This window comes from Medicago sativa, chromosome 2 (genome assembly GCF_051527215.1).
Source record: "Medicago sativa cultivar Bolivia chromosome 2, Bolivia_mono, whole genome shotgun sequence".
In the NCBI taxonomy this organism is placed as follows: Eukaryota; Viridiplantae; Streptophyta; class Magnoliopsida; order Fabales; family Fabaceae; genus Medicago; species Medicago sativa.
Window position 1 is genome coordinate 43549061 of NC_140750.1, and position 72089 is coordinate 43621149.

Here is a 72089-nt window from a genome sequence, read left to right on the forward strand (position 1 = left end):
CCATTGTCCCAAAAATGAGATTTTAGCCTATATGGTTAAAAGTTTGATAAATATTAATGTTGAATTTGTCCCTCGATGTCCTTTATTGCGTAACATAATATTTGAACCAATTTCGTTTTAAATTTGGTAAATTGAAAGTAATGAGATGACCCTTATCGCGAAAACGAGATTTTAGCTAATATTGTTACATGTTTGTTAAATATGAAGGTTGAACATGTCCCTCGATGTCCCTTGATGCGAAACATAATATGTGAACCTATTTGGTTTGAAATTCGATAAAATGAAGGTATTGAAATGACCCTTGTCGCAAAAATGAAATTTTAGCCTATGTGGTTAGAAGTTTGATAAACAGTGAACTTGTCCCTCGATGTCCCTTGATGCGAAACATGATATGTGAACCTATTTGGTTTTATATTCAGAAAAATGAAAGTATTGGAATGACTTTGTCGCGAAAATGAGATTTTAGCCTATATGGTTAGAAGTTTGATAAAGGTTGAACTTGTCCCTCGATCTCCCTTGATACGAAACATGATATTTGAACCTATTTGGTATTGTATTCGGCAAAATGAAATTATTTGAATGACCATTGTCCCAAAAATGAGATTTTAGCCTATATGGTTAAAAGTTTGATAAATATTAATGTTGAATTTGTCCCTCGATGTCCTTTATTGCGTAACATAATATTTGAACTAATTTCGTTTTAAATTTGGTAAATTGAAAGTAATGAGATGACCCTTATCGCGAAAACGAGATTTTAGCTTATATTGTTACATGTTTGTTAAATATGAAGGTTGAACATGTCCCTCGATGTCCCTTGATGCGAAACATAATATGTGAACCTATTTGGTTTGAAATTCGATAAAATGAAGGTATTGAAATGACCCTTGTCGCAAAAATGAAATTTTAGCCTATGTGGTTAGAAGTTTGATAAACAGTGAACTTGTCCCTCGATGTCCCTTGATGCGAAACATGATATGTGAACCTATTTGGTTTTATATTCAGAAAAATGAAAGTATTGGAATGACTTTGTCGCGAAAATGAGATTTTAGCCTATATGGTTAGAAGTTTGATAAAGGTTGAACTTGTCCCTCGATCTCCCTTGATACGAAGCATGATAAGTGAACCTATTTGGTTTGAAATTCGATAAAATGAAAGTATTGAAATGACCTTTGTCGTGAAAATGAAATTTTAGCCTATGTGGTTAGAAGTTTGATAAACAGTGAACTTGTCCCTCGATGTCCCTTGATGCGAAACATGATATGTGAACCTATTTGGTTTGAAATTCGATAAAATGAAAGTATTGAAATGACCCTTGTCGCAAAAATGAAATTTTAGCCTATGTGGTTAGAAGTTTGATAAACAGTGAACTTGTGCCTCCATGTCCCTTGATGCAAAACATGATATGTGCACCTATTTGGTTTTATATTCGGAAAAATGAAAGTATTCGAATGACTTTGTCGCGAAAATGAGATTTTAGCCTATATGGTTAGAAGTTTGATAAAGGTTGAACTTGTCCCTCGATCTCCCTTGATACGAAACATGATATGTGAACCTATTTGGTTTTGTATTCGGCAAAATGATATTATTTGAATGACCATTGTCCCAAAAATGAGATTTTAGCCTATATGGTTAAAAGTTTGATAAATATTAATGTTGAATTTGTCCCTCGATGTCCTTTATTGCGTAACATAATATTTGAACCAATTTCGTTTTAAATTTGGTAAATTGAAAGTAATGAGATGACCCTTATCGCGAAAACGAGATTTTAGCTTATATTGTTACATGTTTGTTAAATATGAAGGTTGAACATGTCCCTCGATGTCCCTTGATGCGAAACATAATATGTGAACCTATTTGGTTTGAAATTCGATAAAATGAAGGTATTGAAATGACCCTTGTCGCGAAAATGAAATTTTAGCCTATGTGGTTAGAAGTTTGATAAACAGTGAACTTGTCCCTCGATGTCCCTTGATGCGAAACATGATAGGTGAACCTATTTGGTTTGAAATTCGATAAAATGAAAGTATTGAAATGACCCTTGTGGCGAAAATGAAATTTTAGCCTATGTGGTTAGAAGTTTGATAAACAGTGAACTTGTCCTTCGATGTCCTTTGATGCGAAACATGATATGTGAACCTATTTGGTTTTATATTCAGAAAAATGAAAGTATTGGAATGACTTTGTCGCGAAAATGAGATTTTAGCCTATATGGTTAGAAGTTTGATAAAGGTTGAACTTGTCCCTCGATCTCCCTTGATACGAAGCATGATAAGTGAACCTATTTGGTTTGAAATTCGATAAAATGAAAGTATTGAAATGACCTTTGTCGTGAAAATGAAATTTTAGCCTATGTGGTTAGAAGTTTGATAAACAGTGAACTTGTCCCTCGATGTCCCTTGATGCGAAACATGATATGTGAACCTATTTGGTTTGAAATTCGATAAAATGAAAGTATTGAAATGACCCTTGTCGCGAAAATGAAATTTTAGCCTATGTGGTTAGAAGTTTGATAAACAGTGAACTTGTCCCTCGATGTCCCTTGATGCGAAACATGATATGTGAACCTATTTGGTTTTATATTCGAAAAAATGAAAGTATTGGAATGACTTTGTCGCGAAAATGAGATTTTAGCCTATATGGTTAGAAGTTTGATAAAGGTTGAACTTGTCCCTCGATCTCCCTTGATACGAAACATGATATGTGAACCTATTTGGTATTGTATTCGGCAAAATGAAATTATTTGAATGACCATTGTCCCAAAAAAGAGATTTTAGCCTATATGGTTAAGAGTTTGATAAATATTAATGTTGAATTTGTCCCTCGATGTTCTTTATTGCGTAACATAATATTTGAACAAATTTCATTTTAAATTTGGTAAATTGAAAGTAATGAGATGACCCTTATCGCGAAAACGGGATTTTAGCATATATTGTTACATGTTTCTTAAATATGAAGGTTGAACATGTCCCTCGATGTCCCTTGATGCGAAACATGATATGTGAACCTATTTGGTTTGAAATTCGATAAAATGAAAGTATTGAAATGACCCTTATCGCAAAAATGAAATTTTAGCCTATGTGGTTAGAAGTTTGATAAACAGTGAACTTATGCCCCGATGTCCCTTGATGCGAAACATGATATGTGAACCTATTTGGTTTTATATTCGGAAAAATGAAAGTATTCAAATGACTTTGTCGCGAAAATGAGATTTTAGCCTGTATGGTTAGACGTTTGATAAAGGTTGAACTTGTCCCTCGATCTCCCTTGATACGAAACATGATATGTGAACCTATTTGGTTTTGTATTCGGCAAAATGAAATTATTTGAATGACCATTGTCCCAAAAATGAGATTTTAGCCTATATGGTTAAAAGTTTGATAAATATTAATGTTGAATTTGTCCCTCGATGTCCTTTATTGCGTAACATAATATTTGAACCAATTTCGTTTTAAATTTGGTAAATTGAAAGTAATGAGATGACCCTTATCGCGAAAACGAGATTTTAGCTAATATTGTTACATGTTTGTTAAATATGAAGGTTGAACATGTCCCTCGATGTCCCTTGATGCGAAACATAATATGTGCACCTATTTGGTTTGAAATTCGATAAAATGAAGGTATTGAAATGACCCTTGTCGCAAAAATGAAATTTTAGCCTATGTGGTTAGAAGTTTGATAAACAGTGAACTTGTCCCTCGATGTCCCTTGATGCGAAACATGATATGTGAACCTATTTGGTTTTATATTCAGAAAAATGAAAGTATTGGAATGACTTTGTCGCGAAAATGAGATTTTAGCCTATATGGTTAGAAGTTTGATAAAGGTTGAACTTGTCCCTCGATCTCCCTTGATACGAAACATGATATTTGAACCTATTTGGTATTGTATTCGGCAAAATGAAATTATTTGAATGACCATTGTCCCAAAAATGAGATTTTAGCCTATATGGTTAAAAGTTTGATAAATATTAATGTTGAATTTGTCCCTCGATGTCCTTTATTGCGTAACATAATATTTGAACTAATTTCGTTTTAAATTTGGTAAATTGAAAGTAATGAGATGACCCTTATCGCGAAAACGAGATTTTAGCTTATATTGTTACATGTTTGTTAAATATGAAGGTTGAACATGTCCCTCGATGTCCCTTGATGCGAAACATAATATGTGAACCTATTTGGTTTGAAATTCGATAAAATGAAGGTATTGAAATGACCCTTGTCGCAAAAATGAAATTTTAGCCTATGTGGTTAGAAGTTTGATAAACAGTGAACTTGTCCCTCGATGTCCCTTGATGCGAAACATGATATGTGAACCTATTTGGTTTTATATTCAGAAAAATGAAAGTATTGGAATGACTTTGTCGCGAATATGAGATTTTAGCCTATATGGTTAGAAGTTTGATAAAGGTTGAACTTGTCCCTCGATCTCCCTTGATACGAAACATGATATGTGAACCTATTTGGTATTGTATTCGGCAAAATGAAATTATTTGAATGACCATTGTCCCAAAAATGAGATTTTAGCCTATATGGTTAAAAGTTTGATAAATATTAATGTTGAATTTGTCCCTCGATGTCCTTTATTGCGTAACATAATATTTGAACCAATTTCGTTTTAAATTTGGTAAATTGAAAGTAATGAGATGACCCTTATCGCGAAAACGAGATTTTAGCTTATATTGTTACATGTTTGTTAAATATGAAGGTTGAACATGTCCCTCGATGTCCCTTGATGCGAAATATGATATGTGAACCTATTTGGTTTGAAATTCGATAAAATGAAAGTATTGAAATGACCTTTGTCGTGAAAATGAAATTTTAGCCTATGTGGTTAGAAGTTTGATAAACAGTGAACTTGTCCCTCGATGTCCCTTGATGCGAAACATGATATGTGAACCTATTTGGTTTTATATTCAGAAAAATGAAAGTATTGGAATGACTTTGTCGCGAATATGAGATTTTAGCCTATATGGTTAGAAGTTTGATAAAGGTTGAACTTGTCCCTCGATCTCCCTTGATACGAAACATGATATGTGAACCTATTTGGTATTGTATTCGGCAAAATGAAATTATTTGAATGACCATTGTCCCAAAAATGAGATTTTAGCCTATATGGTTAAAAGTTTGATAAATATTAATGTTGAATTTGTCCCTCGATGTCCTTTATTGCGTAACATAATATTTGAACCAATTTCGTTTTAAATTTGGTAAATTGAAAGTAATGAGATGACCCTTATCGCGAAAACGAGATTTTAGCTTATATTGTTACATGTTTGTTAAATATGAAGGTTGAACATGTCCCTCGATGTCCCTTGATGCGAAATATGATATGTGAACCTATTTGGTTTGAAATTCGATAAAATGAAAGTATTGAAATGACCTTTGTCGTGAAAATGAAATTTTAGCCTATGTGGTTAGAAGTTTGATAAACAGTGAACTTGTCCCTCGATGTCCCTTGATGCGAAACATGATATGTGAACCTATTTGGTTTGAAATTCGATAAAATGAAAGTATTGAAATGACCCTTGTGGCGAAAATGAAATTTTAGCCTATGTGGTTAGAAGTTTGATAAACAGTGAACTTGTCCCTCGATGTCCCTTGATGCGAAACATGATATGTGAACCTATTTGGTTTTATATTCAGAAAAATGAAAGTATTGGAATGACTTTGTCGCGAAAATGAGATTTTAGCCTATATGGTTAGAAGTTTGATAAAGGTTGAACTTGTCCCTCGATCTCCCTTGATACGAAGCATGATAAGTGAACCTATTTGGTTTGAAATTCGATAAAATGAAAGTATTGAAATGACCTTTGTCGTGAAAATGAAATTTTAGCCTATGTGGTTAGAAGTTTGATAAACAGTGAACTTGTCCCTCGATGTCCCTTGATGCGAAACATGATATGTGAACCTATTTGGTTTGAAATTCGATAAAATGAAAGTATTGAAATGACCCTTGTCGCAAAAATGAAATTTTAGCCTATGTGGTTAGAAGTTTGATAAACAGTGAACTTGTGCCTCGATGTCCCTTGATGCAAAACATGATATGTGCACCTATTTGGTTTTATATTCGGAAAAATGAAAGTATTCGAATGACTTTGTCGCGAAAATGAGATTTTAGCCTATATGGTTAGAAGTTTGATAAAGGTTGAACTTGTCCCTCGATCTCCCTTGATACGAAACATGATATGTGAACCTATTTGGTTTTGTATTCGGCAAAATGATATTATTTGAATGACCATTGTCCCAAAAATGAGATTTTAGCCTATATGGTTAAAAGTTTGATAAATATTAATGTTGAATTTGTCCCTCGATGTCCTTTATTGCGTAACATAATATTTGAACCAATTTCGTTTTAAATTTGGTAAATTGAAAGTAATGAGATGACCCTTATCGCGAAAACGAGATTTTAGCTTATATTGTTACATGTTTGTTAAATATGAAGGTTGAACATGTCCCTCGATGTCCCTTGATGCGAAACATAATATGTGAACCTATTTGGTTTGAAATTCGATAAAATGAAGGTATTGAAATGACCCTTGTCGCAAAAATGAAATTTTAGCCTATGTGGTTAGAAGTTTGATAAACAGTGAACTTGTCCCTCGATGTCCCTTGATGCGAAACATGATATGTGAACCTATTTGGTTTTATATTCAGAAAAATGAAAGTATTGGAATGACTTTGTCGCGAATATGAGATTTTAGCCTATATGGTTAGAAGTTTGATAAAGGTTGAACTTGTCCCTCGATCTCCCTTGATACGAAACATGATATGTGAACCTATTTGGTATTGTATTCGGCAAAATGAAATTATTTGAATGACCATTGTCCCAAAAATGAGATTTTAGCCTATATGGTTAAAAGTTTGATAAATATTAATGTTGAATTTGTCCTTCGATGTCCTTTATTGCGTAACATAATATTTGAAACAATTTCGTTTTAAATTTGGTAAATTGAAAGTAATGAGATGACCCTTATCGCGAAAACGAGATTTTAGCTTATATTGTTACATGTTTGTTAAATATGAAGGTTGAACATGTCCCTCGATGTCCCTTGATGCGAAATATGATATGTGAACCTATTTGGTTTGAAATTCGATAAAATGAAAGTATTGAAATGACCTTTGTCGTGAAAATGAAATTTTAGCCTATGTGGTTAGAAGTTTGATAAACAGTGAACTTGTCCCTCGATGTCCCTTGATGCGAAACATGATATGTGAACCTATTTGGTTTGAAATTCGATAAAATGAAAGTATTGAAATGACCCTTGTGGCGAAAATGAAATTTTAGCCTATGTGGTTAGAAGTTTGATAAACAGTGAACTTGTCCCTCGATGTCCCTTGATGCGAAACATGATATGTGAACCTATTTGGTTTTATATTCAGAAAAATGAAAGTATTGGAATGACTTTGTCGCGAAAATGAGATTTTAGCCTATATGGTTAGAAGTTTGATAAAGGTTGAACTTGTCCCTCGATCTCCCTTGATACGAAGCATGATAAGTGAACCTATTTGGTTTGAAATTCGATAAAATGAAAGTATTGAAATGACCTTTGTCGTGAAAATGAAATTTTAGCCTATGTGGTTAGAAGTTTGATAAACAGTGAACTTGTCCCTCGATGTCCCTTGATGCGAAACATGATATGTGAACCTATTTGGTTTTATATTCGAAAAAATGAAAGTATTGGAATGACTTTGTCGCGAAAATGAGATTTTAGCCTATATGGTTAGAAGTTTGATAAAGGTTGAACTTGTCCCTCGATCTCCCTTGATACGAAACATGATATGTGAACCTATTTGGTATTGTATTCGGCAAAATGAAATTATTTGAATGACCATTGTCCCAAAAAAGAGATTTTAGCCTATATGGTTAAGAGTTTGATAAATATTAATGTTGAATTTGTCCCTCGATGTTCTTTATTGCGTAACATAATATTTGAACAAATTTCGTTTTAAATTTGGTAAATTGAAAGTAATGAGATGACCCTTATCGCGAAAACGGGATTTTAGCATATATTGTTACATGTTTCTTAAATATGAAGGTTGAACATGTCCCTCGATGTCCCTTGATGCGAAACATGATATGTGAACCTATTTGGTTTGAAATTCGATAAAATGAAAGTATTGAAATGACCCTTATCGCAAAAATGAAATTTTAGCCTATGTGGTTAGAAGTTTGATAAACAGTGAACTTATGCCCCGATGTCCCTTGATGCGAAACATGATATGTGAACCTATTTGGTTTTATATTCGGAAAAATGAAAGTATTCAAATGACTTTGTCGCGAAAATGAGATTTTAGCCTGTATGGTTAGACGTTTGATAAAGGTTGAACTTGTCCCTCGATCTCCCTTGATACGAAACATGATATGTGAACCTATTTGGTTTTGTATTCGGCAAAATGAAATTATTTGAATGACCATTGTCCCAAAAATGAGATTTTAGCCTATATGGTTAAAAGTTTGATAAATATTAATGTTGAATTTGTCCCTCGATGTCCTTTATTGCGTAACATAATATTTGAACCAATTTCGTTTTAAATTTGGTAAATTGAAAGTAATGAGATGACCCTTATCGCGAAAACGAGATTTTAGCTAATATTGTTACATGTTTGTTAAATATGAAGGTTGAACATGTCCCTCGATGTCCCTTGATGCGAAACATAATATGTGAACCTATTTGGTTTGAAATTCGATAAAATGAAGGTATTGAAATGACCCTTGTCGCAAAAATGAAATTTTAGCCTATGTGGTTAGAAGTTTGATAAACAGTGAACTTGTCCCTCGATGTCCCTTGATGCGAAACATGATATGTGAACCTATTTGGTTTTATATTCAGAAAAATGAAAGTATTGGAATGACTTTGTCGCGAAAATGAGATTTTAGCCTATATGGTTAGAAGTTTGATAAAGGTTGAACTTGTCCCTCGATCTCCCTTGATACGAAACATGATATTTGAACCTATTTGGTATTGTATTCGGCAAAATGAAATTATTTGAATGACCATTGTCCCAAAAATGAGATTTTAGCCTATATGGTTAAAAGTTTGATAAATATTAATGTTGAATTTGTCCCTCGATGTCCTTTATTGCGTAACATAATATTTGAACTAATTTCGTTTTAAATTTGGTAAATTGAAAGTAATGAGATGACCCTTATCGCGAAAACGAGATTTTAGCTTATATTGTTACATGTTTGTTAAATATGAAGGTTGAACATGTCCCTCGATGTCCCTTGATGCGAAACATAATATGTGAACCTATTTGGTTTGAAATTCGATAAAATGAAGGTATTGAAATGACCCTTGTCGCAAAAATGAAATTTTAGCCTATGTGGTTAGAAGTTTGATAAACAGTGAACTTGTCCCTCGATGTCCCTTGATGCGAAACATGATATGTGAACCTATTTGGTTTTATATTCAGAAAAATGAAAGTATTGGAATGACTTTGTCGCGAATATGAGATTTTAGCCTATATGGTTAGAAGTTTGATAAAGGTTGAACTTGTCCCTCGATCTCCCTTGATACGAAACATGATATGTGAACCTATTTGGTATTGTATTCGGCAAAATGAAATTATTTGAATGACCATTGTCCCAAAAATGAGATTTTAGCCTATATGGTTAAAAGTTTGATAAATATTAATGTTGAATTTGTCCCTCGATGTCCTTTATTGCGTAACATAATATTTGAACCAATTTCGTTTTAAATTTGGTAAATTGAAAGTAATGAGATGACCCTTATCGCGAAAACGAGATTTTAGCTTATATTGTTACATGTTTGTTAAATATGAAGGTTGAACATGTCCCTCGATGTCCCTTGATGCGAAATATGATATGTGAACCTATTTGGTTTGAAATTCGATAAAATGAAAGTATTGAAATGACCTTTGTCGTGAAAATGAAATTTTAGCCTATGTGGTTAGAAGTTTGATAAACAGTGAACTTGTCCCTCGATGTCCCTTGATGCGAAACATGATATGTGAACCTATTTGGTTTGAAATTCGATAAAATGAAAGTATTGAAATGACCCTTGTGGCGAAAATGAAATTTTAGCCTATGTGGTTAGAAGTTTGATAAACAGTGAACTTGTCCCTCGATGTCCCTTGATGCGAAACATGATATGTGAACCTATTTGGTTTTATATTCAGAAAAATGAAAGTATTGGAATGACTTTGTCGCGAAAATGAGATTTTAGCCTATATGGTTAGAAGTTTGATAAAGGTTGAACTTGTCCCTCGATCTCCCTTGATACGAAGCATGATAAGTGAACCTATTTGGTTTGAAATTCGATAAAATGAAAGTATTGAAATGACCTTTGTCGTGAAAATGAAATTTTAGCCTATGTGGTTAGAAGTTTGATAAACAGTGAACTTGTCCCTCGATGTCCCTTGATGCGAAACATGATATGTGAACCTATTTGGTTTTATATTCGAAAAAATGAAAGTATTGGAATGACTTTGTCGCGAAAATGAGATTTTAGCCTATATGGTTAGAAGTTTGATAAAGGTTGAACTTGTCCCTCGATCTCCCTTGATACGAAACATGATATGTGAACCTATTTGGTATTGTATTCGGCAAAATGAAATTATTTGAATGACCATTGTCCCAAAAAAGAGATTTTAGCCTATATGGTTAAGAGTTTGATAAATATTAATGTTGAATTTGTCCCTCGATGTTCTTTATTGCGTAACATAATATTTGAACAAATTTCGTTTTAAATTTGGTAAATTGAAAGTAATGAGATGACCCTTATCGCGAAAACGGGATTTTAGCATATATTGTTACATGTTTCTTAAATATGAAGGTTGAACATGTCCCTCGATGTCCCTTGATGCGAAACATGATATGTGAACCTATTTGGTTTGAAATTCGATAAAATGAAAGTATTGAAATGACCCTTATCGCAAAAATGAAATTTTAGCCTATGTGGTTAGAAGTTTGATAAACAGTGAACTTATGCCCCGATGTCCCTTGATGCGAAACATGATATGTGAACCTATTTGGTTTTATATTCGGAAAAATGAAAGTATTCAAATGACTTTGTCGCGAAAATGAGATTTTAGCCTGTATGGTTAGACGTTTGATAAAGGTTGAACTTGTCCCTCGATCTCCCTTGATACGAAACATGATATGTGAACCTATTTGGTTTTGTATTCGGCAAAATGAAATTATTTGAATGACCATTGTCCCAAAAATGAGATTTTAGCCTATATGGTTAAAAGTTTGATAAATATTAATGTTGAATTTGTCCCTCGATGTCCTTTATTGCGTAACATAATATTTGAACCAATTTCGTTTTAAATTTGGTAAATTGAAAGTAATGAGATGACCCTTATCGCGAAAACGAGATTTTAGCTAATATTGTTACATGTTTGTTAAATATGAAGGTTGAACATGTCCCTCGATGTCCCTTGATGCGAAACATAATATGTGAACCTATTTGGTTTGAAATTCGATAAAATGAAGGTATTGAAATGACCCTTGTCGCAAAAATGAAATTTTAGCCTATGTGGTTAGAAGTTTGATAAACAGTGAACTTGTCCCTCGATGTCCCTTGATGCGAAACATGATATGTGAACCTATTTGGTTTTATATTCAGAAAAATGAAAGTATTGGAATGACTTTGTCGCGAAAATGAGATTTTAGCCTATATGGTTAGAAGTTTGATAAAGGTTGAACTTGTCCCTCGATCTCCCTTGATACGAAACATGATATTTGAACCTATTTGGTATTGTATTCGGCAAAATGAAATTATTTGAATGACCATTGTCCCAAAAATGAGATTTTAGCCTATATGGTTAAAAGTTTGATAAATATTAATGTTGAATTTGTCCCTCGATGTCCTTTATTGCGTAACATAATATTTGAACCAATTTCGTTTTAAATTTGGTAAATTGAAAGTAATGAGATGACCCTTATCGCGAAAACGAGATTTTAGCTTATATTGTTACATGTTTGTTAAATATGAAGGTTGAACATGTCCCTCGATGTCCCTTGATGCGAAATATGATATGTGAACCTATTTGGTTTGAAATTCGATAAAATGAAAGTATTGAAATGACCTTTGTCGTGAAAATGAAATTTTAGCCTATGTGGTTAGAAGTTTGATAAACAGTGAACTTGTCCCTCGATGTCCCTTGATGCGAAACATGATATGTGAACCTATTTGGTTTTATATTCAGAAAAATGAAAGTATTGGAATGACTTTGTCGCGAATATGAGATTTTAGCCTATATGGTTAGAAGTTTGATAAAGGTTGAACTTGTCCCTCGATCTCCCTTGATACGAAACATGATATGTGAACCTATTTGGTATTGTATTCGGCAAAATGAAATTATTTGAATGACCATTGTCCCAAAAATGAGATTTTAGCCTATATGGTTAAAAGTTTGATAAATATTAATGTTGAATTTGTCCCTCGATGTCCTTTATTGCGTAACATAATATTTGAACCAATTTCGTTTTAAATTTGGTAAATTGAAAGTAATGAGATGACCCTTATCGCGAAAACGAGATTTTAGCTTATATTGTTACATGTTTGTTAAATATGAAGGTTGAACATGTCCCTCGATGTCCCTTGATGCGAAATATGATATGTGAACCTATTTGGTTTGAAATTCGATAAAATGAAAGTATTGAAATGACCTTTGTCGTGAAAATGAAATTTTAGCCTATGTGGTTAGAAGTTTGATAAACAGTGAACTTGTCCCTCGATGTCCCTTGATGCGAAACATGATATGTGAACCTATTTGGTTTGAAATTCGATAAAATGAAAGTATTGAAATGACCCTTGTGGCGAAAATGAAATTTTAGCCTATGTGGTTAGAAGTTTGATAAACAGTGAACTTGTCCCTCGATGTCCCTTGATGCGAAACATGATATGTGAACCTATTTGGTTTTATATTCAGAAAAATGAAAGTATTGGAATGACTTTGTCGCGAAAATGAGATTTTAGCCTATATGGTTAGAAGTTTGATAAAGGTTGAACTTGTCCCTCGATCTCCCTTGATACGAAGCATGATAAGTGAACCTATTTGGTTTGAAATTCGATAAAATGAAAGTATTGAAATGACCTTTGTCGTGAAAATGAAATTTTAGCCTATGTGGTTAGAAGTTTGATAAACAGTGAACTTGTCCCTCGATGTCCCTTGATGCGAAACATGATATGTGAACCTATTTGGTTTTATATTCGAAAAAATGAAAGTATTGGAATGACTTTGTCGCGAAAATGAGATTTTAGCCTATATGGTTAGAAGTTTGATAAAGGTTGAACTTGTCCCTCGATCTCCCTTGATACGAAACATGATATGTGAACCTATTTGGTATTGTATTCGGCAAAATGAAATTATTTGAATGACCATTGTCCCAAAAAAGAGATTTTAGCCTATATGGTTAAGAGTTTGATAAATATTAATGTTGAATTTGTCCCTCGATGTTCTTTATTGCGTAACATAATATTTGAACAAATTTCGTTTTAAATTTGGTAAATTGAAAGTAATGAGATGACCCTTATCGCGAAAACGGGATTTTAGCATATATTGTTACATGTTTCTTAAATATGAAGGTTGAACATGTCCCTCGATGTCCCTTGATGCGAAACATGATATGTGAACCTATTTGGTTTGAAATTCGATAAAATGAAAGTATTGAAATGACCCTTATCGCAAAAATGAAATTTTAGCCTATGTGGTTAGAAGTTTGATAAACAGTGAACTTATGCCCCGATGTCCCTTGATGCGAAACATGATATGTGAACCTATTTGGTTTTATATTCGGAAAAATGAAAGTATTCAAATGACTTTGTCGCGAAAATGAGATTTTAGCCTGTATGGTTAGACGTTTGATAAAGGTTGAACTTGTCCCTCGATCTCCCTTGATACGAAACATGATATGTGAACCTATTTGGTTTTGTATTCGGCAAAATGAAATTATTTGAATGACCATTGTCCCAAAAATGAGATTTTAGCCTATATGGTTAAAAGTTTGATAAATATTAATGTTGAATTTGTCCCTCGATGTCCTTTATTGCGTAACATAATATTTGAACCAATTTCGTTTTAAATTTGGTAAATTGAAAGTAATGAGATGACCCTTATCGCGAAAACGAGATTTTAGCTAATATTGTTACATGTTTGTTAAATATGAAGGTTGAACATGTCCCTCGATGTCCCTTGATGCGAAACATAATATGTGAACCTATTTGGTTTGAAATTCGATAAAATGAAGGTATTGAAATGACCCTTGTCGCAAAAATGAAATTTTAGCCTATGTGGTTAGAAGTTTGATAAACAGTGAACTTGTCCCTCGATGTCCCTTGATGCGAAACATGATATGTGAACCTATTTGGTTTTATATTCAGAAAAATGAAAGTATTGGAATGACTTTGTCGCGAAAATGAGATTTTAGCCTATATGGTTAGAAGTTTGATAAAGGTTGAACTTGTCCCTCGATCTCCCTTGATACGAAACATGATATTTGAACCTATTTGGTATTGTATTCGGCAAAATGAAATTATTTGAATGACCATTGTCCCAAAAATGAGATTTTAGCCTATATGGTTAAAAGTTTGATAAATATTAATGTTGAATTTGTCCCTCGATGTCCTTTATTGCGTAACATAATATTTGAACCAATTTCGTTTTAAATTTGGTAAATTGAAAGTAATGAGATGACCCTTATCGCGAAAACGAGATTTTAGCTTATATTGTTACATGTTTGTTAAATATGAAGGTTGAACATGTCCCTCGATGTCCCTTGATGCGAAATATGATATGTGAACCTATTTGGTTTGAAATTCGATAAAATGAAAGTATTGAAATGACCTTTGTCGTGAAAATGAAATTTTAGCCTATGTGGTTAGAAGTTTGATAAACAGTGAACTTGTCCCTCGATGTCCCTTGATGCGAAACATGATATGTGAACCTATTTGGTTTGAAATTCGATAAAATGAAAGTATTGAAATGACCCTTGTGGCGAAAATGAAATTTTAGCCTATGTGGTTAGAAGTTTGATAAACAGTGAACTTGTCCCTCGATGTCCCTTGATGCGAAACATGATATGTGAACCTATTTGGTTTTATATTCAGAAAAATGAAAGTATTGGAATGACTTTGTCGCGAAAATGAGATTTTAGCCTATATGGTTAGAAGTTTGATAAAGGTTGAACTTGTCCCTCGATCTCCCTTGATACGAAGCATGATAAGTGAACCTATTTGGTTTGAAATTCGATAAAATGAAAGTATTGAAATGACCTTTGTCGTGAAAATGAAATTTTAGCCTATGTGGTTAGAAGTTTGATAAACAGTGAACTTGTCCCTCGATGTCCCTTGATGCGAAACATGATATGTGAACCTATTTGGTTTTATATTCGAAAAAATGAAAGTATTGGAATGACTTTGTCGCGAAAATGAGATTTTAGCCTATATGGTTAGAAGTTTGATAAAGGTTGAACTTGTCCCTCGATCTCCCTTGATACGAAACATGATATGTGAACCTATTTGGTATTGTATTCGGCAAAATGAAATTATTTGAATGACCATTGTCCCAAAAAAGAGATTTTAGCCTATATGGTTAAGAGTTTGATAAATATTAATGTTGAATTTGTCCCTCGATGTTCTTTATTGCGTAACATAATATTTGAACAAATTTCGTTTTAAATTTGGTAAATTGAAAGTAATGAGATGACCCTTATCGCGAAAACGGGATTTTAGCATATATTGTTACATGTTTCTTAAATATGAAGGTTGAACATGTCCCTCGATGTCCCTTGATGCGAAACATGATATGTGAACCTATTTGGTTTGAAATTCGATAAAATGAAAGTATTGAAATGACCCTTATCGCAAAAATGAAATTTTAGCCTATGTGGTTAGAAGTTTGATAAACAGTGAACTTATGCCCCGATGTCCCTTGATGCGAAACATGATATGTGAACCTATTTGGTTTTATATTCGGAAAAATGAAAGTATTCAAATGACTTTGTCGCGAAAATGAGATTTTAGCCTGTATGGTTAGACGTTTGATAAAGGTTGAACTTGTCCCTCGATCTCCCTTGATACGAAACATGATATGTGAACCTATTTGGTTTTGTATTCGGCAAAATGAAATTATTTGAATGACCATTGTCCCAAAAATGAGATTTTAGCCTATATGGTTAAAAGTTTGATAAATATTAATGTTGAATTTGTCCCTCGATGTCCTTTATTGCGTAACATAATATTTGAACCAATTTCGTTTTAAATTTGGTAAATTGAAAGTAATGAGATGACCCTTATCGCGAAAACGAGATTTTAGCTAATATTGTTACATGTTTGTTAAATATGAAGGTTGAACATGTCCCTCGATGTCCCTTGATGCGAAACATAATATGTGAACCTATTTGGTTTGAAATTCGATAAAATGAAGGTATTGAAATGACCCTTGTCGCAAAAATGAAATTTTAGCCTATGTGGTTAGAAGTTTGATAAACAGTGAACTTGTCCCTCGATGTCCCTTGATGCGAAACATGATATGTGAACCTATTTGGTTTGAAATTCGATAAAATGAAAGTATTGAAATGACCCTTGTGGCGAAAATGAAATTTTAGCCTATGTGGTTAGAAGTTTGATAAACAGTGAACTTGTCCCTCGATGTCCCTTGATGCGAAACATGATATGTGAACCTATTTGGTTTTATATTCAGAAAAATGAAAGTATTGGAATGACTTTGTCGCGAAAATGAGATTTTAGCCTATATGGTTAGAAGTTTGATAAAGGTTGAACTTGTCCCTCGATCTCCCTTGATACGAAGCATGATAAGTGAACCTATTTGGTTTGAAATTCGATAAAATGAAAGTATTGAAATGACCTTTGTCGTGAAAATGAAATTTTAGCCTATGTGGTTAGAAGTTTGATAAACAGTGAACTTGTCCCTCGATGTCCCTTGATGCGAAACATGATATGTGAACCTATTTGGTTTGAAATTCGATAAAATGAAAGTATTGAAATGACCCTTGTCGCAAAAATGAAATTTTAGCCTATGTGGTTAGAAGTTTGATAAACAGTGAACTTGTGCCTCGATGTCCCTTGATGCAAAACATGATATGTGCACCTATTTGGTTTTATATTCGGAAAAATGAAAGTATTCGAATGACTTTGTCGCGAAAATGAGATTTTAGCCTATATGGTTAGAAGTTTGATAAAGGTTGAACTTGTCCCTCGATCTCCCTTGATACGAAACATGATATGTGAACCTATTTGGTTTTGTATTCGGCAAAATGATATTATTTGAATGACCATTGTCCCAAAAATGAGATTTTAGCCTATATGGTTAAAAGTTTGATAAATATTAATGTTGAATTTGTCCCTCGATGTCCTTTATTGCGTAACATAATATTTGAACCAATTTCGTTTTAAATTTGGTAAATTGAAAGTAATGAGATGACCCTTATCGCGAAAACGAGATTTTAGCTTATATTGTTACATGTTTGTTAAATATGAAGGTTGAACATGTCCCTCGATGTCCCTTGATGCGAAACATAATATGTGAACCTATTTGGTTTGAAATTCGATAAAATGAAGGTATTGAAATGACCCTTGTCGCAAAAATGAAATTTTAGCCTATGTGGTTAGAAGTTTGATAAACAGTGAACTTGTCCCTCGATGTCCCTTGATGCGAAACATGATATGTGAACCTATTTGGTTTTATATTCAGAAAAATGAAAGTATTGGAATGACTTTGTCGCGAATATGAGATTTTAGCCTATATGGTTAGAAGTTTGATAAAGGTTGAACTTGTCCCTCGATCTCCCTTGATACGAAACATGATATGTGAACCTATTTGGTATTGTATTCGGCAAAATGAAATTATTTGAATGACCATTGTCCCAAAAATGAGATTTTAGCCTATATGGTTAAAAGTTTGATAAATATTAATGTTGAATTTGTCCCTCGATGTCCTTTATTGCGTAACATAATATTTGAACCAATTTCGTTTTAAATTTGGTAAATTGAAAGTAATGAGATGACCCTTATCGCGAAAACGAGATTTTAGCTTATATTGTTACATGTTTGTTAAATATGAAGGTTGAACATGTCCCTCGATGTCCCTTGATGCGAAATATGATATATGAACCTATTTGGTTTGAAATTCGATAAAATGAAAGTATTGAAATGACCTTTGTCGTGAAAATGAAATTTTAGCCTATGTGGTTAGAAGTTTGATAAACAGTGAACTTGTCCCTCGATGTCCCTTGATGCGAAACATGATATGTGAACCTATTTGGTTTGAAATTCGATAAAATGAAAGTATTGAAATGACCCTTGTGGCGAAAATGAAATTTTAGCCTATGTGGTTAGAAGTTTGATAAACAGTGAACTTGTCCCTCGATGTCCCTTGATGCGAAACATGATATGTGAACCTATTTGGTTTTATATTCAGAAAAATGAAAGTATTGGAATGACTTTGTCGCGAAAATGAGATTTTAGCCTATATGGTTAGAAGTTTGATAAAGGTTGAACTTGTCCCTCGATCTCCCTTGATACGAAGCATGATAAGTGAACCTATTTGGTTTGAAATTCGATAAAATGAAAGTATTGAAATGACCCTTGTGGCGAAAATGAAATTTTAGCCTATGTGGTTAGAAGTTTGATAAACAGTGAACTTGTCCCTCGATGTCCCTTGATGCGAAACATGATATGTGAACCTATTTGGTTTTATATTCAGAAAAATGAAAGTATTGGAATGACTTTGTCGCGAAAATGAGATTTTAGCCTATATGGTTAGAAGTTTGATAAAGGTTGAACTTGTCCCTCGATCTCCCTTGATACGAAGCATGATAAGTGAACCTATTTGGTTTGAAATTCGATAAAATGAAAGTATTGAAATGACCTTTGTCGTGAAAATGAAATTTTAGCCTATGTGGTTAGAAGTTTGATAAACAGTGAACTTGTCCCTCGATGTCCCTTGATGCGAAACATGATATGTGAACCTATTTGGTTTGAAATTCGATAAAATGAAAGTATTGAAATGACCCTTGTCGCAAAAATGAAATTTTAGCCTATGTGGTTAGAAGTTTGATAAACAGTGAACTTGTGCCTCGATGTCCCTTGATGCAAAACATGATATGTGCACCTATTTGGTTTTATATTCGGAAAAATGAAAGTATTCGAATGACTTTGTCGCGAAAATGAGATTTTAGCCTATATGGTTAGAAGTTTGATAAAGGTTGAACTTGTCCCTCGATCTCCCTTGATACGAAACATGATATGTGAACCTATTTGATTTTGTATTCGGCAAAATGATATTATTTGAATGACCATTGTCCCAAAAATGAGATTTTAGCCTATATGGTTAAAAGTTTGATAAATATTAATGTTGAATTTGTCCCTCGATGTCCTTTATTGCGTAACATAATATTTGAACCAATTTCGTTTTAAATTTGGTAAATTGAAAGTAATGAGATGACCCTTATCGCGAAAACGAGATTTTAGCTTATATTGTTACATGTTTGTTAAATATGAAGGTTGAACATGTCCCTCGATGTCCCTTGATGCGAAACATAATATGTGAACCTATTTGGTTTGAAATTCGATAAAATGAAGGTATTGAAATGACCCTTGTCGCGAAAATGAAATTTTAGCCTATGTGGTTAGAAGTTTGATAAACAGTGAACTTGTCCCTCGATGTCCCTTGATGCGAAACATGATATGTGAACCTATTTGGTTTGAAATTCGATAAAATGAAAGTATTGAAATGACCCTTGTGGCGAAAATGAAATTTTAGCCTATGTGGTTAGAAGTTTGATAAACAGTGAACTTGTCCTTCGATGTCCTTTGATGCGAAACATGATATGTGAACCTATTTGGTTTTATATTCAGAAAAATGAAAGTATTGGAATGACTTTGTCGCGAAAATGAGATTTTAGCCTATATGGTTAGAAGTTTGATAAAGGTTGAACTTGTCCCTCGATCTCCCTTGATACGAAGCATGATAAGTGAACCTATTTGGTTTGAAATTCGATAAAATGAAAGTATTGAAATGACCTTTGTCGTGAAAATGAAATTTTAGCCTATGTGGTTAGAAGTTTGATAAACAGTGAACTTGTCCCTCGATGTCCCTTGATGCGAAACATGATATGTGAACCTATTTGGTTTGAAATTCGATAAAATGAAAGTATTGAAATGACCCTTGTCGCGAAAATGAAATTTTAGCCTATGTGGTTAGAAGTTTGATAAACAGTGAACTTGTCCCTCGATGTCCCTTGATGCGAAACATGATATGTGAACCTATTTGGTTTTATATTCGAAATAATGAAAGTATTGGAATGACTTTGTCGCGAAAATGAGATTTTAGCCTATATGGTTAGAAGTTTGATAAAGGTTGAACTTGTCCCTCGATCTCCCTTGATACGAAACATGATATGTGAACCTATTTGGTATTGTATTCGGCAAAATGAAATTATTTGAATGACCATTGTCCCAAAAAAGAGATTTTAGCCTATATGGTTAAGAGTTTGATAAATATTAATGTTGAATTTGTCCCTCGATGTTCTTTATTGCGTAACATAATATTTGAACAAATTTCGTTTTAAATTTGGTAAATTGAAAGTAATGAGATGACCCTTATCGCGAAAACGGGATTTTAGCATATATTGTTACATGTTTCTTAAATATGAAGGTTGAACATGTCCCTCGATGTCCCTTGATGCGAAACATGATATGTGAACCTATTTGGTTTGAAATTCGATAAAATGAAAGTATTGAAATGACCCTTATCGCAAAAATGAAATTTTAGCCTATGTGGTTAGAAGTTTGATAAACAGTGAACTTATGCCCCGATGTCCCTTGATGCGAAACATGATATGTGAACCTATTTGGTTTTATATTCGGAAAAATGAAAGTATTCAAATGACTTTGTCGCGAAAATGAGATTTTAGCCTGTATGGTTAGACGTTTGATAAAGGTTGAACTTGTCCCTCGATCTCCCTTGATACGAAACATGATATGTGAACCTATTTGGTATTGTATTCGGCAAAATGAAATTATTTGAATGACCATTGTCCCAAAAATGAGATTTTAGCCTATATGGTTAAAAGTTTGATAAATATTAATGTTGAATTTGTCCCTCGATGTCCTTTATTGCGTAACATAATATTTGAACCAATTTCGTTTTAAATTTGGTAAATTGAAAGTAATGAGATGACCCTTATCGCGAAAACGAGATTTTAGCTTATATTGTTACATGTTTGTTAAATATGAAGGTTGAACATGTCCCTCGATGTCCCTTGATGCGAAATATGATATGTGAACCTATTTGGTTTGAAATTCGATAAAATGAAAGTATTGAAATGACCTTTGTCGTGAAAATGAAATTTTAGCCTATGTGGTTAGAAGTTTGATAAACAGTGAACTTGTCCCTCGATGTCCCTTGATGCGAAACATGATATGTGAACCTATTTGGTTTGAAATTCGATAAAATGAAAGTATTGAAATGACCCTTGTGGCGAAAATGAAATTTTAGCCTATGTGGTTAGAAGTTTGATAAACAGTGAACTTGTCCCTCGATGTCCCTTGATGCGAAACATGATATGTGAACCTATTTGGTTTTATATTCAGAAAAATGAAAGTATTGGAATGACTTTGTCGCGAAAATGAGATTTTAGCCTATATGGTTAGAAGTTTGATAAAGGTTGAACTTGTCCCTCGATCTCCCTTGATACGAAGCATGATAAGTGAACCTATTTGGTTTGAAATTCGATAAAATGAAAGTATTGAAATGACCTTTGTCGTGAAAATGAAATTTTAGCCTATGTGGTTAGAAGTTTGATAAACAGTGAACTTGTCCCTCGATGTCCCTTGATGCGAAACATGATATGTGAACCTATTTGGTTTGAAATTCGATAAAATGAAAGTATTGAAATGACCCTTGTCGCAAAAATGAAATTTTAGCCTATGTGGTTAGAAGTTTGATAAACAGTGAACTTGTGCCTCGATGTCCCTTGATGCAAAACATGATATGTGCACCTATTTGGTTTTATATTCGGAAAAATGAAAGTATTCGAATGACTTTGTCGCGAAAATGAGATTTTAGCCTATATGGTTAGAAGTTTGATAAAGGTTGAACTTGTCCCTCGATCTCCCTTGATACGAAACATGATATGTGAACCTATTTGGTTTTGTATTCGGCAAAATGATATTATTTGAATGACCATTGTCCCAAAAATGAGATTTTAGCCTATATGGTTAAAAGTTTGATAAATATTAATGTTGAATTTGTCCCTCGATGTCCTTTATTGCGTAACATAATATTTGAACCAATTTCGTTTTAAATTTGGTAAATTGAAAGTAATGAGATGACCCTTATCGCGAAAACGAGATTTTAGCTTATATTGTTACATGTTTGTTAAATATGAAGGTTGAACATGTCCCTCGATGTCCCTTGATGCGAAACATAATATGTGAACCTATTTGGTTTGAAATTCGATAAAATGAAGGTATTGAAATGACCCTTGTCGCAAAAATGAAATTTTAGCCTATGTGGTTAGAAGTTTGATAAACAGTGAACTTGTCCCTCGATGTCCCTTGATGCGAAACATGATATGTGAACCTATTTGGTTTTATATTCAGAAAAATGAAAGTATTGGAATGACTTTGTCGCGAATATGAGATTTTAGCCTATATGGTTAGAAGTTTGATAAAGGTTGAACTTGTCCCTCGATCTCCCTTGATACGAAACATGATATGTGAACCTATTTGGTATTGTATTCGGCAAAATGAAATTATTTGAATGACCATTGTCCCAAAAATGAGATTTTAGCCTATATGGTTAAAAGTTTGATAAATATTAATGTTGAATTTGTCCCTCGATGTCCTTTATTGCGTAACATAATATTTGAACCAATTTCGTTTTAAATTTGGTAAATTGAAAGTAATGAGATGACCCTTATCGCGAAAACGAGATTTTAGCTTATATTGTTACATGTTTGTTAAATATGAAGGTTGAACATGTCCCTCGATGTCCCTTGATGCGAAATATGATATGTGAACCTATTTGGTTTGAAATTCGATAAAATGAAAGTATTGAAATGACCTTTGTCGTGAAAATGAAATTTTAGCCTATGTGGTTAGAAGTTTGATAAACAGTGAACTTGTCCCTCGATGTCCCTTGATGCGAAACATGATATGTGAACCTATTTGGTTTGAAATTCGATAAAATGAAAGTATTGAAATGACCCTTGTGGCGAAAATGAAATTTTAGCCTATGTGGTTAGAAGTTTGATAAACAGTGAACTTGTCCCTCGATGTCCCTTGATGCGAAACATGATATGTGAACCTATTTGGTTTTATATTCAGAAAAATGAAAGTATTGGAATGACTTTGTCGCGAAAATGAGATTTTAGCCTATATGGTTAGAAGTTTGATAAAGGTTGAACTTGTCCCTCGATCTCCCTTGATACGAAGCATGATAAGTGAACCTATTTGGTTTGAAATTCGATAAAATGAAAGTATTGAAATGACCTTTGTCGTGAAAATGAAATTTTAGCCTATGTGGTTAGAAGTTTGATAAACAGTGAACTTGTCCCTCGATGTCCCTTGATGCGAAACATGATATGTGAACCTATTTGGTTTGAAATTCGATAAAATGAAAGTATTGAAATGACCCTTGTCGCAAAAATGAAATTTTAGCCTATGTGGTTAGAAGTTTGATAAACAGTGAACTTGTGCCTCCATGTCCCTTGATGCAAAACATGATATGTGCACCTATTTGGTTTTATATTCGGAAAAATGAAAGTATTCGAATGACTTTGTCGCGAAAATGAGATTTTAGCCTATATGGTTTGAAGTTTGATAAAGGTTGAACTTGTCCCTCGATCTCCCTTGATACGAAACATGATATGTGAACCTATTTGGTTTTGTATTCGGCAAAATGATATTATTTGAATGACCATTGTCCCAAAAATGAGATTTTAGCCTATATGGTTAAAAGTTTGATAAATATTAATGTTGAATTTGTCCCTCGATGTCCTTTATTGCGTAACATAATATTTGAACCAATTTCGTTTTAAATTTGGTAAATTGAAAGTAATGAGATGACCCTTATCGCGAAAACGAGATTTTAGCTTATATTGTTACATGTTTGTTAAATATGAAGGTTGAACATGTCCCTCGATGTCCCTTGATGCGAAACATAATATGTGAACCTATTTGGTTTGAAATTCGATAAAATGAAGGTATTGAAATGACCCTTGTCGCGAAAATGAAATTTTAGCCTATGTGGTTAGAAGTTTGATAAACAGTGAACTTGTCCCTCGATGTCCCTTGATGCGAAACATGATATGTGAACCTATTTGGTTTGAAATTCGATAAAATGAAAGTATTGAAATGACCCTTGTGGCGAAAATGAAATTTTAGCCTATGTGGTTAGAAGTTTGATAAACAGTGAACTTGTCCTTCGATGTCCTTTGATGCGAAACATGATATGTGAACCTATTTGGTTTTATATTCAGAAAAATGAAAGTATTGGAATGACTTTGTCGCGAAAATGAGATTTTAGCCTATATGGTTAGAAGTTTGATAAAGGTTGAACTTGTCCCTCGATCTCCCTTGATACGAAGCATGATAAGTGAACCTATTTGGTTTGAAATTCGATAAAATGAAAGTATTGAAATGACCTTTGTCGTGAAAATGAAATTTTAGCCTATGTGGTTAGAAGTTTGATAAACAGTGAACTTGTCCCTCGATGTCCCTTGATGCGAAACATGATATGTGAACCTATTTGGTTTGAAATTCGATAAAATGAAAGTATTGAAATGACCCTTGTGGCGAAAATGAAATTTTAGCCTATGTGGTTAGAAGTTTGATAAACAGTGAACTTGTCCTTCGATGTCCTTTGATGCGAAACATGATATGTGAACCTATTTGGTTTTATATTCAGAAAAATGAAAGTATTGGAATGACTTTGTCGCGAAAATGAGATTTTAGCCTATATGGTTAGAAGTTTGATAAAGGTTGAACTTGTCCCTCGATCTCCCTTGATACGAAGCATGATAAGTGAACCTATTTGGTTTGAAATTCGATAAAATGAAAGTATTGAAATGACCTTTGTCGTGAAAATGAAATTTTAGCCTATGTGGTTAGAAGTTTGATAAACAGTGAACTTGTCCCTCGATGTCCCTTGATGCGAAACATGATATGTGAACCTATTTGGTTTGAAATTCGATAAAATGAAAGTATTGAAATGACCCTTGTCGCGAAAATGAAATTTTAGCCTATGTGGTTAGAAGTTTGATAAACAGTGAACTTGTCCCTCGATGTCCCTTGATGCGAAACATGATATGTGAACCTATTTGGTTTTATATTCGAAAAAATGAAAGTATTGGAATGACTTTGTCGCGAAAATGAGATTTTAGCCTATATGGTTAGAAGTTTGATAAAGGTTGAACTTGTCCCTCGATCTCCCTTGATACGAAACATGATATGTGAACCTATTTGGTATTGTATTCGGCAAAATGAAATTATTTGAATGACCATTGTCCCAAAAAAGAGATTTTAGCCTATATGGTTAAGAGTTTGATAAATATTAATGTTGAATTTGTCCCTCGATGTTCTTTATTGCGTAACATAATATTTGAACAAATTTCGTTTTAAATTTGGTAAATTGAAAGTAATGAGATGACCCTTATCGCGAAAACGGGATTTTAGCATATATTGTTACATGTTTCTTAAATATGAAGGTTGAACATGTCCCTCGATGTCCCTTGATGCGAAACATGATATGTGAACCTATTTGGTTTGAAATTCGATAAAATGAAAGTATTGAAATGACCCTTATCGCAAAAATGAAATTTTAGCCTATGTGGTTAGAAGTTTGATAAACAGTGAACTTATGCCCCGATGTCCCTTGATGCGAAACATGATATGTGAACCTATTTGGTTTTATATTCGGAAAAATGAAAGTATTCAAATGACTTTGTCGCGAAAATGAGATTTTAGCCTGTATGGTTAGACGTTTGATAAAGGTTGAACTTGTCCCTCGATCTCCCTTGATACGAAACATGATATGTGAACCTATTTGGTTTTGTATTCGGCAAAATGAAATTATTTGAATGACCATTGTCCCAAAAATGAGATTTTAGCCTATATGGTTAAAAGTTTGATAAATATTAATGTTGAATTTGTCCCTCGATGTCCTTTATTGCGTAACATAATATTTGAACCAATTTCGTTTTAAATTTGGTAAATTGAAAGTAATGAGATGACCCTTATCGCGAAAACGAGATTTTAGCTAATATTGTTACATGTTTGTTAAATATGAAGGTTGAACATGTCCCTCGATGTCCCTTGATGCGAAACAGAATATGTGAACCTATTTGGTTTGAAATTCGATAAAATGAAGGTATTGAAATGACCCTTGTCGCAAAAATGAAATTTTAGCCTATGTGGTTAGAAGTTTGATAAACAGTGAACTTGTCCCTCGATGTCCCTTGATGCGAAACATGATATGTGAACCTATTTGGTTTTATATTCAGAAAAATGAAAGTATTGGAATGACTTTGTCGCGAAAATGAGATTTTAGCCTATATGGTTAGAAGTTTGATAAAGGTTGAACTTGTCCCTCGATCTCCCTTGATACGAAACATGATATTTGAACCTATTTGGTATTGTATTCGGCAAAATGAAATTATTTGAATGACCATTGTCCCAAAAATGAGATTTTAGCCTATATGGTTAAAAGTTTGATAAATATTAATGTTGAATTTGTCCCTCGATGTCCTTTATTGCGTAACATAATATTTGAACTAATTTCGTTTTAAATTTGGTAAATTGAAAGTAATGAGATGACCCTTATCGCGAAAACGAGATTTTAGCTTATATTGTTACATGTTTGTTAAATATGAAGGTTGAACATGTCCCTCGATGTCCCTTGATGCGAAACATAATATGTGAACCTATTTGGTTTGAAATTCGATAAAATGAAGGTATTGAAATGACCCTTGTCGCAAAAATGAAATTTTAGCCTATGTGGTTAGAAGTTTGATAAACAGTGAACTTGTCCCTCGATGTCCCTTGATGCGAAACATGATATGTGAACCTATTTGGTTTTATATTCAGAAAAATGAAAGTATTGGAATGACTTTGTCGCGAATATGAGATTTTAGCCTATATGGTTAGAAGTTTGATAAAGGTTGAACTTGTCCCTCGATCTCCCTTGATACGAAACATGATATGTGAACCTATTTGGTATTGTATTCGGCAAAATGAAATTATTTGAATGACCATTGTCCCAAAAATGAGATTTTAGCCTATATGGTTAAAAGTTTGATAAATATTAATGTTGAATTTGTCCCTCGATGTCCTTTATTGCGTAACATAATATTTGAACCAATTTCGTTTTAAATTTGGTAAATTGAAAGTAATGAGATGACCCTTATCGCGAAAACGAGATTTTAGCTTATATTGTTACATGTTTGTTAAATATGAAGGTTGAACATGTCCCTCGATGTCCCTTGATGCGAAATATGATATGTGAACCTATTTGGTTTAAAATTCGATAAAATGAAAGTATTGAAATGACCTTTGTCGTGAAAATGAAATTTTAGCCTATGTGGTTAGAAGTTTGATAAACAGTGAACTTGTCCCTCGATGTCCCTTGATGCGAAACATGATATGTGAACCTATTTGGTTTGAAATTCGATAAAATGAAAGTATTGAAATGACCCTTGTGGCGAAAATGAAATTTTAGCCTATGTGGTTAGAAGTTTGATAAACGGTGAACTTGTCCCTCGATGTCCCTTGATGCGAAACATGATATGTGAACCTATTTGGTTTTATATTCAGAAAAATGAAAGTATTGGAATGACTTTGTCGCGAAAATGAGATTTTAGCCTATATGGTTAGAAGTTTGATAAAGGTTGAACTTGTCCCTCGATCTCCCTTGATACGAAGCATGATAAGTGAACCTATTTGGTTTGAAATTCGATAAAATGAAAGTATTGAAATGACCTTTGTCGGGAAAATGAAATTTTAGCCTATGTGGTTAGAAGTTTCATAAACAGTGAACTTGTCCCTCGATGTCCCTTGATGCGAAACATGATATGTGAACCTATTTGGTTTGAAATTCGATAAAATGAAAGTATTGAAATGACCCTTGTCGCAAAAATGAAATTTTAGCCTATGTGGTTAGAAGTTTGATAAACAGTGAACTTGTGCCTCGATGTCCCTTGATGCAAAACATGATATGTGCACCTATTTGGTTTTATATTCGGAAAAATGAAAGTATTCGAATGACTTTGTCGCGAAAATGAGATTTTAGCCTATATGGTTAGAAGTTTGATAAAGGTTGAACTTGTCCCTCGATCTCCCTTGATACGAAACATGATATGTGAACCTATTTGGTTTTGTATTCGGCAAAATGATATTATTTGAATGACCATTGTCCCAAAAATGAGATTTTAGCCTATATGGTTAAAAGTTTGATAAATATTAATGTTGAATTTGTCCCTCGATGTCCTTTATTGCGTAACATAATATTTGAACCAATTTCGTTTTAAATTTGGTAAATTGAAAGTAATGAGATGACCCTTTGATGAGGGCCACAATGGAATGGAGGGAGGGCTTGCTTGCTGCCCATTTTGATGTTTTTTATTTTTATGTTGTAATAAAAGTGTAAGGGACCAATTCTGGTCAAAAACACTAAGTTTGAATTTCTAGTGTGTTTTATCCATTTTAAAGCTTGATAAAGCTTTAAATGGCGTGCTTGCCTTATTTTAAAAAGAAAATAATATGTTGAATCAAGTATAGTGAAAAGAAATCAAGAACATTAATGGGAGGGAGAAAAATAGCACATGACATGAAAGGAAAGAAGGAAGTGGTGCTGCCACACATTAAAGCACAATGAATTGTTTTCTTTCAGCCCATTCATTGAAGAAATCAATTGGAGACGTTTTTAGCATCATGGGAGACGCCCCACCATCAATTGTCTGCACAATTTCATTCTAAATCAATTTGTAACCATTTTTGCAATTATTCAGCACTAGGAATTGATGTTAGATTAATGGCTGAATTCTAAGAGTTTTCAAGAGTTATTTTCTTTGATGTTCCTTGTATTACAGCATATGACCTCTTTCTTATATATAAGGGGCGAAAATCATCAATAAGGATAAGACGATTTTGAGTGAAAAAACTACACTATGTGTGTTTTTGAGCAATTGCTCTTTGGTTCTGGATTGGACCAATTTTGATCATATCAAGAATCCTTTCTTGTGGTGATCCTCAATCCCATAGACTTATCACTTTCTTGGATTAGAAAGTGTGGCGTCCCTTTCTTTCCATTCCATTTCTCCATTTTATCTACAAAATCTGTTTGGGTCAAAATTCTGCCAGTTATCCATTTTAGCCCAAATATCCATTTTTCATTCTGTTTTATTGCATTTTGAGTCACAAGAATTTTAAAGTTCAAATTATCAAATCAATTTCGTGAGTTTGGAGGAAAAATGATCATTTTTGGAATATTGGACTCATCAAGTGGTATCAGAGCTTTAATGTGTGGCAGCACCACTTCCTTCTTTCCTTTCATGTCATGTGCTATTTTTCTCCCTCCCATTAATGTTCTTGATTTCTTTTCACTATACTTGATTCAACATATTATTTTCTTTTTAAAATAAGGCAAGCACGCCATTTAAAGCTTTATCAAGCTTTAAAATGGATAAAACACACTAGAAATTCAAACTTAGTGTTTTTGACCAGAATTGGTCCCTTACACTTTTATTACAACATAAAAATAAAAAACATCAAAATGGGCAGCAAGCAAGCCCTCCCTCCATTCCATTGTGGCCCTCATCACCCTTATCGCGAAAACGAGATTTTAGCTTATATTGTTACATGTTTGTTAAATATGAAGGTTGAACATGTCCCTCGATGTCCCTTGATGCGAAACATAATATGTGAACCTATTTGGTTTGAAATTCGATAAAATGAAGGTATTGAAATGACCCTTGTCGCGAAAATGAAATTTTAGCCTATGTGGTTAGAAGTTTGATAAACAGTGAACTTGTCCCTCGATGTCCCTTGATGCGAAACATGATATGTGAACCTATTTGGTTTGAAATTCGATAAAATGAAAGTATTGAAATGACCCTTGTGGCGAAAATGAAATTTTAGCCTATGTGGTTAGAAGTTTGATAAACAGTGAACTTGTCCTTCGATGTCCTTTGATGCGAAACCTGATATGTGAACCTATTTGGTTTTATATTCAGAAAAATGAAAGTATTGGAATCACTTTGTCGCGAAAATGAGATTTTAGCCTATATGGTTAGAAGTTTTATAAAGGTTGAACTTGTCCCTCGATCTCCCTTGATACGAAGCATGATAAGTGAACCTATTTGGTTTGAAATTCGATAAAATGAAAGTATTGAAATGACCTTTGTCGTGAAAATGAAATTTTAGCCTATGTGGTTAGAAGTTTGATAAACAGTGAACTTGTCCCTCGATGTCCCTTGATGCGAAACATGATATGTGAACCTATTTGGTTTGAAATTCGATAAAATGAAAGTATTGAAATGACCCTTGTCGCGAAAATGAAATTTTAGCCTATGTGGTTAGAAGTTTGATAAACAGTGAACTTGTCCCTCGATGTCCCTTGATGCGAAACATGATATGTGAACCTATTTGGTATTGTATTCGGCAAAATGAAATTATTTGAATGACCATTGTCCCAAAAATGAGATTTTAGCCTACATGGTTAAAAGTTTGATAAATATTAATGTTGAATTTGTCCCTCGATGTCCTTTATTGCGTAACATAATATTTGAACCAATTTCGTTTTAAATTTGGTAAATTGAAAGTAATGAGATGACCCTTATCGCGAAAACGAGATTTTAGCTTATATTGTTACATGTTTGTTAAATATGAAGGTTGAACATGTCCCTCGATGTCCCTTGATGCGAAATATGATATGTGAACCTATTTGGTTTGAAATTCGATAAAATGAAAGTATTGAAATGACCTTTGTCGTGAAAATGAAATTTTAGCCTATGTGGTTAGAAGTTTGATAAACAGTGAACTTGTCCCTCGATGTCCCTTGATGCGAAACATGATATGTGAACCTATTTGGTTTGAAATTCGATAAAATGAAAGTATTGAAATGACCCTTGTGGCGAAAATGAAATTTTAGCCTATGTGGTTAGAAGTTTGATAAACAGTGAACATGTCCCTCGATGTCCCTTGATGCGAAACATGATATGTGAACCTATTTGGTTTTATATTCAGAAAAATGAAAGTATTGGAATGACTTTATCGCGAAAATGAGATTTTAGCCTATATGGTTAGAAGTTTGATAAAGGTTGAACTTGTCCCTCGATCTCCCTTGATACGAAGCATGATAAGTGAACCTATTTGGTTTGAAATTCGATAAAATGAAAGTATTGAAATGACCTTTGTCGTGAAGATGAAATTTTAGCCTATGTGGTTAGAAGTTTGATAAACAGTGAACTTGTCCCTCGATGTCCCTTTGATGAGTCCAATATTCCAAAAATGATCATTTTTCCTCCAAACTCACGAAATTGATTTGATAATTTGAACTTTAAAATTCTTTTGACTCAAAATGCAATAAAACAGAATGAAAAATGGATATTTGGGCTAAAATGGATAACTGGCAGAATTTTGACCCAAACAGATTTTGTAGATAAAATGGAGAAATGGAATGGAAAGAAAGGGACGCCACACTTTCTAATCCAAGAAAGTGATAAGTCTATGGGATTGAGGATCACCACAAGAAAGGATTCTTGATATGATCAAAATTGGTCCAATCCAGAACCAAAGAGCAATTGCTCAAAAACACACATAGTGTAGTTTTTTCACTCAAAATCGTCTTATCCTTATTGATGATTTTCGCCCCTTATATATAAGAAAGAGGTCATATGCTGTAATACAAGGAACATCAAAGAAAATAACTCTTGAAAACTCTTAGAATTCAGCCATTAATCTAACATCAATTCCTAGTGCTGAATAATTGCAAAAATGGTTACAAATTGATTTAGAATGAAATTGTGCAGACAATTGATGGTGGGGCGTCTCCCATGATGCTAAAAACGTCTCCAATTGATTTCTTCAATGAATGGGCTGAAAGAAAACAATTCATTGTGCTTTAATGTGTGGCAGCACCACTTCCTTCTTTCCTTTCATGTCATGTGCTATTTTTCTCCCTCCCATTAATGTTCTTGATTTCTTTTCACTATACTTGATTCAACATATTATTTTCTTTTTAAAATAAGGCAAGCACGCCATTTAAAGCTTTATCAAGCTTTAAAATGGATAAAACACACTAGAAATTCAAACTTAGTGTTTTTGACCAGAATTGGTCCCTTACACTTTTATTACAACATAAAAATAAAAAACATCAAAATGGGCAGCAAGCAAGCCCTCCCTCCATTCCATTGTGGCCCTCATCATACTCCCCCTCTTCGAAAGAATTCGTCCTCGAATTTGGAAGTTATACAACCTCCAGGTTCAAACACAATTCTTTCAAATTTTTGTGGTACCTTCTTTGCCAATACATCTTCACATTCCTGCAAGGGAATTTTAGTACAACTTGGAAAATTTTGAGTGTGAGTCAACAAAGCCACCTTTTTGCAAAGTAGTAAATATAGGGGCTGTTTGTTCATGACTATTTCTTGAATCTCTCCTTTTTTTTCAAGCAAACTCTCTTTCTTTTCTTTTGATTTTTCTTTTTCTCTTTTTTCTTGCTCATATTTTTCTTTCATTTTCTTTTGATCATCTCTAACCTCACTAGGACTCAATGGTGCAAGACAAATCTTTTGACCAGAATGCATAAAAGAGTACTTGTTCGTTCGGCCATCGTGAAGAACACTTCTATCAAACTGCCAAGGTCTCCCTAACAACAAATGACTAGCCTCCATTGGTACTACATCACACAAAACAGCATCTTCATACTTACCAATTTTAAAACAAACCTCTACTTGTTTATCACAAAGCATTTCTACATGTTCATTAAGCCATTGAAGTTTGTAAGGCCTTGGGTGAGGTTTTGTTTCTAATTCCAATTTAGACACCAAATGTGTACTAGCAACATTAGTACAGCTACCTCCATCAATAATTAAAGAGCATACATTCCCTTGAACAAGACATCTTGTGTGGAAAAGAGTTTCCCTTTGATTTGATTCCTCCTCCTTAGCTTGATTTCCCAAAAACCTCCTAATCATGAAAAAGTCTCCACTTGGTATTTCTTCAGCCTCCTCTTCAACATACCCATCATGATTCTCCACCTCAACGTGTTCATTCTCCTCAATTATCATAGTTCTCTTTGTTGGACATTGAGAAGCTATGTGACCTTGACCTTGACATTTGAAACACTTAACACTTTTGTTAGTAGAAGTACTTTGAGAAGGGTTTGTTTGTATACCTTTAGGATCAGCCATGGACTCCTTTGGAATTGATGATGATGCTCCCTCCTTCTCTATTTTATCCTTCCAACTTGAAAAGTTAGAAGAAGGACTGTTTCTTCTTACTTGGCCTTTTCTCTTGAGTTGTTGTTCCACTTTGACAGCTTGATGTACCAAGTCATCCATTTCAACATAGTGATGAAGTTCAACAATGTCACTAATGTCATGATTTAGACCATGAAGAAATCTAGCCATGGTTGCTTCATTGTCTTCTTCCACATTAGCTCTAATTTTCGCAATCTCCATCTCCTTGAAATATTCTTCAACACTTTTTGAACCTTGAGTAAGTCTTTGCAATTTGTTGTGCAAATCTCTATGGTAATAGGAAGGTACAAACCTTCTCCTCATGATTCTCTTCATCTCATCCCAAGTATCAATCGGTTGTTCTCCATACCTTCTTCTTTCTTTGATCAATTGATCCCACCATACTAAAGCATACTCCTTGAACTCAATGGAAGCAACCTGCACTTTTTCAACATTAGAGTAATTATGGCAATTAAAAATTTGTTCAATTTTAGTCTCCCATTCTAGGTATGCTTCTGGGTCACTCTTTCCAACAAAAGATGGGACTTTAATTTTTATGCCTCTTAAATGATTTTCCCTTGGTCTCCTTCTAGGCCTCCTCTCATCCTCATCACCACTGCCATCATTAGAATTTTGAGACCTTCTTTCTAACTCATCAACTCTTTGTTGGAATTGTTCAGCTTGTTCTCTTAACAGCCTCTCAAAATGCTCACGCATTGCTCTCATTTGAATCGTCATAGCTGCTGTTCTAGGTGAAGGTGGATCAGACATGATTGTGAAATTTTGTGAAATTAGTAACAAGTGTTTAAAATGGTCCTTACCACTCAAATTGCTCTTTTAGTTCTTTAAAGAAACCAAAAACAATCAACAATCCCAAAGACTTAACACAGAAAGACACTAAAACAAGAAACAAAGGATAAAAGGTTGACTAGAAATGAAAGAAATAAAGAAAAAAAAATTAGAGTGTGGCAGAAACACAAAAAGGAGCAATTTTTTTCCTAATATATTTTTTTTTTCGTTTTTTTTGTATGAATATCAATATTGGACAGAAAAAGAAGAAAAAAATAATAAGGAACAAGAAGAAAGACACTTTACCAAAGTTTGGCCCTTTTTAGAACCTTGCTCTGATTACCACTTGATGAGTCCAATATTCCAAAAATGATCATTTTTCCTCCAAACTCACGAAATTGATTTGATAATTTGAACTTTAAAATTCTTGTGACTCAAAATGCAATAAAACAGAATGAAAAATGGATATTTGGGCTAAAATGGATAACTGGCAGAATTTTGACCCAAACAGATTTTGTAGATAAAATGGAGAAATGGAATGGAAAGAAAGGGACGCCACACTTTCTAATCCAAGAAAGTGATAAGTCTATGGGATTGAGGATCACCACAAGAAAGGATTCTTGATATGATCAAAATTGGTCCAATCCAGAACCAAAGAGCAATTGCTCAAAAACACACATAGTGTAGTTTTTTCACTCAAAATCGTCTTATCCTTATTGATGATTTTCACCCCTTATATATAAGAAAGAGGTCATATGCTGTAATACAAGGAACATCAAAGAAAATAACTCTTGAAAACTCTTAGAATTCAGCCATTAATCTAACATCAATTCCTAGTGCTGAATAATTGCAAAAATGGTTACAAATTGATTTAGAATGAAATTGTGCAGACAATTGATGGTGGGGCGTCTCCCATGATGCTAAAAACGTCTCCAATTGATTTCTTCAATGAATGGGCTGAAAGAAAACAATTCATTGTGCTTTAATGTGTGGCAGCACCACTTCCTTCTTTCCTTTCATGTCATGTGCTATTTTTCTCCCTCCCATTAATGTTCTTGATTTCTTTTCACTATACTTGATTCAACATATTATTTTCTTTTTAAAATAAGGCAAGCACGCCATTTAAAGCTTTATCAAGCTTTAAAATGGATAAAACACACTAGAAATTCAAACTTAGTGTTTTTGACCAGAATTGGTCCCTTACACTTTTATTACAACATAAAAATAAAAAACATCAAAATGGGCAGCAAGCAAGCCCTCCCTCCATTCCATTGTGGCCCTCATCATACTCCCCCTCTTCGAAAGAATTCGTCCTCGAATTTGGAAGTTATACAACCTCCAGGTTCAAACACAATTCTTTCAAATTTTTGTGGTACCTTCTTTGCCAATACATCTTCACATTCCTGCAAGGGAAATTTAGTACAACTTGGAAAATTTTGAGTGTTAGTCAACAAAGCCACCTTTTTGCAAAGTAGTAAATATAGGGGCTGTTTGTTCATGACTATTTCTTGAATCTCTCCTTTTTTTTCAAGCAAACTCTCTTTCTTTTCTTTTGATTTTTCTTTTTCTCTTTTTTCTTGCTCATATTTTTCTTTCATTTTCTTTTGATCATCTCTAACCTCACTAGGACTCAATGGTGCAAGACAAATCTTTTGACCAGAATGCATAAAAGAGTACTTGTTCGTTCGGCCATCGTGAAGAACACTTCTATCAAACTGCCAAGGTCTCCCTAACAACAAATGACTAGCCTCCATTGGTACTACATCACACAAAACAGCATCTTCATACTTACCAATTTTAAAACAAACCTCTACTTGTTTATCACAAAGCATTTCTACATGTTCATTAAGCCATTGAAGTTTGTAAGGCCTTGGGTGAGGTTTTGTTTCTAATTCCAATTTAGACACCAAATGTGTACTAGCAACATTAGTACAGCTACCTCCATCAATAATTAAAGAGCATACATTCCCTTGAACAAGACATCTTGTGTGGAAAAGAGTTTCCCTTTGATTTGATTCCTCCTCCTTAGCTTGATTTCCCAAAAACCTCCTAATCATGAAAAAGTCTCCACTTGGTATTTCTTCAGCCTCCTCTTCAACATACCCATCATGATTCTCCACCTCAACGTGTTCATTCTCCTCAATTATCATAGTTCTCTTTGTTGGACATTGAGAAGCTATGTGACCTTGACCTTGACATTTGAAACACTTAACACTTTTGTTAGTAGAAGTACTTTGAGAAGGGTTTGTTTGTATACCTTTAGGATCAGCCATGGACTCCTTTGGAATTGATGATGATGCTCCCTCCTTCTCTATTTTATCCTTCCAACTTGAAAAGTTAGAAGAAGGACTGTTTCTTCTTACTTGGCCTTTTCTCTTGAGTTGTTGTTCCACTTTGACAGCTTGATGTACCAAGTCATCCATTTCAACATAGTGATGAAGTTCAACAATGTCACTAATGTCATGATTTAGACCATGAAGAAATCTAGCCATGGTTGCTTCATTGTCTTCTTCCACATTAGCTCTAATTTTCGCAATCTCCATCTCCTTGAAATATTCTTCAACACTTTTTGAACCTTGAGTAAGTCTTTGCAATTTGTTGTGCAAATCTCTATGGTAATAGGAAGGTACAAACCTTCTCCTCATGATTCTCTTCATCTCATCCCAAGTATCAATCGGTTGTTCTCCATACCTTCTTCTTTCTTTGATCAATTGATCCCACCATACTAAAGCATACTCCTTGAACTCAATGGAAGCAACCTGCACTTTTTCAACATTAGAGTAATTATGGCAATTAAAAATTTGTTCAATTTTAGTCTCCCATTCTAGGTATGCTTCTGGGTCACTCTTTCCAACAAAAGATGGGACTTTAATTTTTATGCCTCTTAAATGATTTTCCCTTGGTCTCCTTCTAGGCCTCCTCTCATCCTCATCACCACTGCCATCATTAGAATTTTGAGACCTTCTTTCTAACTCATCAACTCTTTGTTGGAATTGTTCAGCTTGTTCTCTTAACAGCCTCTCAAAATGCTCACGCATTGCTCTCATTTGAATCGTCATAGCTGCTGTTCTAGGTGAAGGTGGATCAGACATGATTGTGAAATTTTGTGAAATTAGTAACAAGTGTTTAAAATGGTCCTTACCACTCAAATTGCTCTTTTAGTTCTTTAAAGAAACCAAAAACAATCAACAATCCCAAAGACTTAACACAGAAAGACACTAAAACAAGAAACAAAGGATAAAAGGTTGACTAGAAATGAAAGAAATAAAGAAAAAAAAATTAGAGTGTGGCAGAAACACAAAAAGGAGCAATTTTTTTCCTAATATATATTTTTTTTTCGTTTTTTTTGTATGAATATCAATATTGGACAGAAAAAGAAGAAAAAAATAATAAGGAACAAGAAGAAAGACACTTTACCAAAGTTTGGCCCTTTTTAGAACCTTGCTCTGATTACCACTTGATGAGTCCAATATTCCAAAAATGATCATTTTTCCTCCAAACTCACGAAATTGATTTGATAATTTGAACTTTAAAATTCTTGTGACTCAAAATGCAATAAAACAGAATGAAAAATGGATATTTGGGCTAAAATGGATAACTGGCAGAATTTTGACCCAAACAGATTTTGTAGATAAAATGGAGAAATGGAATGGAAAGAAAGGGACGCCACACTTTCTAATCCAAGAAAGTGATAAGTCTATGGGATTGAGGATCACCACAAGAAAGGATTCTTGATATGATCAAAATTGGTCCAATCCAGAACCAAAGAGCAATTGCTCAAAAACACACATAGTGTAGTTTTTTCACTCAAAATCGTCTTATCCTTATTGATGATTTTCACCCCTTATATATAAGAAAGAGGTCATATGCTGTAATACAAGGAACATCAAAGAAAATAACTCTTGAAAACTCTTAGAATTCAGCCATTAATCTAACATCAATTCCTAGTGCTGAATAATTGCAAAAATGGTTACAAATTGATTTAGAATGAAATTGTGCAGACAATTGATGGTGGGGCGTCTCCCATGATGCTAAAAACGTCTCCAATTGATTTCTTCAATGAATGGGCTGAAAGAAAACAATTCATTGTGCTTTAATGTGTGGCAGCACCACTTCCTTCTTTCCTTTCATGTCATGTGCTATTTTTCTCCCTCCCATTAATGTTCTTGATTTCTTTTCACTATACTTGATTCAACATATTATTTTCTTTTTAAAATAAGGCAAGCACGCCATTTAAAGCTTTATCAAGCTTTAAAATGGATAAAACACACTAGAAATTCAAACTTAGTGTTTTTGACCAGAATTGGTCCCTTACACTTTTATTACAACATAAAAATAAAAAACATCAAAATGGGCAGCAAGCAAGCCCTCCCTCCATTCCATTGTGGCCCTCATCATACTCCCCCTCTTCGAAAGAATTCGTCCTCGAATTTGGAAGTTATACAACCTCCAGGTTCAAACACAATTCTTTCAAATTTTTGTGGTACCTTCTTTGCCAATACATCTTCACATTCCTGCAAGGGAAATTTAGTACAACTTGGAAAATTTTGAGTGTTAGTCAACAAAGCCACCTTTTTGCAAAGTAGTAAATATAGGGGCTGTTTGTTCATGACTATTTCTTGAATCTCTCCTTTTTTTTCAAGCAAACTCTCTTTCTTTTCTTTTGATTTTTCTTTTTCTCTTTTTTCTTGCTCATATTTTTCTTTCATTTTCTTTTGATCATCTCTAACCTCACTAGGACTCAATGGTGCAAGACAAATCTTTTGACCAGAATGCATAAAAGAGTACTTGTTCGTTCGGCCATCGTGAAGAACACTTCTATCAAACTGCCAAGGTCTCCCTAACAACAAATGACTAGCCTCCATTGGTACTACATCACACAAAACAGCATCTTCATACTTACCAATTTTAAAACAAACCTCTACTTGTTTATCACAAAGCATTTCTACATGTTCATTAAGCCATTGAAGTTTGTAAGGCCTTGGGTGAGGTTTTGTTTCTAATTCCAATTTAGACACCAAATGTGTACTAGCAACATTAGTACAGCTACCTCCATCAATAATTAAAGAGCATACATTCCCTTGAACAAGACATCTTGTGTGGAAAAGAGTTTCCCTTTGATTTGATTCCTCCTCCTTAGCTTGATTTCCCAAAAACCTCCTAATCATGAAAAAGTCTCCACTTGGTATTTCTTCAGCCTCCTCTTCAACATACCCATCATGATTCTCCACCTCAACGTGTTCATTCTCCTCAATTATCATAGTTCTCTTTGTTGGACATTGAGAAGCTATGTGACCTTGACCTTGACATTTGAAACACTTAACACTTTTGTTAGTAGAAGTACTTTGAGAAGGGTTTGTTTGTATACCTTTAGGATCAGCCATGGACTCCTTTGGAATTGATGATGATGCTCCCTCCTTCTCTATTTTATCCTTCCAACTTGAAAAGTTAGAAGAAGGACTGTTTCTTCTTACTTGGCCTTTTCTCTTGAGTTGTTGTTCCACTTTGACAGCTTGATGTACCAAGTCATCCATTTCAACATAGTGATGAAGTTCAACAATGTCACTAATGTCATGATTTAGACCATGAAGAAATCTAGCCATGGTTGCTTCATTGTCTTCTTCCACATTAGCTCTAATTTTCGCAATCTCCATCTCCTTGAAATATTCTTCAACACTTTTTGAACCTTGAGTAAGTCTTTGCAATTTGTTGTGCAAATCTCTATGGTAATAGGAAGGTACAAACCTTCTCCTCATGATTCTCTTCATCTCATCCCAAGTATCAATCGGTTGTTCTCCATACCTTCTTCTTTCTTTGATCAATTGATCCCACCATACTAAAGCATACTCCTTGAACTCAATGGAAGCAACCTGCACTTTTTCAACATTAGAGTAATTATGGCAATTAAAAATTTGTTCAATTTTAGTCTCCCATTCTAGGTATGCTTCTGGGTCACTCTTTCCAACAAAAGATGGGACTTTAATTTTTATGCCTCTTAAATGATTTTCCCTTGGTCTCCTTCTAGGCCTCCTCTCATCCTCATCACCACTGCCATCATTAGAATTTTGAGACCTTCTTTCTAACTCATCAACTCTTTGTTGGAATTGTTCAGCTTGTTCTCTTAACAGCCTCTCAAAATGCTCACGCATTGCTCTCATTTGAATCGTCATAGCTGCTGTTCTAGGTGAAGGTGGATCAGACATGATTGTGAAATTTTGTGAAATTAGTAACAAGTGTTTAAAATGGTCCTTACCACTCAAATTGCTCTTTTAGTTCTTTAAAGAAACCAAAAACAATCAACAATCCCAAAGACTTAACACAGAAAGACACTAAAACAAGAAACAAAGGATAAAAGGTTGACTAGAAATGAAAGAAATAAAGAAAAAAAAATTAGAGTGTGGCAGAAACACAAAAAGGAGCAATTTTTTTCCTAATATATTTTTTTTTTTCGTTTTTTTTGTATGAATATCAATATTGGACAGAAAAAGAAGAAAAAAATAATAAGGAACAAGAAGAAAGACACTTTACCAAAGTTTGGCCCTTTTTAGAACCTTGCTCTGATTACCACTTGATGAGTCCAATATTCCAAAAATGATCATTTTTCCTCCAAACTCACGAAATTGATTTGATAATTTGAACTTTAAAATTCTTGTGACTCAAAATGCAATAAAACAGAATGAAAAATGGATATTTGGGCTAAAATGGATAACTGGCAGAATTTTGACCCAAACAGATTTTGTAGATAAAATGGAGAAATGGAATGGAAAGAAAGGGACGCCACACTTTCTAATCCAAGAAAGTGATAAGTCTATGGGATTGAGGATCACCACAAGAAAGGATTCTTGATATGATCAAAATTGGTCCAATCCAGAACCAAAGAGCAATTGCTCAAAAACACACATAGTGTAGTTTTTTCACTCAAAATCGTCTTATCCTTATTGATGATTTTCGCCCCTTATATATAAGAAAGAGGTCATATGCTGTAATACAAGGAACATCATAGAAAATAACTCTTGAAAACTCTTAGAATTCAGCCATTAATCTAACATCAATTCCTAGTGCTGAATAATTGCAAAAATGGTTACAAATTGATTTAGAATGAAATTGTGCAGACAATTGATGGTGGGGCGTCTCCCATGATGCTAAAAACGTCTCCAATTGATTTCTTCAATGAATGGGCTGAAAGAAAACAATTCATTGTGCTTTAATGTGTGGCAGCACCACTTCCTTCTTTCCTTTCATGTCATGTGCTATTTTTCTCCCTCCCATTAATGTTCTTGATTTCTTTTCACTATACTTGATTCAACATATTATTTTCTTTTTAAAATAAGGCAAGCACGCCATTTAAAGCTTTATCAAGCTTTAAAATGGATAAAACACACTAGAAATTCAAACTTAGTGTTTTTGACCAGAATTGGTCCCTTACACTTTTATTACAACATAAAAATAAAAAACATCAAAATGGGCAGCAAGCAAGCCCTCCCTCCACTCCATTGTGGCCCTCATCACCCTTGATGCGAAACATGATATGTGAACCTATTTGGTTTGAAATTCGATAAAATGAAAGTATTGAAATGACCCTTGTCGCAAAAATGAAATTTTAGCCTATGTGGTTAGAAGTTTGATAAACAGTGAACTTGTGCCTCGATGTCCCTTGATGCAAAACATGATATGTGCACCTATTTGGTTTTATATTCGGAAAAATGAAAGTATTCGAATGACTTTGTCGCGAAAATGAGATTTTAGCCTATATGGTTAGAAGTTTGATAAAGGTTGAACTTGTCCCTCGATCTCCCTTGATACGAAACATGATATGTGAACCTATATGGTTTTGTATTCGGCAAAATGATATTATTTGAATGACCATTGTCCCAAAAATGAGATTTTAGCCTATATGGTTAAAAGTTTGATAAATATTAATGTTGAATTTGTCCCTCGATGTCCTTTATTGCGTAACATAATATTTGAACCAATTTCGTTTTAAATTTGGTAAATTGAAAGTAATGAGATGACCCTTATCGCGAAAACGAGATTTTAGCTTATATTGTTACATGTTTGTTAAATATGAAGGTTGAACATGTCCCTCGATGTCCCTTGATGCGAAACATAATATGTGAACCTATTTGGTTTGAAATTCGATAAAATGAAGGTATTGAAATGACCCTTGTCGCGAAAATGAAATTTTAGCCTATGTGGTTAGAAGTTTGATAAACAGTGAACTTGTCCCTCGATGTCCCTTGATGCGAAACATGATATGTGAACCTATTTGGTTTTATATTCAGAAAAATGAAAGTATTGGAATGACTTTGTGGCGAAAATAAAATTTTAGCCTATATGGTTAGAAGTTTGATAAAGGTTGAACTTGTCCCTCGATCTCCCTTGATACGAAGCATGATAAGTGAACCTATTTGGTTTGAAATTCGATAAAATGAAAGTATTGAAATGACCTTTGTCGTGAAAATGAAATTTTAGCCTATGTGGTTAGAAGTTTGATAAACAGTGAACTTGTCCCTCGATGTCCCTTGATGCGAAACATGATATGTGAACCTATTTGGTTTGAAATTCGATAAAATGAAAGTATTGAAATGACCCTTGTGGCGAAAATGAAATTTTAGCCTATGTGGTTAGAAGTTTGATAAACAGTGAACTTGTCCTTCGATGTCCTTTGATGCGAAACATGATATGTGAACCTATTTGGTTTTATATTCAGAAAAATGAAAGTATTGGAATGACTTTGTCGCGAAAATGAGATTTTAGCCTATATGGTTAGAAGTTTGATAAAGGTTGAACTTGTCCCTCGATCTCCCTTGATACGAAGCATGATAAGTGAACCTATTTGGTTTGAAATTCGATAAAATGAAAGTATTGAAATGACCTTTGTCGTGAAAATGAAATTTTAGCCTATGTGGTTAGAAGTTTGATAAACAGTGAACTTGTCCCTCGATGTCCCTTGATGCGAAACATGATATGTGAACCTATTTGGTTTGAAATTCGATAAAATGAAAGTATTGAAATGACCCTTGTCGCGAAAATGAAATTTTAGCCTATGTGGTTAGAAGTTTGATAAACAGTGAACTTGTCCCTCGATGTCCCTTGATGCGAAACATGATATGTGAACCTATTTGGTATTGTATTCGGCAAAATGAAATTATTTGAATGACCATTGTCACAAAAATGAGATTTTAGCCTATATGGTTAAAAGTTTGATAAATATTAATGTTGAATTTGTCCCTCGATGTCCTTTATTGCGTAACATAATATTTGAACCAATTTCGTTTTAAATTTGGTAAATTGAAAGTAATGAGATGACCCTTATCGCGAAAACGAGATTTTAGCTTATATTGTTACATGTTTGTTAAATATGAAGGTTGAACATGTCCCTCGATGTCCCTTGATGCGAAATATGATATGTGAACCTATTTGGTTTGAAATTCGATAAAATGAAAGTATTGAAATGACCTTTGTCGTGAAAATGAAATTTTAGCCTATGTGGTTAGAAGTTTGATAAACAGTGAACTTGTGCCTCGATGTCCCTTGATGCAAAACATGATATGTGAACCTATTTGGTTTTATATTCGGAAAAATGAAAGTATTCGAATGACTTTGTCGCGAAAATGAGATTTTAGCCTATATGGTTAGAAGTTTGATAAAGGTTGATCTTGTCCCTCGATCTCCCTTGATACGAAACATGATATGTGAACCTATATGGTTTTGTATTCGGCAAAATGATATTATTTGAATGACCATTGTCCCAAAAATGAGATTTTAGCCTATATGGTTAAAAGTTTGATAAATATTAATGTTGAATTTGTCCCTCGATGTCCTTTATTGCGTAACATAATATTTGAACCAATTTCGTTTTAAATTTGGTAAATTGAAAGTAATGAGATGACCCTTATCGCGAAAACGAGATTTTAGCTTATATTGTTACATGTTTGTTAAATATGAAGGTTGAACATGTCCCTCGATGTCCCTTGATGCGAAACATAATATGTGAACCTATTTGGTTTGAAATTCGATAAAATGAAGGTATTGAAATGACCCTTGTCGCGAAAATGAAATTTTAGCCTATGTGGTTAGAAGTTTGATAAACAGTGAACTTGTCCCTCGATGTCCCTTGATGCGAAACATGATATGTGAACCTATTTGGTTTTATATTCAGAAAAATGAAAGTATTGGAATGACTTTGTCGCGAAAATGAGATTTTAGCCTATATGGTTAGAAGTTTGATAAAGGTTGAACTTGTCCCTCGATCTCCCTTGATACGAAGCATGATATGTGAACCTATTTGGTTTGAAATTCGATAAAATGAAAGTATTGAAATGACCTTTGTCGTGAAAATGAAATTTTAGCCTATGTGGTTAGAAGTTTGATAAACAGTGAACTTGTCCTTCGATGTCCTTTGATGCGAAACATGATATGTGAACCTATTTGGTTTTATATTTAGAAAAATGAAAGTATTGGAATGACTTTGTCGCGAAAATGAGATTTTAGCCTATATGGTTAGAAGTTTGATAAAGGTTGAACTTGTCCCTCGATCTCCCTTGATACGAAGCATGATAAGTGAACCTATTTGGTTTGAAATTCGATAAAATGAAAGTATTGAAATGACCTTTGTCGTGAAAATGAAATTTTAGCCTATGTGGTTAGAAGTTTGATAAACAGTGAACTTGTCCCTAGATGTCCCTTGATGCGAAACATGATATGTGAACCTATTTGGTTTGAAATTCGATAAAATGAAAGTATTGAAATGACCCTTGTCGCGAAAATGAAATTTTAGCCTATGTGGTTAGAAGTTTGATAAACAGTGAACTTGTCCCTCGATGTCCCTTGATGCGAAACATGATATGTGAACCTATTTGGTTTTATATTCGAAAAAATGAAAGTATTGGAATGACTTTGTCGCGAAAATGAGATTTTAGCCTATATGGTTAGAAGTTTGATAAAGGTTGAACTTGTCCCTCGATCTCCCTTGATACGAAACATGATATGTGAACCTATTTGGTTTTGTATTCGGCAAAATTAAATTATTTGAATGACCATTGTCCCAAAAAAGAGATTTTAGCCAATATGGTTAAAAGTTTGATAAATATTAATGTTGAATTTGTCCCTCGATGTTTTTTATTGCGTAACATAATATTTGAACAAATTTCGTTTTAAATTTGGTAAATTGAAAGTAATGAGATGACCCTTATCGCGAAAACGAGATTTTAGCATATATTGTTACATGTTTCTTAAATATGAAGGTTGAACATGTCCCTCGATGTCCCTTGATGCGAAACATGATATGTGAACCTATTTGGTTTGAAATTCGATAAAATGAAAGTATTGAAATGACCCTTATCGCAAAAATGAAATTTTAGCCTATGTGGTTAGAAGTTTGATAAACAGTGAACTTATGCCCCGATGTCCCTTGATGCGAAACATGATATGTGAACCTATTTGGTTTTATATTCGGAAAAATGAAAGTATTCGAATGACTTTGTCGCGAAAATGAGATTTTAGCCTATATGGTTAGACGTTTGATAAAGGTTGAACTTGTCCCTCGATCTCCCTTGATACGAAACATGATATGTGAACCTATTTGGTTTTGTATTCGGCAAAATGAAATTATTTGAATGACCATTGTCCCAAAAATGAGATTTTAGCCTATATGGTTAAAAGTTTGATAAATATTAATGTTGAATTTGTCCCTCGATGTCCTTTATTGCGTAACATAATATTTGAACCAATTTCGTTTTAAATTTGGTAAATTGAAAGTAATGAGATGACCCTTATCGCGAAAACGAGATTTTAGCTTATATTGTTACATGTTTGTTAAATATGAAGGTTGAACATGTCCCTCGATGTCCCTTGATGCGAAACATAATATGTGAACCTATTTGGTTTGAAATTCGATAAAATGAAGGTATTGAAATGACCCTTGTCGCAAAAATGAAATTTTAGCCTATGTGGTTAGAAGTTTGATAAACAGTGAACTTGTCCCTCGATGTCCCTTGATGCGAAACATGATATGTGAACCTATTTGGTTTTATATTCAGAAAAATGAAAGTATTGGAATGACTTTGTCGCGAAAATGAGATTTTAGCCTATATGGTTAGAAGTTTGATAAAGGTTGAACTTGTCCCTCGATCTCCCTTGTATTCGGCAAAATGAAATTATTTGAATGACCATTGTCCCAAAAATGAGATTTTAGCCTATATGGTTAAAAGTTTGATAAATATTAATGTTGAATTTGTCCCTCGATGTCCTTTATTGCGTAACATAATATTTGAACCAATTTCGTTTTAAATTTGGTAAATTGAAAGTAATGAGATGACCCTTATCGCGAAAACGAGATTTTAGCTTATATTGTTACATGTTTGTTAAATATGAAGGTTGAACATGTCCCTCGATGTCCCTTGATGCGAAACATAATATGTGAACCTATTTGGTTTGAAATTCGATAAAATGAAGGTATTGAAATGACCCTTGTCGCAAAAATGAAATTTTAGCCTATGTGGTTAGAAGTTTGATAAACAGTGAACTTGTCCCTCGATGTCCCTTGATGCGAAACATGATATGTGAACCTATTTGGTTTTATATTCAGAAAAATGAAATTATTGGAATGACTTTGTCGCGAATATGAGATTTTAGCCTATATGGTTAGAAGTTTGATAAAGGTTGAACTTGTCCCTCGATCTCCCTTGATACGAAACATGATATGTGAACCTATTTGGTATTGTATTCGGCAAAATGAAATTATTTGAATGACCATTGTCCCAAAAATGAGATTTTAGCCTATATGGTTAAAAGTTTGATAAATATTAATGTTGAATTTGTCCCTCGATGTCCTTTATTGCGTAACATAATATTTGAACCAATTTCGTTTTAAATTTGGTAAATTGAAAGTAATGAGATGACCCTTATCGCGAAAACGAGATTTTAGCTTATCTTGTTACATGTTTGTTAAATATGAAGGTTGAACTTGTCCCTCGATGTCCCTTGATGCGAAATATGATATGTGAACCTATTTGGTTTGAAATTCGATAAAATGAAAGTATTGAAATGACCTTTGTCGTGAAAAAGAAATTTTAGCCTATGTGGTTAGAAGTTTGATAAACAGTGAACTTGTCCCTCGATGTCCCTTGATGCGAAACATGATATGTGAACCTATTTGGTTTGAAATTCGATAAAATGAAAGTATTGAAATGACCCTTGTGGCGAAAATGAAATTTTAGCCTATGTGGTTAGAAGTTTGATAAACAGTGAACTTGTCCCTCGATGTCCCTTGATGCGAAACATGATATGTGAACCTATTTGGTTTTATATTCAGAAAAATGAAAGTATTGGAATGACTTTGTCGCGAAAATGAGATTTTAGCCTATATGGTTAGAAGTTTGATAAACAGTGAACTTGTCCCTCGATGTCCCTTGATGCGAAACATGATAAGTGAACCTATTTGGTTTGAAATTCGATAAAATGAAAGTATTGAAATGACCTTTGTCGTGAAAATGAAATTTTAGCCTATGTGGTTAGAAGTTTGATAAACAGTGAACTTGTCCCTCGATGTCCCTTGATGCGAAACATGATATGTGAACCTATTTGGTTTGAAATTCGATAAAATGAAAGTATTGAAATGACCCTTGTCGCAAAAATGAAATTTTAGCCTATGTGGTTAGAAGTTTGATAGACAGTGAACTTGTGCCTCGATGTCCCTTGATGCAAAACATGATATGTGCACCTATTTGGTTTTATATTCGGAAAAATGAAAGTATTCGAATGACTTTGTCGCGAAAATGAGATTTTAGCCTATATGGTTAGAAGTTTGATAAAGGTTGAACTTGTCCCTCGATCTCCCTTGATACGAAACATGATATGTGAACCTATATGGTTTTGTATTCGGCAAAATGATATTATTTGAATGACCATTGTCCCAAAAATGAGATTTTAGCCTATATGGTTAAAAGTTTGATAAATATTAATGTTGAATTTGTCCCTCGATGTCCTTTATTGCGTAACATAATATTTGAACCAATTTCGTTTTAAATTTGGTAAATTGAAAGTAATGAGATGACCCTTATCGCGAAAACGAGATTTTAGCTTATATTGTTACATGTTTGTTAAATATGAAGGTTGAACATGTCCCTCGATGTCCCTTGATGCGAAACATAATATGTGAACCTATTTGGTTTGAAATTCGATAAAATGAAGGTATTGAAATGACCCTTGTCGCGAAAATGAAATTTTAGCCTATGTGGTTAGAAGTTTGATAAACAGTGAACTTGTCCCTCGATGTCCCTTGATGCGAAACATGATATGTGAACCTATTTGGTTTTATATTCAGAAAAATGAAAGTATTGGAATGACTTTGTCGCGAAAATGAGATTTTAGCCTATATGGTTAGAAGTTTGATAAAGGTTGAACTTGTCCCTCGATCTCCCTTGATACGAAGCATGATATGTGAACCTATTTGGTTTGAAATTCGATAAAATGAAAGTATTGAAATGACCTTTGTCGTGAAAATGAAATTTTAGCCTATGTGGTTAGAAGTTTGATAAACAGTGAACTTGTCCCTCGATGTCCCTTGATGCGAAACATGATATGTGAACCTATTTGGTTTGAAATTCGATAAAATGAAAGTATTGAAATGACCCTTGTGGCGAAAATGAAATTTTAGCCTATGTGGTTAGAAGTTTGATAAACAGTGAACTTGTCCTTCGATGTCCCTTGATGCGAAACATGATATGTGAACCTATTTGGTTTTATATTCAGAAAAATGAAAGTATTGGAATGACTTTGTCGCGAAAATGAGATTTTAGCCTATATGGTTAGAAGTTTGATAAAGGTTGAACTTGTCCCTCGATCTCCCTTGATACGAAGCATGATAAGTGAACCTATTTGGTTTGAAATTCGATAAAATGAAAGTATTGAAATGACCTTTGTCGTGAAAATGAAATTTTAGCCTATGTGGTTAGAAGTTTGATAAACAGTGAACTTGTCCCTCGATGTCCCTTGATGCGAAACATGATATGTCAACCTATTTGGTTTGAAATTCGATAAAATGAAAGTATTGAAATGACCCTTGTCGCGAAAATGAAATTTTAGCCTATGTGGTTAGAAGTTTGATAAACAGTGAACTTGTCCCTCGATGTCCCTTGATGCGAAACATGATATGTGAACCTATTTGGTTTTATATTCGAAAAAATGAAAGTATTGGAATGACTTTGTCGCGAAAATGAGATTTTAGCCTATATGGTTAGAAGTTTGATAGAGGTTGAACTTGTCCCTCGATCTCCCTTGATACGAAACATGATATGTGAACCTATTTGGTATTGTATTCGGCAAAATTAAATTATTTGAATGACCATTGTCCCAAAAAAGAGATTTTAGCCTATATGGTTAAAAGTTTGATAAATATTAATGTTGAATTTGTCCCTCGATGTTTTTTATTGCGTAACATAATATTTGAACAAATTTCGTTTTAAATTTGGTAAATTGAAAGTAATGAGATGACCCTTATCGCGAAAACGAGATTTTAGCATATATTGTTACATGTTTCTTAAATATGAAGGTTGAACATGTCCCTCGATGTCCCTTGATGCGAAACATGATATGTGAACCTATTTGGTTTGAAATTCGATAAAATGAAAGTATTGAAATGACGCTTATCGCAAAAATGAAATTTTAGCCTATGTGGTTAGAAGTTTGATAAACAGTGAACTTATGCCCCGATGTCCCTTGATGCGAAACATGATATGTGAACCTATTTGGTTTTATATTCGGAAAAATGAAAGTATTCGAATGACTTTGTCGCGAAAATGAGATTTTAGCCTATATGGTTAGACGTTTGATAAAGGTTGAACTTGTCCCTCGATCTCCCTTGATACGAAACATGATATGTGAACCTATTTGGTTTTGTATTCGGCAAAATGAAATTATTTGAATGACCATTGTCCCAAAAATGAGATTTTAGCCTATATGGTTAAAAGTTTGATAAATATTAATGTTGAATTTGTCCCTCGATGTCCTTTATTGCGTAACATAATATTTGAACCAATTTCGTTTTAAATTTGGTAAATTGAAAGTAAGGAGATGACCCTTATCGCGAAAACGAGATTTTAGCTTATATTGTTACATGTTTGTTAAATATGAAGGTTGAACATGTCCCTCGATGTCCCTTGATGCGAAACATAATATGTGAACCTATTTGGTTTGAAATTCGATAAAATGAAGGTATTGAAATGACCCTTGTCGCAAAAATGAAATTTTAGCCTATGTGGTAAGAAGTTTGATAAACAGTGAACTTGTCCCTCGATGTCCCTTGATGCGAAACATGATATGTGAACCTATTTGGTTTTATATTCAGAAAAATGAAAGTATTGGAATGACTTTGTCGCGAATATGAGATTTTAGCCTATATGGTTAGAAGTTTGATAAAGGTTGAACTTGTCCCTCGATCTCCCTTGATACGAAACATGATATGTGAACCTATATGGTTTTGTATTCGGCAAAATGATATTATTTGAATGACCATTGTCCCAAAAATGAGATTTTAGCCTATATGGTTAAAAGTTTGATAAATATTAATGTTGAATTTGTCCCTCGATGTCCTTTATTGCGTAACATAATATTTGAACCAATTTCGTTTTAAATTTGGTAAATTGAAAGTAATGAGATGACCCTTATCGCGAAAACGAGATTTTAGCTTATATTGTTACATGTTTGTTAAATATGAAGGTTGAACATGTCCCTCGATGTCCCTTGATGCGAAACATAATATGTGAACCTATTTGGTTTGAAATTCGATAAAATGAAGGTATTGAAATGACCCTTGTCGCGAAAATGAAATTTTAGCCTATGTGGTTAGAAGTTTGATAAACAGTGAACTTGTCCCTCGATGTCCCTTGATGCGAAACATGATATGTGAACCTATTTGGTTTTATATTCAGAAAATGAAAGTATTGGAATGACTTTGTCGCGAAAATGAGATTTTAGCCTATATGGTTAGAAGTTTGATAAAGGTTGAACTTGTCCCTCGATCTCCCTTGATACGAAGCATGATATGTGAACCTATTTGGTTTGAAATTCGATAAAATGAAAGTATTGAAATGACCTTTGTCGTGAAAATGAAATTTTAGCCTATGTGGTTAGAAGTTTGATAAACAGTGAACTTGTCCCTCGATGTCCCTTGATGCGAAACATGATATGTGAACCTATTTGGTTTGAAATTCGATAAAATGAAAGTATTGAAATGACCCTTGTGGCGAAAATGAAATTTTAGCCTATGTGGTTAGAAGTTTGATAAACAGTGAACTTGTCCTTCGATGTCCCTTGATGCGAAACATGATATGTGAACCTATTTGGTTTTATATTCAGAAAAATGAAAGTATTGGAATGACTTTGTCGCGAAAATGAGATTTTAGCCTATATGGTTAGACGTTTGATAAAGGTTGAACTTGTCCCTCGATCTCCCTTGATACGAAACATGATATGTGAACCTATTTGGTTTTGTATTCGGCAAAATGAAATTATTTGAATGACCATTGTCCCAAAAATGAGATTTTAGCCTATATGGTTAAAAGTTTGATAAATATTAATGTTGAATTTGTCCCTCGATGTCCTTTATTGCGTAACATAATATTTGAGCCAATTTCGTTTTAAATTTGGTAAATTGAAAGTAATGAGATGACCCTTATCGCGAAAACGAGATTTTAGCTTATCTTGTTACATGTTTGTTAAATATGAAGGTTGAACTTGTCCCTCGATGTCCCTTGATGCGAAATATGATATGTGAACCTATTTGGTTTGAAATTCGATAAAATGAAAGTATTGAAATGACCTTTGTCGTGAAAAAGAAATTTTAGCCTATGTGGTTAGAAGTTTGATAAACAGTGAACTTGTCCCTCGATGTCCCTTGATGCGAAACATGATATGTGAACCTATTTGGTTTGAAATTCGATAAAATGAAAGTATTGAAATGACCCTTGTGGCGAAAATGAAATTTTAGCCTATGTGGTTAGAAGTTTGATAAACAGTGAACTTGTCCCTCGATGTCCCTTGATGCGAAACATGATATGTGAACCTATTTGGTTTTATATTCAGAAAAATGAAAGTATTGGAATGACTTTGTCGCGAAAATGAGATTTTAGCCTATATGGTTAGAAGTTTGATAAAGGTTGAACTTGTCCCTCGATCTCCCTTGATACGAAGCATGATAAGTGAACCTATTTGGTTTGAAATTCGATAAAATGAAAGTATTGAAATGACCTTTGTCGTGAAAATGAAATTTTAGCCTATGTGGTTAGAAGTTTGATAAACAGTGAACTTGTCCCTCGATGTCCCTTGATGCGAAACATGATATGTGAACCTATTTGGTTTGAAATTCGATAAAATGAAAGTATTGAAATGACCCTTGTCGCAAAAATGAAATTTTAGCCTATGTGGTTAGAAGTTTGATAAACAGTGAACTTGTGCCTCGATGTCCCTTGATGCAAAACATGATATGTGCACCTATTTGGTTTTCTATTCGGAAAAATGAAAGTATTCGAATGACTTTGTCGCGAAAATGAGATTTTAGCCTATATGGTTAGAAGTTTGATAAAGGTTGAACTTGTCCCTCGATCTCCCTTGATACGAAACATGATATGTGAACCTATATGGTTTTGTATTCGGCAAAATGATATTATTTGAATGACCATTGTCCCAAAAATGAGATTTTAGCCTATATGGTTAAAAGTTTGATAAATATTAATGTTGAATTTGTCCCTCGATGTCCTTTATTGCGTAACATAATATTTGAACCAATTTCGTTTTAAATTTGGTAAATTGAAAGTAATGAGATGACCCTTATCGCGAAAACGAGATTTTAGCTTATATTGTTACATGTTTGTTAAATATGAAGGTTGAGCATGTCCCTCGATGTCCCTTGATGCGAAATATGATATGTGAACCTATTTGGTTTGAAATTCGATAAAATGAAAGTATTGAAATGACCTTTGTCGTGAAAATGAAATTTTAGCCTATGTGGTTAGAAGTTTGATAAACAGTGAACTTGTCCCTCGATGTCCCTTGATGCGAAACATGATATGTGAACCTATTTGGTTTTATATTCGGAAAAATGAAAGTATTCGAATGACTTTGTCGCGAAAATGAGATTTTAGCCTATATGGTTAGACGTTTGATAAAGGTTGAACTTGTCCCTCGATCTCCCTTGATACGAAACATGATATGTGAACCTATTTGGTTTTGTATTCGGCAAAATGAAATTATTTGAATGACCATTGTCCCAAAAATGAGATTTTAGCCTATATGGTTAAAAGTTTGATAAATATTAATGTTGAATTTGTCCCTCGATGTCCTTTATTGCGTAACATAATATTTGAACCAATTTCGTTTTAAATTTGGTAAATTGAAAGTAATGAGATGACCCTTATCGCGAAAACGAGATTTTAGCTTATATTGTTACATGTTTGTTAAATATGAAGGTTGAACATGTCCCTCGATGTCCCTTGATGCGAAACATAATATGTGAACCTATTTGGTTTGAAATTCGATAAAATGAAGGTATTGAAATGACCCTTGTCGCAAAAATGAAATTTTAGCCTATGTGGTTAGAAGTTTGATAAACAGTGAACTTGTCCCTCGATGTCCCTTGATGCGAAACATGATATGTGAACCTATTTGGTTTTATATTCAGAAAAATGAAAGTATTGGAATGACTTTGTCGCGAAAATGAGATTTTAGCCTATATGGTTAGAAGTTTGATAAAGGTTGAACTTGTCCCTCGATCTCCCTTGATACGAAGCATGATAAGTGAACCTATTTGGTTTGAAATTCGATAAAATGAAAGTATTGAAATGACCTTTGTCGTGAAAATGAAATTTTAGCCTATGTGGTTAGAAGTTTGATAAACAGTGAACTTGTCCCTCGATGTCCCTTGATGCGAAACATGATATGTCAACCTATTTGGTTTGAAATTCGATAAAATGAAAGTATTGAAATGACCCTTGTGGCGAAAATGAAATTTTAGCCTATGTGGTTAGAAGTTTGATAAACAGTGAACTTGTCCTTCGATGTCCCTTGATGCGAAACATGATATGTGAACCTATTTGGTTTTATATTCAGAAAAATGAAAGTATTGGAATGACTTTGTCGCGAAAATGAGATTTTAGCCTATATGGTTAGAAGTTTGATAAAGGTTGAACTTGTCCCTCGATCTCCCTTGATACGAAGCATGATAAGTGAACCTATTTGGTTTGAAATTCGATAAAATGAAAGTATTGAAATGACCTTTGTCGTGAAAATGAAATTTTAGCCTATGTGGTTAGAAGTTTGATAAACAGTGAACTTGTCCCTCGATGTCCCTTGATGCGAAACATGATATGTCAACCTATTTGGTTTGAAATTCGATAAAATGAAAGTATTGAAATGACCCTTGTCGCGAAAATGAAATTTTAGCCTATGTGGTTAGAAGTTTGATAAACAGTGAACTTGTCCCTCGATGTCCCTTGATGCGAAACATGATATGTGAACCTATTTGGTTTTATATTCGAAAAAATGAAAGTATTGGAATGACTTTGTCGCGAAAATGAGATTTTAGCCTATATGGTTAGAAGTTTGATAAAGGTTGAACTTGTCCCTCGATCTCCCTTGATACGAAACATGATATGTGAACCTATTTGGTATTGTATTCGGCAAAATTAAATTATTTGAATGACCATTGTCCCAAAAAAGAGATTTTAGCCTATATGGTTAAAAGTTTGATAAATATTAATGTTGAATTTGTCCCTCGATGTTTTTTATTGCGTAACATAATATTTGAACAAATTTCGTTTTAAATTTGGTAAATTGAAAGTAATGAGATGACCCTTATCGCGAAAACGAGATTTTAGCATATATTGTTACATGTTTCTTAAATATGAAGGTTGAACATGTCCCTCGATGTCCCTTGATGCGAAACATGATATGTGAACCTATTTGGTTTGAAATTCGATAAAATGAAAGTATTGAAATGACCCTTATCGCAAAAATGAAATTTTAGCCTATGTGGTTAGAAGTTTGATAAACAGTGAACTTATGCCCCGATGTCCCTTGATGCGAAACATGATATGTGAACCTATTTGGTTTTATATTCGGAAAAATGAAAGTATTCGAATGACTTTGTCGCGAAAATGAGATTTTAGCCTATATGGTTAGACGTTTGATAAAGGTTGAACTTGTCCCTCGATCTCCCTTAATACGAAACATGATATGTGAACCTATTTGGTTTTGTATTCGGCAAAATGAAATTATTTGAATGACCATTGTCCCAAAAATGAGATTTTAGCCTATATGGTTAAAAGTTTGATAAATATTAATGTTGAATTTGTCCCTCGATGTCCTTTATTGCGTAACATAATATTTGAACCAATTTCGTTTTAAATTTGGTAAATTGAAAGTAAGGAGATGACCCTTATCGCGAAAACGAGATTTTAGCTTATATTGTTACATGTTTGTTAAATATGAAGGTTGAACATGTCCCTCGATGTCCCTTGATGCGAAACATAATATGTGAACCTATTTGGTTTGAAATTCGATAAAATGAAGGTATTGAAATGACCCTTGTCGCAAAAATGAAATTTTAGCCTATGTGGTAAGAAGTTTGATAAACAGTGAACTTGTCCCTCGATGTCCCTTGATGCGAAACATGATATGTGAACCTATTTGGTTTTATATTCAGAAAAATGAAAGTATTGGAATGACTTTGTCGCGAATATGAGATTTTAGCCTATATGGTTAGAAGTTTGATAAAGGTTGAACTTGTCCCTCGATCTCCCTTGATACGAAACATGATATGTGAACCTATATGGTTTTGTATTCGGCAAAATGATATTATTTGAATGACCATTGTCCCAAAAATGAGATTTTAGCCTATATGGTTAAAAGTTTGATAAATATTAATGTTGAATTTGTCCCTCGATGTCCTTTATTGCGTAACATAATATTTGAACCAATTTCGTTTTAAATTTGGTAAATTGAAAGTAATGAGATGACCCTTATCGCGAAAACGAGATTTTAGCTTATATTGTTACATGTTTGTTAAATATGAAGGTTGAACATGTCCCTCGATGTCCCTTGATGCGAAACATAATATGTGAACCTATTTGGTTTGAAATTCGATAAAATGAAGGTATTGAAATGACCCTTGTCGCGAAAATGAAATTTTAGCCTATGTGGTTAGAAGTTTGATAAACAGTGAACTTGTCCCTCGATGTCCCTTGATGCGAAACATGATATGTGAACCTATTTGGTTTTATATTCAGAAAAATGAAAGTATTGGAATGACTTTGTCGCGAAAATGAGATTTTAGCCTATATGGTTAGAAGTTTGATAAAGGTTGAACTTGTCCCTCGATCTCCCTTGATACGAAGCATGATATGTGAACCTATTTGGTTTGAAATTCGATAAAATGAAAGTATTGAAATGACCTTTGTCGTGAAAATGAAATTTTAGCCTATGTGGTTAGAAGTTTGATAAACAGTGAACTTGTCCCTCGATGTCCCTTGATGCGAAACATGATATGTGAACCTATTTGGTTTGAAATTCGATAAAATGAAAGTATTGAAATGACCCTTGTGGCGAAAATGAAATTTTAGCCTATGTGGTTAGAAGTTTGATAAACAGTGAACTTGTCCTTCGATGTCCCTTGATGCGAAACATGATATGTGAACCTATTTGGTTTTATATTCAGAAAAATGAAAGTATTGGAATGACTTTGTCGCGAAAATGAGATTTTAGCCTATATGGTTAGAAGTTTGATAAAGGTTGAACTTGTCCCTCGATCTCCCTTGATACGAAGCATGATAAGTGAACCTATTTGGTTTGAAATTCGATAAAATGAAAGTATTGAAATGACCTTTGTCGTGAAAATGAAATTTTAGCCTATGTGGTTAGAAGTTTGATAAACAATGAACTTGTCCCTCGATGTCCCTTGATGCGAAACATGATATGTCAGCCTATTTGGTTTGAAATTCGATAAAATGAAAGTATTGAAATGACCCTTATCGCAAAAATGAAATTTTAGCCTATGTGGTTAGAAGTTTGATAAACAGTGAACTTATGCCCCGATGTCCCTTGATGCGAAACATGATATGTGAACCTATTTGGTTTTATATTCGGAAAAATGAAAGTATTCGAATGACTTTGTCGCGAAAATGAGATTTTAGCCTATATGGTTAGACGTTTGATAAAGGTTGAACTTGTCCCTCGATCTCCCTTGATACGAAACATGATATGTGAACCTATTTGGTTTTGTATTCGGCAAAATGAAATTATTTGAATGACCATTGTCCCAAAAATGAGATTTTAGCCTATATGGTTAAAAGTTTGATAAATATTAATGTTGAATTTGTCCCTCGATGTCCTTTATTGCGTAACATAATATTTGAACCAATTTCGTTTTAAATTTGGTAAATTGAAAGTAATGAGATGACCCTTATCGCGAAAACGAGATTTTAGCTTATATTGTTACATGTTTGTTAAATATGAAGGTTGAACATGTCCCTCGATGTCCCTTGATGCGAAACATAATATGTGAACCTATTTGGTTTGAAATTCGATAAAATGAAGGTATTGAAATGACCCTTGTCGCAAAAATGAAATTTTAGCCTATGTGGTTAGAAGTTTGATAAACAGTGAACTTGTCCCTCGATGTCCCTTGATGCGAAACATGATATGTGAACCTATTTGGTTTTATATTCAGAAAAATGAAAGTATTGGAATGACTTTGTCGCGAAAATGAGATTTTAGCCTATATGGTTAGAAGTTTGATAAAGGTTGAACTTGTCCCTCGATCTCCCTTGATACGAAACATGATATGTGAACCTATTTGGTATTGTATTCGGCAAAATGAAATTATTTGAATGACTATTGTCCCAAAAATGAGATTTTAGACTATATGGTTAAAAGTTTGATAAATATTAATGTTGAATTTGTCCCTCGATGTCCTTTATTGCGTAACATAATATTTGAACCAATTTCGTTTTAAATTTGGTAAATTGAAAGTAATGAGATGACCCTTATCGCGAAAACGAGATTTTAGCTTATATTGTTACATGTTTGTTAAATATGAAGGTTGAACATGTCCCTCGATGTCCCTTGATGCGAAATATGATATGTGAACCTATTTGGTTTGAAATTCGATAAAATGAAAGTATTGAAATGACCTTTGTCGTGAAAATGAAATTTTAGCCTATGTGGTTAGAAGTTTGATAAACAGTGAACTTGTCCCTCGATGTCCCTTGATGCGAAACATGATATGTGAACCTATTTGGTTTTATATTCGGAAAAATGAAAGTATTCGAATGACTTTGTCGCGAAAATGAGATTTTAGCCTATATGGTTAGACGTTTGATAAAGGTTGAACTTGTCCCTCGATCTCCCTTGATACGAAACATGATATGTGAACCTATTTGGTTTTGTATTCGGCAAAATGAAATTATTTGAATGACCATTGTCCCAAAAATGAGATTTTAGCCTATATGGTTAAAAGTTTGATAAATATTAATGTTGAATTTGTCCCTCGATGTCCTTTATTGCGTAACATAATATTTGAGCCAATTTCGTTTTAAATTTGGTAAATTGAAAGTAATGAGATGACCCTTATCGCGAAAACGAGATTTTAGCTTATCTTGTTACATGTTTGTTAAATATGAAGGTTGAACTTGTCCCTCGATGTCCCTTGATGCGAAATATGATATGTGAACCTATTTGGTTTGAAATTCGATAAAATGAAAGTATTGAAATGACCTTTGTCGTGAAAAAGAAATTTTAGCCTATGTGGTTAGAAGTTTGATAAACAGTGAACTTGTCCCTCGATGTCCCTTGATGCGAAACATGATATGTGAACCTATTTGGTTTGAAATTCGATAAAATGAAAGTATTGAAATGACCCTTGTGGCGAAAATGAAATTTTAGCCTATGTGGTTAGAAGTTTGATAAACAGTGAACTTGTCCCTCGATGTCCCTTGATGCGAAACATGATATGTGAACCTATTTGGTTTTATATTCAGAAAAATGAAAGTATTGGAATGACTTTGTCGCGAAAATGAGATTTTAGCCTATATGGTTAGAAGTTTGATAAAGGTTGAACTTGTCCCTCGATCTCCCTTGATACGAAGCATGATAAGTGAACCTATTTGGTTTGAAATTCGATAAAATGAAAGTATTGAAATGACCTTTGTCGTGAAAATGAAATTTTAGCCTATGTGGTTAGAAGTTTGATAAACAGTGAACTTGTCCCTCGATGTCCCTTGATGCGAAACATGATATGTCAACCTATTTGGTTTGAAATTCGATAAAATGAAAGTATTGAAATGACCCTTGTCGCAAAAATGAAATTTTAGCCTATGTGGTTAGAAGTTTGATAAACAGTGAACTTGTGCCTCGATGTCCCTTGATGCAAAACATGATATGTGCACCTATTTGGTTTTATATTCGGAAAAATGAAAGTATTCGAATGACTTTGTCGCGAAAATGAGATTTTAGCCTATATGGTTAGAAGTTTGATAAAGGTTGAACTTGTCCCTCGATCTCCCTTGATACGAAACATGATATGTGAACCTATATGGTTTTGTATTCGGCAAAATGATATTATTTGAATGACCATTGTCCCAAAAATGAGATTTTAGCCTATATGGTTAAAAGTTTGATAAATATTAATGTTGAATTTGTCCCTCGATGTCCTTTATTGCGTAACATAATATTTGAACCAATTTCGTTTTAAATTTGGTAAATTGAAAGTAATGAGATGACCCTTATCGCGAAAACGAGATTTTAGCTTATATTGTTACATGTTTGTTAAATATGAAGGTTGAACATGTCCCTCGATGTCCCTTGATGCGAAACATAATATGTGAACCTATTTGGTTTGAAATTCGATAAAATGAAGGTATTGAAATGACCCTTGTCGCAAAAATGAAATTTTAGCCTATGTGGTTAGAAGTTTGATAAACAGTGAACTTGTCCCTCGATGTCCCTTGATGCGAAACATGATATGTGAACCTATTTGGTTTGAAATTCGATAAAATGAAAGTATTGAAATGACCCTTGTCGCAAAAATGAAATTTTAGCCTATGTGGTAAGAAGTTTGATAAACAGTGAACTTGTCCCTCGATGTCCCTTGATGCGAAACATGATATGTGAACCTATTTGGTTTTATATTCAGAAAAATGAAAGTATTGGAATGACTTTGTCGCGAATATGAGATTTTAGCCTATATGGTTAGAAGTTTGATAAAGGTTGAACTTGTCCCTCGATCTCCCTTGATACGAAACATGATATGTGAACCTATATGGTTTTGTATTCGGCAAAATGATATTATTTGAATGACCATTGTCCCAAAAATGAGATTTTAGCCTATATGGTTAAAAGTTTGATAAATATTAATGTTGAATTTGTCCCTCGATGTCCTTTATTGCGTAACATAATATTTGAACCAATTTCGTTTTAAATTTGGTAAATTGAAAGTAATGAGATGACCCTTATCGCGAAAACGAGATTTTAGCTTATATTGTTACATGTTTGTTAAATATGAAGGTTGAACATGTCCCTCGATGTCCCTTGATGCGAAACATAATATGTGAACCTATTTGGTTTGAAATTCGATAAAATGAAGGTATTGAAATGACCCTTGTCGCAAAAATGAAATTTTAGCCTATGTGGTTAGAAGTTTGATAAACAGTGAACTTGTCCCTCGATGTCCCTTGATGCGAAACATGATATGTGAACCTATTTGGTTTGAAATTCGATAAAATGAAAGTATTGAAATGACCCTTGTCGCAAAAATGAAATTTTAGCCTATGTGGTAAGAAGTTTGATAAACAGTGAACTTGTCCCTCGATGTCCCTTGATGCGAAACATGATATGTGAACCTATTTGGTTTTATATTCAGAAAAATGAAAGTATTGGAATGACTTTGTCGCGAATATGAGATTTTAGCCTATATGGTTAGAAGTTTGATAAAGGTTGAACTTGTCCCTCGATCTCCCTTGATACGAAACATGATATGTGAACCTATATGGTTTTGTATTCGGCAAAATGATATTATTTGAATGACCATTGTCCCAAAAATGAGATTTTAGCCTATATGGTTAAAAGTTTGATAAATATTAATGTTGAATTTGTCCCTCGATGTCCTTTATTGCGTAACATAATATTTGAACCAATTTCGTTTTAAATTTGGTAAATTGAAAGTAATGAGATGACCCTTATCGCGAAAACGAGATTTTAGCTTATATTGTTACATGTTTGTTAAATATGAAGGTTGAACATGTCCCTCGATGTCCCTTGATGCGAAACATAATATGTGAACCTATTTGGTTTGAAATTCGATAAAATGAAGATATTGAAATGACCCTTGTCGCGAAAATGAAATTTTAGCCTATGTGGTTAGAAGTTTGATAAACAGTGAACTTGTCCCTCGATGTCCCTTGATGCGAAACATGATATGTGAACCTATTTGGTTTTATATTCAGAAAAATGAAAGTATTGGAATGACTTTGTCGCGAAAATGAGATTTTAGCCTATATGGTTAGAAGTTTGATAAAGGTTGAACTTGTCCCTCGATCTCCCTTGATACGAAGCATGATATGTGAACCTATTTGGTTTGAAATTCGATAAAATGAAAGTATTGAAATGACCTTTGTCGTGAAAATGAAATTTTAGCCTATGTGGTTAGAAGTTTGATAAACAGTGAACTTGTCCCTCGATGTCCCTTGATGCGAAACATGATATGTGAACCTATTTGGTTTGAAATTCGATAAAATGAAAGTATTGAAATGACCCTTGTGGCGAAAATGAAATTTTAGCCTATGTGGTTAGAAGTTTGATAAACAGTGAACTTGTCCTTCGATGTCCCTTGATGCGAAACATGATATGTGAACCTATTTGGTTTTATATTCAGAAAAATGAAAGTATTGGAATGACTTTGTCGCGAAAATGAGATTTTAGCCTATATGGTTAGAAGTTTGATAAAGGTTGAACTTGTCCCTCGATCTCCCTTGATACGAAGCATGATAAGTGAACCTATTTGGTTTGAAATTCGATAAAATGAAAGTATTGAAATGACCTTTGTCGTGAAAATGAAATTTTAGCCTATGTGGTTAGAAGTTTGATAAACAGTGAACTTGTCCCTCGATGTCCCTTGATGCGAAACATGATATGTGAACCTATTTGGTTTGAAATTCGATAAAATGAAAGTATTGAAATGACCCTTGTCGCAAAAATGAAATTTTAGCCTATGTGGTAAGAAGTTTGATAAACAGTGAACTTGTCCCTCGATGTCCCTTGATGCGAAACATGATATGTGAACCTATTTGGTTTTATATTCAGAAAAATGAAAGTATTGGAATGACTTTGTCGCGAATATGAGATTTTAGCCTATATGGTTAGAAGTTTGATAAAGGTTGAACTTGTCCCTCGATCTCCCTTGATACGAAACATGATATGTGAACCTATATGGTTTTGTATTCGGCAAAATGATATTATTTGAATGACCATTGTCCCAAAAATGAGATTTTAGCCTATATGGTTAAAAGTTTGATAAATATTAATGTTGAATTTGTCCCTCGATGTCCTTTATTGCGTAACATAATATTTGAACCAATTTCGTTTTAAATTTGGTAAATTGAAAGTAATGAGATGACCCTTATCGCGAAAACGAGATTTTAGCTTATATTGTTACATGTTTGTTAAATATGAAGGTTGAACATGTCCCTCGATGTCCCTTGATGCGAAACATAATATGTGAACCTATTTGGTTTGAAATTCGATAAAATGAAGGTATTGAAATGACCCTTGTCGCGAAAATGAAATTTTAGCCTATGTGGTTAGAAGTTTGATAAACAGTGAACTTATGCCCCGATGTCCCTTGATGCGAAACATGATATGTGAACCTATTTGGTTTTATATTCAGAAAAATGAAAGTATTGGAATGACTTTGTCGCGAAAATGAGATTTTAGCCTATATGGTTAGAAGTTTGATAAAGGTTGAACTTGTCCCTCGATCTCCCTTGATACGAAGCATGATAAGTGAACCTATTTGGTTTGAAATTCGATAAAATGAAAGTATTGAAATGACCTTTGTCGTGAAAATGAAATTTTAGCCTATGTGGTTAGAAGTTTGATAAACAGTGAACTTGTCCCTCGATGTCCCTTGATGCGAAACATGATATGTGAACCTATTTGGTTTGAAATTCGATAAAATGAAAGTATTGAAATGACCCTTGTCGCAAAAATGAAATTTTAGCCTATGTGGTAAGAAGTTAGATAAACAGTGAACTTGTCCCTCGATGTCCCTTGATGCGAAACATGATATGTGAACCTATTTGGTTTTATATTCAGAAAAATGAAAGTATTGGAATGACTTTGTCGCGAATATGAGATTTTAGCCTATATGGTTAGAAGTTTGATAAAGGTTGAACTTGTCCCTCGATCTCCCTTGATACGAAACATGATATGTGAACCTATATGGTTTTGTATTCGGCAAAATGATATTATTTGAATGACCATTGTCCCAAAAATGAGATTTTAGCCTATATGGTTAAAAGTTTGATAAATATTAATGTTGAATTTGTCCCTCGATGTCCTTTATTGCGTAACATAATATTTGAACCAATTTCGTTTTAAATTTGGTAAATTGAAAGTAATGAGATGACCCTTATCGCGAAAACGAGATTTTAGCTTATATTGTTACATGTTTGTTAAATATGAAGGTTGAACATGTCCCTCGATGTCCCTTGATGCGAAACATAATATGTGAACCTATTTGGTTTGAAATTCGATAAAATGAAGGTATTGAAATGACCCTTGTCGCGAAAATGAAATTTTAGCCTATGTGGTTAGAAGTTTGATAAACAGTGAACTTGTCCCTCGATGTCCCTTGATGCGAAACATGATATGTGAACCTATTTGGTTTTATATTCAGAAAAATGAAAGTATTGGAATGACTTTGTCGCGAAAATGAGATTTTAGCCTATATGGTTAGAAGTTTGATAAAGGTTGAACTTGTCCCTCGATCTCCCTTGATACGAAGCATGATATGTGAACCTATTTGGTTTGAAATTCGATAAAATGAAAGTATTGAAATGACCTTTGTCGTGAAAATGAAATTTTAGCCTATGTGGTTAGAAGTTTGATAAACAGTGAACTTGTCCCTCGATGTCCCTTGATGCGAAACATGATATGTGAACCTATTTGGTTTGAAATTCGATAAAATGAAAGTATTGAAATGACCCTTGTGGCGAAAATGAAATTTTAGCCTATGTGGTTAGAAGTTTGATAAACAGTGAACTTGTCCTTCGATGTCCCTTGATGCGAAACATGATATGTGAACCTATTTGGTTTTATATTCAGAAAAATGAAAGTATTGGAATGACTTTGTCGCGAAAATGAGATTTTAGCCTATATGGTTAGAAGTTTGATAAAGGTTGAACTTGTCCCTCGATCTCCCTTGATACGAAGCATGATAAGTGAACCTATTTGGTTTGAAATTCGATAAAATGAAAGTATTGAAATGACCTTTGTCGTGAAAATGAAATTTTAGCCTATGTGGTTAGAAGTTTGATAAACAGTGAACTTGTCCCTCGATGTCCCTTGATGCGAAACATGATATGTCAACCTATTTGGTTTGAAATTCGATAAAATGAAAGTATTGAAATGACCCTTGTCACGAAAATGAACTTTTAGCCTATGTGGTTAGAAGTTTGATAAACAGTGAACTTGTCCCTCGATGTCCCTTGATGCGAAACATGATATGTGAACCTATTTGGTTTTATATTCGAAAAAATGAAAGTATTGGAATGACTTTGTCGCGAAAATGAGATTTTAGCCTATATGGTTAGAAGTTTGATAAAGGTTGAACTTGTCCCTCGATCTCCCTTGATACGAAACATGATATGTGAACCTATTTGGTATTGTATTCGGCAAAATTAAATTATTTGAATGACCATTGTCCCAAAAAAGAGATTTTAGCCTATATGGTTAAAAGTTTGATAAATATTAATGTTGAATTTGTCCCTCGATGTTTTTTATTGCGTAACATAATATTTGAACAAATTTCGTTTTAAATTTGGTAAATTGAAAGTAATGAGATGACCCTTATCGCGAAAACGAGATTTTAGCATATATTGTTACATGTTTCTTAAATATGAAGGTTGAACATGTCCCTCGATGTCCCTTGATGCGAAACATGATATGTGAACCTATTTGGTTTGAAATTCGATAAAATGAAAGTATTGAAATGACCCTTATCGCAAAAATGAAATTTTAGCCTATGTGGTTAGAAGTTTGATAAACAGTGAACTTATGCCCCGATGTCCCTTGATGCGAAACATGATATGTGAACCTATTTGGTTTTATATTCGGAAAAATGAAAGTATTCGAATGACTTTGTCGCGAAAATGAGATTTTAGCCTATATGGTTAGACGTTTGATAAAGGTTGAACTTGTCCCTCGATCTCCCTTGATACGAAACATGATATGTGAACCTATTTGGTTTTGTATTCGGCAAAATGAAATTATTTGAATGACCATTGTCCCAAAAATGAGATTTTAGCCTATATGGTTAAAAGTTTGATAAATATTAATGTTGAATTTGTCCCTCGATGTCCTTTATTGCGTAACATAATATTTGAACCAATTTCGTTTTAAATTTGGTAAATTGAAAGTAATGAGATGACCCTTATCGCGAAAACGAGATTTTAGCTTATATTGTTACATGTTTGTTAAATATGAAGGTTGAACATGTCCCTCGATGTCCCTTGATGCGAAACATAATATGTGAACCTATTTGGTTTGAAATTCGATAAAATGAAGGTATTGAAATGACCCTTGTCGCAAAAATGAAATTTTAGCCTATGTGGTTAGAAGTTTGATAAACAGTGAACTTGTCCCTCGATGTCCCTTGATGCGAAACATGATATGTGAACCTATTTGGTTTTATATTCAGAAAAATGAAAGTATTGGAATGACTTTGTCGCGAAAATGAGATTTTAGCCTATATGGTTAGAAGTTTGATAAAGGTTGAACTTGTCCCTCGATCTCCCTTGATACGAAACATGATATGTGAACCTATTTGGTATTGTATTCGGCAAAATGAAATTATTTGAATGACTATTGTCCCAAAAATGAGATTTTAGACTATATGGTTAAAAGTTTGATAAATATTAATGTTGAATTTGTCCCTCGATGTCCTTTATTGCGTAACATAATATTTGAACCAATTTCGTTTTAAATTTGGTAAATTGAAAGTAATGAGATGACCCTTATCGCGAAAACGAGATTTTAGCTTATATTGTTACATGTTTGTTAAATATGAAGGTTGAACATGTCCCTCGATGTCCCTTGATGCGAAATATGATATGTGAACCTATTTGGTTTGAAATTCGATAAAATGAAAGTATTGAAATGACCTTTGTCGTGAAAATGAAATTTTAGCCTATGTGGTTAGAAGTTTGATAAACAGTGAACTTGTCCCTCGATGTCCCTTGATGCGAAACATGATATGTGAACCTATTTGGTTTGAAATTCGATAAAATGAAAGTATTGAAATGACCCTTGTGGCGAAAATGAAATTTTAGCCTATGTGGTTAGAAGTTTGATAAACAGTGAACTTGTCCCTCGATGTCCCTTGATGCGAAACATGATATGTGAACCTATTTGGTTTTATATTCGGAAAAATGAAAGTATTCGAATGACTTTGTCGCGAAAATGAGATTTTAGCCTATATGGTTAGACGTTTGATAAAGGTTGAACTTGTCCCTCGATCTCCCTTGATACGAAACATGATATGTGAACCTATTTGGTTTTGTATTCGGCAAAATGAAATTATTTGAATGACCATTGTCCCAAAAATGAGATTTTAGCCTATATGGTTAAAAGTTTGATAAATATTAATGTTGAATTTGTCCCTCGATGTCCTTTATTGCGTAACATAATATTTGAGCCAATTTCGTTTTAAATTTGGTAAATTGAAAGTAATGAGATGACCCTTATCGCGAAAACGAGATTTTAGCTTATCTTGTTACATGTTTGTTAAATATGAAGGTTGAACTTGTCCCTCGATGTCCCTTGATGCGAAATATGATATGTGAACCTATTTGGTTTGAAATTCGATAAAATGAAAGTATTGAAATGACCTTTGTCGTGAAAAAGAAATTTTAGCCTATGTGGTTAGAAGTTTGATAAACAGTGAACTTGTCCCTCGATGTCCCTTGATGCGAAACATGATATGTGAACCTATTTGGTTTGAAATTCGATAAAATGAAAGTATTGAAATGACCCTTGTGGCGAAAATGAAATTTTAGCCTATGTGGTTAGAAGTTTGATAAACAGTGAACTTGTCCCTCGATGTCCCTTGATGCGAAACATGATATGTGAACCTATTTGGTTTTATATTCAGAAAAATGAAAGTATTGGAATGACTTTGTCGCGAAAATGAGATTTTAGCCTATATGGTTAGAAGTTTGATAAAGGTTGAACTTGTCCCTCGATCTCCCTTGATACGAAGCATGATAAGTGAACCTATTTGGTTTGAAATTCGATAAAATGAAAGTATTGAAATGACCTTTGTCGTGAAAATGAAATTTTAGCCTATGTGGTTAGAAGTTTGATAAACAGTGAACTTGTCCCTCGATGTCCCTTGATGCGAAACATGATATGTGAACCTATTTGGTTTGAAATTCGATAAAATGAAAGTATTGAAATGACCCTTGTCGCAAAAATGAAATTTTAGCCTATGTGGTTAGAAGTTTGATAAACAGTGAACTTGTGCCTCGATGTCCCTTGATGCAAAACATGATATGTGCACCTATTTGGTTTTATATTCGGAAAAATGAAAGTATTCGAATGACTTTGTCGCGAAAATGAGATTTTAGCCTATATGGTTAGAAGTTTGATAAAGGTTGAACTTGTCCCTCGATCTCCCTTGATACGAAACATGATATGTGAACCTATATGGTTTTGTATTCGGCAAAATGATATTATTTGAATGACCATTGTCCCAAAAATGAGATTTTAGCCTATATGGTTAAAAGTTTGATAAATATTAATGTTGAATTTGTCCCTCGATGTCCTTTATTGCGTAACATAATATTTGAACCAATTTCGTTTTAAATTTGGTAAATTGAAAGTAATGAGATGACCCTTATCGCGAAAACGAGATTTTAGCTTATATTGTTACATGTTTGTTAAATATGAAGGTTGAACATGTCCCTCGATGTCCCTTGATGCGAAATATGATATGTGAACCTATTTGGTTTGAAATTCGATAAAATGAAAGTATTGAAATGACCTTTGTCGTGAAAATGAAATTTTAGCCTATGTGGTTAGAAGTTTGATAAACAGTGAACTTGTCCCTCGATGTCCCTTGATGCGAAACATGATATGTGAACCTATTTGGTTTTATATTCGGAAAAATGAAAGTATTCGAATGACTTTGTCGCGAAAATGAGATTTTAGCCTATATGGTTAGACGTTTGATAAAGGTTGAACTTGTCCCTCGATCTCCCTTGATACGAAACATGATATGTGAACCTATTTGGTTTTGTATTCGGCAAAATGAAATTATTTGAATGACCATTGTCCCAAAAATGAGATTTTAGCCTATATGGTTAAAAGTTTGATAAATATTAATGTTGAATTTGTCCCTCGATGTCCTTTATTGCGTAACATAATATTTGAGCCAATTTCGTTTTAAATTTGGTAAATTGAAAGTAATGAGATGACCCTTATCGCGAAAACGAGATTTTAGCTTATCTTGTTACATGTTTGTTAAATATGAAGGTTGAACTTGTCCCTCGATGTCCCTTGATGCGAAATATGATATGTGAACCTATTTGGTTTGAAATTCGATAAAATGAAAGTATTGAAATGACCTTTGTCGTGAAAAAGAAATTTTAGCCTATGTGGTTAGAAGTTTGATAAACAGTGAACTTGTCCCTCGATGTCCCTTGATGCGAAACATGATATGTGAACCTATTTGGTTTGAAATTCGATAAAATGAAAGTATTGAAATGACCCTTGTGGCGAAAATGAAATTTTAGCCTATGTGGTTAGAAGTTTGATAAACAGTGAACTTGTCCCTCGATGTCCCTTGATGCGAAACATGATATGTGAACCTATTTGGTTTTATATTCAGAAAAATGAAAGTATTGGAATGACTTTGTCGCGAAAATGAGATTTTAGCCTATATGGTTAGAAGTTTGATAAAGGTTGAACTTGTCCCTCGATCTCCCTTGATACGAAGCATGATAAGTGAACCTATTTGGTTTGAAATTCGATAAAATGAAAGTATTGAAATGACCTTTGTCGTGAAAATGAAATTTTAGCCTATGTGGTTAGAAGTTTGATAAACAGTGAACTTGTCCCTCGATGTCCCTTGATGCGAAACATGATATGTGAACCTATTTGGTTTGAAATTCGATAAAATGAAAGTATTGAAATGACCCTTGTCGCAAAAATGAAATTTTAGCCTATGTGGTTAGAAGTTTGATAAACAGTGAACTTGTGCCTCGATGTCCCTTGATGCAAAACATGATATGTGCACCTATTTGGTTTTATATTCGGAAAAATGAAAGTATTGGAATGACTTTGTCGCGAAAATGAGATTTTAGCCTATATGGTTAGAAGTTTGATAGAGGTTGAACTTGTCCCTCGATCTCCCTTGATACGAAACATGATATGTGAACCTATTTGGTTTTGTATTCGGCAAAATGAAATTATTTGAATGACCATTGTCCCAAAAATGAGATTTTAGCCTATATGGTTAAAAGTTTGATAAATATTAATGTTGAATTTGTCCCTCGATGTCCTTTATTGCGTAACATAATATTTGAACCAATTTCGTTTTAAATTTGGTAAATTGAAAGTAATGAGATGACCCTTATCGCGAAAACAAGATTTTAGCTTATATTGTTACATGTTTGTTAAATATGAAGGTTGAACATGTCCCTCGATGTCCCTTGATGCGAAACATAATATGTGAACCTATTTGGTTTGAAATTCGATAAAATGAAGGTATTGAAATGACCCTTGTCGCGAAAATGAAATTTTAGCCTATGTGGTTAGAAGTTTGATAAACAGTGAACTTGTCCCTCGATGTCCCTTGATGCGAAACATGATATGTGAACCTATTTGGTTTTATATTCAGAAAAATGAAAGTATTGGAATGACTTTTTCGCGAAAATGAGATTTTAGCCTATATGGTTAGAAGTTTGATAAAGGTTGAACTTGTCCCTCGATCTCCCTTGATACGAAGCATGATATGTGAACCTATTTGGTTTGAAATTCGATAAAATGAAAGTATTGAAATGACCTTTGTCGTGAAAATGAAATTTTAGCCTATGTGGTTAGAAGTTTGATAAACAGTGAACTTGTCCCTCGATGTCCCTTGATGCGAAACATGATATGTGAACCTATTTGGTTTGAAATTCGATAAAATGAAAGTATTGAAATGACCCTTGTGGCGAAAATGAAATTTTAGCCTATGTGGTTAGAAGTTTGATAAACAGTGAACTTGTCCTTCGATGTCCCTTGATGCGAAACATGATATGTGAACCTATTTGGTTTTATATTCAGAAAAATGAAAGTATTGGAATGACTTTGTCGCGAAAATGAGATTTTAGCCTATATGGTTAGAAGTTTGATAAAGGTTGAACTTGTCCCTCGATCTCCCTTGATACGAAGCATGATAAGTGAACCTATTTGGTTTGAAATTCGATAAAATGAAAGTATTGAAATGACCTTTGTCGTGAAAATGAAATTTTAGCCTATGTGGTTAGAAGTTTGATAAACAGTGAACTTGTCCCTCGATGTCCCTTGATGCGAAACATGATATGTCAACCTATTTGGTTTGAAATTCGATAAAATGAAAGTATTGAAATGACCCTTGTCGCGAAAATGAAATTTTAGCCTATGTGGTTAGAAGTTTGATAAACAGTGAACATGTCCCTCGATGTCCCTTGATGCGAAACATGATATGTGAACCTATTTGGTTTTATATTCGAAAAAATGAAAGTATTGGAATGACTTTGTCGCGAAAATGAGATTTTAGCCTATATGGTTAGAAGTTTGATAGAGGTTGAACTTGTCCCTCGATCTCCCTTGATACGAAACATGATATGTGAACCTATTTGGTATTGTATTCGGCAAAATTAAATTATTTGAATGACCATTGTCCCAAAAAAGAGATTTTAGCCTATATGGTTAAAAGTTTGATAAATATTAATGTTGAATTTGTCCCTCGATGTTTTTTATTGCGTAACATAATATTTGAACAAATTTCGTTTTAAATTTGGTAAATTGAAAGTAATGAGATGACCCTTATCGCGAAAACGAGATTTTAGCATATATTGTTACATGTTTCTTAAATATGAAGGTTGAACATGTCCCTCGATGTCCCTTGATGCGAAACATAATATGTGAACCTATTTGGTTTGAAATTCGATAAAATGAAGGTATTGAAATGACCCTTGTCGCGAAAATGAAATTTTAGCCTATGTGGTTAGAAGTTTGATAAACAGTGAACTTGTCCCTCGATGTCCCTTGATGCGAAACATGATATGTGAACCTATTTGGTTTTATATTCAGAAAAATGAAAGTATTGGAATGACTTTGTCGCGAAAATGAGATTTTAGCCTATATGGTTAGAAGTTTGATAAAGGTTGAACTTGTCCCTCGATCTCCCTTGATACGAAGCATGATATGTGAACCTATTTGGTTTGAAATTCGATAAAATGAAAGTATTGAAATGACCTTTGTCGTGAAAATGAAATTTTAGCCTATGTGGTTAGAAGTTTGATAAACAGTGAACTTGTCCCTCGATGTCCCTTGAT

The 72089-nt window shown here is 33.6% G+C and overlaps 3 protein-coding genes across 3 annotated transcripts; all 3 read right to left on the reverse strand.

Moving 5' to 3' along the window:
* Positions 1-32412: 32412 nt before the first annotated feature.
* On the reverse strand, positions 32413-34402 carry LOC146946852 (uncharacterized). The gene has a single exon (XM_085748323.1). It carries the CDS (start codon positions 34219-34221, stop codon positions 32413-32415), a length of 1809 nt encoding a protein of 602 aa, XP_085604449.1. The 5' UTR covers positions 34222-34402.
* Positions 34403-34977: 575 nt separating this feature from the next.
* LOC146946853 (uncharacterized) lies at positions 34978-37513 on the reverse strand. Its single transcript, XM_085748932.1, has one exon. The coding sequence runs from the start codon at positions 37329-37331 to the stop codon at positions 35523-35525; it is 1809 nt and encodes a 602-aa protein (XP_085605058.1). The 5' UTR covers positions 37332-37513; the 3' UTR covers positions 34978-35522.
* Positions 37514-38088: 575 nt separating this feature from the next.
* LOC146946854 (uncharacterized) lies at positions 38089-40624 on the reverse strand. The gene has a single exon (XM_085748933.1). The coding sequence runs from the start codon at positions 40440-40442 to the stop codon at positions 38634-38636; it is 1809 nt and encodes a 602-aa protein (XP_085605059.1). The 5' UTR covers positions 40443-40624; the 3' UTR covers positions 38089-38633.
* Between the last annotated feature and the right edge of the window lie 31465 nt (positions 40625-72089).

Coding starts and splice junctions, on each gene's coding strand:
- LOC146946852 (XM_085748323.1), bottom strand. CDS start 34,221: ATGTCTGATCCACCTTCACCTAGAACAGCAGCTATGACGATTCAAATG.
- LOC146946853 (XM_085748932.1), bottom strand. CDS start 37,331: ATGTCTGATCCACCTTCACCTAGAACAGCAGCTATGACGATTCAAATG.
- LOC146946854 (XM_085748933.1), bottom strand. CDS start 40,442: ATGTCTGATCCACCTTCACCTAGAACAGCAGCTATGACGATTCAAATG.